The sequence below is a fragment of the Arachis stenosperma genome, chromosome 9 (assembly GCF_014773155.1).
Source record: "Arachis stenosperma cultivar V10309 chromosome 9, arast.V10309.gnm1.PFL2, whole genome shotgun sequence".
Taxonomy (NCBI): domain Eukaryota; kingdom Viridiplantae; phylum Streptophyta; class Magnoliopsida; order Fabales; family Fabaceae; genus Arachis; species Arachis stenosperma.
In genome coordinates this window covers 5407363-5476615 of record NC_080385.1, presented here as the reverse complement: position 1 = coordinate 5476615, position 69253 = coordinate 5407363, and the positions used below count along the sequence as shown (strand labels likewise).

At 31.4% G+C, this 69253-nt stretch overlaps 8 protein-coding genes and 4 non-coding genes across 17 annotated transcripts; 8 read left to right on the top strand and 4 right to left on the bottom strand.

Moving 5' to 3' along the window:
* Nucleotides 1-2792: 2792 nt before the first annotated feature.
* LOC130947410 (uncharacterized) lies at nucleotides 2793-4879 on the bottom strand. 5 transcript variants are annotated; one of them, XR_009072657.1, is made up of 5 exons: nucleotides 4651-4879; nucleotides 4495-4561; nucleotides 3936-4239; nucleotides 3772-3844; nucleotides 2795-3363 (listed from the first exon to the last, which is right to left on the bottom strand). XR_009072657.1 is itself a non-coding variant. In XM_057876110.1 (3 exons), exons 1-3 carry the CDS (start codon nucleotides 3960-3962, stop codon nucleotides 3171-3173), a joined length of 327 nt encoding a protein of 108 aa, XP_057732093.1. In that variant the 5' UTR covers nucleotides 3963-4879; the 3' UTR covers nucleotides 2793-3170. The 5 variants fall into 5 exon arrangements, 1 of the variants encoding a protein (XP_057732093.1); XR_009072659.1 differs by having other exon boundaries at nucleotides 2795-3353; XR_009072656.1 differs by having other exon boundaries at nucleotides 2794-3363; nucleotides 3772-4239.
* A 4429-nt stretch (nucleotides 4880-9308) lies between these two features.
* On the top strand, nucleotides 9309-9928 carry LOC130947835 (uncharacterized). The gene is made up of 2 exons (XM_057876556.1): nucleotides 9309-9596; nucleotides 9675-9928. Exons 1-2 carry the CDS (start codon nucleotides 9399-9401, stop codon nucleotides 9897-9899), a joined length of 423 nt encoding a protein of 140 aa, XP_057732539.1. The 5' UTR covers nucleotides 9309-9398; the 3' UTR covers nucleotides 9900-9928.
* Nucleotides 9929-19076: 9148 nt separating this feature from the next.
* LOC130950845 (uncharacterized) lies at nucleotides 19077-26669 on the top strand. The gene is made up of 16 exons (XM_057879441.1): nucleotides 19077-19384; nucleotides 19838-20439; nucleotides 21213-21342; nucleotides 21437-21638; nucleotides 21911-21997; nucleotides 22070-22129; nucleotides 22235-22321; nucleotides 22550-22621; nucleotides 22975-23030; nucleotides 23132-23217; nucleotides 23425-23515; nucleotides 23595-23752; nucleotides 23892-23983; nucleotides 24364-24444; nucleotides 25323-25396; nucleotides 26206-26669. The coding sequence occupies exons 2-16, from the start codon at nucleotides 19908-19910 to the stop codon at nucleotides 26279-26281; spliced, it is 1884 nt and encodes a 627-aa protein (XP_057735424.1). The 5' UTR covers nucleotides 19077-19384; nucleotides 19838-19907; the 3' UTR covers nucleotides 26282-26669.
* A 1136-nt stretch (nucleotides 26670-27805) lies between these two features.
* Nucleotides 27806-32531, bottom strand: LOC130947998 (uncharacterized). Its single transcript, XM_057876711.1, has 11 exons — nucleotides 32389-32531; nucleotides 32056-32121; nucleotides 31887-31954; nucleotides 31485-31518; nucleotides 30857-30926; nucleotides 30632-30689; nucleotides 30289-30414; nucleotides 29649-29740; nucleotides 28932-29010; nucleotides 28381-28459; nucleotides 27806-28264 (listed from the first exon to the last, which is right to left on the bottom strand). The coding sequence occupies exons 1-11, from the start codon at nucleotides 32393-32395 to the stop codon at nucleotides 28185-28187; spliced, it is 759 nt and encodes a 252-aa protein (XP_057732694.1). The 5' UTR covers nucleotides 32396-32531; the 3' UTR covers nucleotides 27806-28184.
* Nucleotides 32532-35041: 2510 nt separating this feature from the next.
* On the top strand, nucleotides 35042-37471 carry LOC130947487 (elongation factor 1-delta-like). 2 transcript variants are annotated; one of them, XM_057876189.1, is made up of 8 exons: nucleotides 35042-35197; nucleotides 35491-35576; nucleotides 35694-35810; nucleotides 36031-36118; nucleotides 36198-36321; nucleotides 36448-36561; nucleotides 36818-36989; nucleotides 37120-37471. In XM_057876189.1, exons 2-7 carry the CDS (start codon nucleotides 35491-35493, stop codon nucleotides 36979-36981), a joined length of 693 nt encoding a protein of 230 aa, XP_057732172.1. In that variant the 5' UTR covers nucleotides 35042-35197; the 3' UTR covers nucleotides 36982-36989; nucleotides 37120-37471. The 2 variants fall into 2 exon arrangements, with proteins under 2 accessions (XP_057732172.1, XP_057732173.1); XM_057876190.1 differs by lacking the exon at nucleotides 35042-35197 and adding an exon at nucleotides 35341-35359.
* A 1609-nt stretch (nucleotides 37472-39080) lies between these two features.
* On the top strand, nucleotides 39081-41676 carry LOC130947278 (60S ribosomal protein L28-2-like). The gene is made up of 2 exons (XM_057875938.1): nucleotides 39081-39476; nucleotides 41311-41676. The coding sequence occupies exons 1-2, from the start codon at nucleotides 39084-39086 to the stop codon at nucleotides 41455-41457; spliced, it is 540 nt and encodes a 179-aa protein (XP_057731921.1). The 5' UTR covers nucleotides 39081-39083; the 3' UTR covers nucleotides 41458-41676.
* LOC130953581 (small nucleolar RNA R24) lies at nucleotides 40129-40218 on the top strand. Its single transcript, XR_009075751.1, has one exon. It is a non-coding gene; the product is annotated as a small nucleolar RNA R24 (small nucleolar RNA).
* Nucleotides 40358-40446, top strand: LOC130953583 (small nucleolar RNA R24). The gene has a single exon (XR_009075753.1). It is a non-coding gene; the product is annotated as a small nucleolar RNA R24 (small nucleolar RNA).
* On the top strand, nucleotides 40655-40744 carry LOC130953582 (small nucleolar RNA R24). The gene has a single exon (XR_009075752.1). It is a non-coding gene; the product is annotated as a small nucleolar RNA R24 (small nucleolar RNA).
* On the top strand, nucleotides 40928-41015 carry LOC130953585 (small nucleolar RNA R24). Its single transcript, XR_009075754.1, has one exon. It is a non-coding gene; the product is annotated as a small nucleolar RNA R24 (small nucleolar RNA).
* A 5956-nt stretch (nucleotides 41677-47632) lies between the features above and the next one.
* On the bottom strand, nucleotides 47633-48919 carry LOC130948915 (F-box/kelch-repeat protein At3g23880-like). The gene is made up of 2 exons (XM_057877777.1): nucleotides 48314-48919; nucleotides 47633-48226 (listed from the first exon to the last, which is right to left on the bottom strand). The coding sequence occupies exons 1-2, from the start codon at nucleotides 48917-48919 to the stop codon at nucleotides 47633-47635; spliced, it is 1200 nt and encodes a 399-aa protein (XP_057733760.1).
* A 13557-nt stretch (nucleotides 48920-62476) lies between these two features.
* On the bottom strand, nucleotides 62477-63754 carry LOC130948914 (F-box/kelch-repeat protein At3g23880-like). The gene has a single exon (XM_057877776.1). It carries the CDS (start codon nucleotides 63752-63754, stop codon nucleotides 62477-62479), a length of 1278 nt encoding a protein of 425 aa, XP_057733759.1.
* Nucleotides 63755-69253: the final 5499 nt, after the last annotated feature.

Sequence of the window (69253 nt, the reverse complement as noted above, 5' to 3'; positions counted from 1 at the left end):
GCCAAACACGTTAAAAAATAAAAAAAGATCTTTTTTTCATTGAAAAAAGATATTTTTTTAACAAAATAATGGCACCCAAACATGCACTAAATTTGTCTAAAACTATCAAACATAACTCCAGAAAGAGTTTATTAAGTCAGTTAATGAAAGCAGATTACGAAGTTGATTATGTTCGAGTCGATGAGTTGCAAAGTTGCAGCACATTGAGTTTCTCGGTGCACATTTATGTGACAAACCTTGGTGAGTTGGATGGAAGCCATATTGTGCTGTTGTTCTCTAGAGGGCCAAAAGTGTTCGAAGGCTCGCCGGAAGCACAGCTGGTCGGATTCAGTCGAGTGCACACTACTTCTTACGAATCTACTGAAACAAGCGTTTTCGTGGATCCTTGTGAACACTTGAGCTTTGCAGATGAACAAGGAAAAAAGATAGGTGTTTATTACGGTACGATGATAAATTTATACGTACCGATATAATAACATATGGACAAATTAGAATAAGACATGTGGACTATATTTTTCACGTCAATAATTAATTTTTCTTTTTTAAATACAAATGATATCAATGCTTTTACTAAATCACCCTTATACTTTAATAAAAATAAAAAATAAATTTTATTTAATTTTAATGAAAAGACTTAAATATCCTTTTCTTTTTCTATTGGACAAAAATCACCCTAATCTTTTAAATTTAATCAAAATTCAATTAACTTTACTTTATAATTTTATATCTGAATTAATTTAAAAATCAAAATCAAAATACATTTCATTATTCATATACACTATAAAATTACTTTGTTTCCGATGAACCCTAATCTAATTTCTCCTTTCCCATTCATACAAAAAAAAATATCTAAAGAGCAACCTTCCCCTAATCCCCCGGCCAGACAGCCGCATTTTATCGTCACCCTCTCTCTTTCTCGTAGCCGCGCCTCCTCTCCGTCGGTCTTCACGCATAGCAGCACACTCCAGCAGCCGTAGCTGTTTTCCGTCCCTCTCCTCTCCGCACTATATGGTTGCTTTGGATTATTATGGGATTTAATTTGTAATATTTCTTTTCCTTGTGATCAAACTTAGACAATTAAGTAATGAGATTCAGTTCTATTTCAGTGCATCAACTATGAATGAGTGTTTTATGATTATATTTATTTATGAGGCAAATTACTCTCTTAAGTGGATAATTATTAAGGTTTGGTTCATGTTTTTAATGTAATTGCTTGCCCGACCTTAGATTTAAGGCGCTGTTCATTTTCTAATTGGTACATATGATCTGGTAAGATAACTTTTTTTTAAGTTTAATTGGAAATTTAATTAAATGAGATGGTGTGAGGTGTGATCGTGGTGGAGATTAACAAACAAGAATAAAGGTAAGATAACTTTTCTTTCTCCATTTTTTTATGGTATAGGATCTTGAATCATAGACTTTTTCTTCAATTTCTTTTGTCGTTTTTCTGATCACTCCTTGAATCTCAAGTATTGCTACGCGACCCAATTTATCTGGGTACTTCAAATTTCCGACCTTTTTCAACTGGGGATGCTTAGTTTAACTCTGAGATTGATGAATCAATGTTTCTGAGAAGTGTCTTTTTATTAATTTACTATTAATAATATACATATCTATTTACGTTTTTTTTTTTATCTATCTTAATGTTTCAGGAAGTTACACTTACACATCACAGGTTGCAGGTAGTAATTTTTTCTGTTATTGAATACAAGCAATGCATTATAATCCTCTTGTTCGTTTTAACTTCTAACTATGAATTGATGCAAAGCGTTATAATATATTGTGAATTTAGTAATTTACTACTCTGAATTTTCCATGTCAATCTTAATTTTTGCCTTAGTTATGAATTCTCTGCCGAAAAATTCGAAACAACAGCAGGTCATGAGGAATCCTCCGTTTTTGACCCATGCAGTGTTAATCAAGATCATTCTAATGCGTTGAAGCTTGAACTTGGATTGTCTAGTCCTGTGGTTTCTTCAGAAGTAGGGATTAGCCAACCCAAGGAGGAGCATGAGGTGGATGAATTGAGTGATGCTGATTGGAGTAATCTCACAGAAGTGCAATTGGAAGAGCTTCTCTTGAGCAATTTGGATACCATTTTTAAGAGTGCAAGTGGCTAACCGAAGAAGTTGCTAAAAATCCATCTTAAGGTCTGGCATCTGTTATGGATGTAAAGATATCGTATCGAATATAGTTGATAATACGTTATGAATCATGCAGATTTGTTTGATGTATACATTAATTTATTTTCATTGTCAATGTTGATCATAGAGGTAAGTAACACTCTTATAATATTTTCCAAGCCATAATTTTGGAATTAAAGTCAGCAAGCAAAATACTCCATTTTTCTTTCTGTAAACAAAAATCACAATTTTATATTTTACACACCAGACACCACCAAACAACAGTACATATGAATTGAGACTGCAAAGGAATTTTCATAGTCTTCATAATTTGTTTTAAATACTGATTATATGCTAAAAAGTACTAGACAAGAGGAATAAGAGATTAATTTTCATGGAGCTATGAACTGGTTTTGACTAGGTAAATGAACTAAAATCCCCAACTTTTTGAAATTCTAAGTGATTACCAAATCTTGGAGGTTGTTTGTGCTGTTTTGATGTTGGGGGTGGAAAGATCTTTTTCTTGTTAAGCTGGTTATGCTTTTGAAAACCAACTAGGTGGTATCTTTTTTTTTTTTCCTACAAATACAGGATGGTATTTCTGTAAGTTATGTTCCTTTACTTACTATAGAGCGGTGTAGATATTATGCGTTGAAATACCAAATCAGAGAACAAGATGAACCACCATGAATGTTATTCAATGAGAATATTTGACTTTTACCGTGTGGCAAATGCATAATTCAACTGTTCAAAGTGTTCTTACAAGTTCATAAAACTTTCATCTCCTACTTTGATCTAAGAAACTCAAATGAGAATCACAAACAACTGTAACCTAACCTATTCCTTATTCAAGTGAAGGAATTCCCTTTAAACATGCCTCATGCAAATTTCCCTCTAAATGTAATCATCAACTCAAACCAAGGCAGAAACAAAAATAAAGAAACTAATACATCTTAGATAAGTGATTTTGCTGCAGCAATAACAGCTTCCTTTGTGATGCCAAACTCTTTGTATATTTTTTCTGCTGGAGCACTAGCTCCGAATCGATCAATGCCTATTGCTTCCAATGATTCTCTCCCACCCAAATGTTGATCCATGCTCAATGCTAAACATGAGCTGAAACAGCAGCAGGGAGAACACTCTCCTTGTATGCTTCCGATTGCTCGTTGAAAAGTTCCCATGAAACGAATGAACCGACTCTAACGGCCTTACCTTCCTTTCTGAGATTATCTGCAAAAACCTAGAATTCCTTTCAAACCAAATACACCAAAGCACTGCAAAAATCGAATATTACCATGAAATACATAAAGCCCCTATCTGGTTTATAAAATAAAACCAGATAAATAAAAAGCACCTACTTCTGGACTCCTAATAAAGTCAGCCTTTGAAGTAATATGGATCCCCATCAGACATATGTAAAGTCAATAATCAAAATCAACATCACAGATCAAAACACATGCATAAGTCATATCAATAAAATATTTAAGCTAAAATGATTTACATTGTTGATTGATCACATGTCAACACTAGTTAAAATGCTACATAGAAGTTCTTGATTTCATTCGCCTGAATCTTTAACTATTCCTCCACTATCTCCAAATAAAATAAAATTATTGTATAGAAGGATTAAAAGGAGAGAAACACTCACATGCATACACAAGCCGCATGTATGGATCCTCACACTCATCTACTTTATCAAGCAAGTGGGAGTACTCCATCAACTAGTCCAAACACTTTGAAGTTCAATGATGCAGCAAAAAAGAACAGAAAAAGAAGCAATTGAATGATGGTAAAAATTGAAGCTTCACAAACCTTGGCCATTTTCTGAAGCATAGTCATAGGTTCAAATTAACTATGATAGCATCTAATTAACTCTTTTTTCTGTCCATACAGGAAGATTAGGTGTTGTGTAGGGTGTTCTACAAGAATAGAGAAGTTGGTGGCAAATCTAATAGCATGAGAAGCTGCTATGATGACACAGGCTCTTCATCTCTTCCAGTATTAATGGATTCTTACATCAGCTTTGACCAACAACAACAACCTCAAACCCATCTTCATGCTGATGAGTATGAGAAAGTGCCCTGCTTCTCCATTTTCTCTTACACCCAAACAAGCCCTATTTTAAACCAAAAATTCAGTTTTAAAATCACTTTTTAACCAAAAACACTGTACATTTGAACTCTGATATGTCATTGCTAGTTTTTGAAATCTGATCTGTCATTACTCTCATTGGCATGTAAATTTCAATAAAAACTAAAACTTTAGAAACAACAAAACAACCCAAAGAGTCATCGAAAGTATTACACCAAATAACATGAAGAGAAAAAGAGAACATAGAAGGAATCGAAGAATAGCAGCACCCAAGACTCACCTTCAGACAAAGATTAAACAGAGCAAAACACCACACGCACACTCAACCGACCCAAAAACAAAAACCCCTTTTCACAGAACAAGAAATAGGTCAGAATCCATGAACCACTAAAATCAATTCAGAAAGAAAGCAACCCATCAAAGTAAACAAAGACACCTTGGCGACACAGAGCAAAGCAAGCTCGGCTTTCATATCCTTGATCCACTAACCCAAAAACAAGAAGGAAAACCGGTTGCCCGCACCTGTGACAGCGAGTCGGCGACAGCGAAACCAATCTAGAAAGAAGAGAGAGTTTCAGTCTGACAATTGAGAGGGATGTAAGAAAATCCAGGAAAGATGATGAACACTAGAATAGTTCTTCTGAATATTTTTTGTTCTTTAGATGTGTTCTTTTTTTTTTTTATGAATAAACATATGAAATTAGGGTTTATAGAAAAGTATAAACATGATTAATTGTACATGAATAATGAATTAGATGTTGTTTTAAATTTAAATTTTTAATTAATTTAAATAGATAATTTTTGTCCAATATAAAAAAAATATTTAAGTTTTTTTATAAAAATTTTTATTTTTATTAAATTATAAGGATATTTTGGTAAAAATATTGACATGATATATATATTTATGAGTAATTACCCAAATCAGTCCCCGAGGATTTTAGAATCGGACATTTTAGTCCCCAAGGAAAATTAATACACATATTAATCCCCAAGGTTTTACTCCGGCAGACAAATCAGTCCCTAGTTCATTTTTCGGCAGTGTAATTATCCAGATCAGTCCCCAAAGATTTTAAAAACGGACATCTTAGTCCCCAAGAAAAACTAATGTACAAATCAATCCCTAACATTTCTCTTTGTTAGACATAATAGTCTCCCGTCCAAAAATAAAATAAAATAAAATAATTATTATTATTAATTGCTCAATAATATTGTATTATATTTTTTGTATTTTTTAGACAAAAATAATGATAAATTTATTCATTAAATTCTTATATATATATATATATAGTGTCACTCAATAATAATAATAATAATAATAATAATAATAATAATAATAATAATAATAATAATAAAATTACTAGAGATTATTTTACAAAAAATTTAAAGTTAAAACAATTTGATATTTTTGTATTTAATATAATCAAAAGATGGCCTACGTAAAAAAAATATATATATATTTGTATTAAAAAATATGTATTAAAAGAAAATATTTTTATTTGAATTTATATTAAATATATTTTTTTTAATACAAACATTTTTTTTTAAAATAATACATCTTTTAATTATATTAAATACAAAAAATATCAAATGATTTTAATCTTGAATTTCTTGTAAAATAATCTCTAATAGTTTTATTTATTATTATTATTATTATTATTATTATTATTGAGTGACTATATATATATATATATATATATATATATATATATATATATATATAAGAATCTAATGAATAAATCATTATTTTTATCTAAAAAATACAAAAAATTATGGTATAATAGTATTATGTAATTAATAATAATAATAATAATAATAATAATAATAATAATAATAATCAATAAAATTATTAGAGATTATTTTATAAGAAATTCAAGGTTAAAACTATTTGATATTTTTATATTCAATATAATCAAAAGATGTAATATTTTAAAAAAATATTTGTATTAAAAAAATATGTATTTAATATAAATCTAAATTAAAATATTTTCTATTAATACATATTTTTTAATACAAACATATATATTTTTTTACCTAGGACATCTTTTGATTATATTAAATACAAAAATATCAAATGATTTTAACTTTAAATTTCTTGTAAAATAATCTCTAATAATTTTATTATTATTATTATTATTATTAGTATTATTATTATTATTATTATTATTATTGAGTGACACTATATATATATATATATATATATATATAAGAATTTAATGAATAAATTTATCATTATTTTTGTCTAAAAAATACAAAAAATATAGTACAATATTATTGAGCAATTAATAATTATTATTTTATTTTATTTTATTTTTGGACGGGGGACTATTATGTCTAACAAAGAGAAACGTTAGGGATTGATTTGTACATTAGTTTTTCTTGGGGACTAAGATGTCCGTTTTTAAAATATTTGGGGACTGATCTGGATAATTACACTGCCGGAAAATGAACTAGGGACTGATTTGTCTGTCGGAGTAAAACGTTGGGGATTAATATGTGTATTAATTTTCCTTGGGGACTAAAATGTCCGATTCTAAAATTCTCGAGGACTGATTTGGGTAATTACTCTATATTTATTTAAAAAAAGAGTAAAGACCCAATTCGGTCCTTATCCATTTTCACGAAGGACAAAGCGATCCTTGTCCAAAAAAAAGGGACACTTTGACCCTCAACCTTTTTATTTTGGTACAATACGGTCCTTCTGTTAAAAAATTCATTAAATAATAATAAAAATTAATTTTGTAGGAGTTTTATTTGTATTTTGTGGGAGTTTTAAACCCCCACAAAAATATTTTTAACAATACAACTAATACACTACTACCATTATCTTTTTTATCCTCGTTATTATCACTCCTACTTCTATTATTTTTATTGTGTAACTATATTTTATCATCATCATTATCTCTTATATCGTCATTATCACCAATACCAATATTATCAACATTAAAGTTCTCTTCTTTCATTTCTTATTCCATGTTATTTTTTTCCTTTAAAAGGTATTATACTATAATTATTTATACTATAATTATTTCTTTCATTTCTTATTCCATGTTAACCACCAAAAACGTCCCCAAATTATTTAAACGCTGACAAAAATACACCCGAATTTTATTATCGACAAAAATGCCTTTAAATAATTTTAAAACGCAAAAAAAATGCCCAACAGTAAATATATATTTTCAAAAAATACCTTAGAGATTGAATTTTGATGTAATTTTTTGCAAGCATCATTAGAAAAATGAGATATTATTATTCTTAAAATTTGATAATTTTTTACTAAGTATATATTTTGTTTGTAATTTTTTAAAAGTATTATGGGTTATTAACAAAAAAATTATAAAAATGATATACTTAACGAAAAATCATCAAATTTTAAGTATAATATATCTCATTTTTCTAATAATTCTTGCAAAAAATCATATCAAAATTCAATTTCTAATATATTTTTTGAGAAATACATATTTAATGTTAGATAATCTTGCAAAAAAATTAACATTAAATATGTATTTCTCAAAAAATACTTTAAAGATTGAATTTTGATATGATTTTTTGTAAGCATGATTAAAAATATAAGATATTATTATTTTTAAAATTTGATGATTTTTTGTTAAGTATATATTTTTTTGTGATTTTTTAAAAGTATTATTGGTTGTTAACAAAATAAATTATAAAAAATATATATAATTAACAAAAAATTACCAAATTTTAAGAATAATAATATCTCATTTTTATAATCATGCTTAAAAAAAATTACATCAAAATTCAATCTCTAAGGTATTTTTTAAAAATATATATTTACTGTTGGGTATTTTTGTTATGTTTTTAAATTATTTAAAAATATTTTTGTCGATAGTAAAATTTAGGGGTATTTTTGTCAGCGTCTGAATAATTCGGGAATGTTTTTGGTGGTTAACCTATTATTTTTTTGTGGCATCATTTTTATCAATGGTTTTTTTTCACTTAACCACCATTGATGAAGGAATTTTTTAAAAACAAAGTTATTAATAGTTTGTGGAGGTTTAAAACCCCCCACAAAATAAAAATAAAACCCCACAAAGCTAATTTTTATTATTATTTAATAATTTTTTTAACGGAAGGACCGTATTGTCCCAAAATAAAAAGGTTGAGGGTCGAAATGTCTCTTTTTTTTGGACAAGGATCGCTTTGTCCTTCGTGAAAATGGACGAAGACCGGATTGAGTGTTTACTCTTTAAAAAAATAACTGTTGATGGAGATAATATAATCTACTTGGCGTTTTGTTATTTGTCCACATTTTTATTATATCGGTACGTATGAATTTATCATCATATCGTAACAAACACCTTAGAAAAATGTACGTACAAGGTCTCAAACCTTAGTCACTATAACTTTCCCAAACCGGTAACACATACACGTCCTTGAAAAAAAGTTAACAATAATGAGTATTAATTATTTTATAGCCAGCTATCTAGCTAGTAGAGCTAGCACGTTGATTTTGTTTTATTTGGCCATAAAATCTAATTATTTTTAAAAAAATATTAAAAAAATGATAATTATAAATAATATGAACTATGAATTCAAAAAAATTAAAATAAAAAATTAGATTATTAATTAATTATCTAATATTTTTTACAAATTGTAGCTACATATATATATAGTGTCTCTTAATTATATGTGGTGTTATCAATCAATATTCTTAATTTCACTATGACTCGTCTCTCTTCGCTCCTCTTTTTATATTTGTTTTATGTTTCTTGCAACTACTCCCATATTGTCGTCTAATACAGTTGTTAATTATTTCGAAACTTGTATAAATAAAGTATGAGTAAATGCCCAAAATAGTCCCTTAAATTCAAATCGGTGTTCAATTCAGTCCTTTAATTTTCTAAATGACCAAATAAATCCCTAAAATTCAGAAACGTGCGTCCCCGTTAGTCCCTCCCAGAATTGCCGTCTTAACGTTGCTGATGTGGAATGTTAACTGCCATGTGGGTGTTCCAGCTGGATGCTGATGTGTGCCAAGGTTGAATTTGTTTCAAATTGGTATCTGGAATTGCCTAATATCACCCAAATTAGTCCATTGCAATTATAAAACCCTAATTTTCTTGTCTTCTTCGATTCTGCTTCTCTTCTCCGACTCTCCTTCTCTTCTGTTCGACATCTCTTCTTCGCCGTAAAACCCAAATTGATTTCTTGTCTGTGTGAGTGATGATGGGTGGTGGCGAGAAAAGCCAAAGTAGCTCAAGTAGGAACAACGCCGCAGGCAGACCTTATGGAAACAAAGGAATGCGAAATAGGGGAGGTAAGAACGGTGTTTTCTGTTATTGCGGGCTTCGAACGGTGATGAAGCACTCAACAACTGCAGAAAATCCTGGTAGACCATTTTATGGTTGTCCGAACTATGAGGTAAGGTTATGGCTGTGAAGAAAATGTTAAGATGGTTTGAGTTTGAGTTTGGATTCACCTGCATTTTTTACTTTGCAGTATGGAATTCACTGTAATTTTTTTCGCTGGGCTGATGGGTGTGAAGATCAAGTTTCTGCAGCACCCATTCCACCAGAAGTTTTGCATGAGTTAAGTTGGAGGATGACAACCTTGGAGAGTGATGTTAGGACCGTGAAGATGATGACAATGATGCTGCTGGCTTTTGTTGTTACTTTTGGTGTGTGTTTAGGTTTTAGTTTGTTGGGGTTTATATTCAACAAATGATGATAATGTTATGAAATTTTAAATTTCTTAAGTGGTATGTAATGTCTTGATGAAGATGGAATGAAATGAATTGAAACACTAATTTGACATGAGTTCAACTCTTGATGCTGCACTTATTCTGCTAAAAATTGTGTTCAAATAAACCAGAAAGAGATAAATCAAAACATGAACTAAACCAAAAACTTCATTAATTTAAGATAACTAATACCGAAACAAGTGTTGTTTGTGCTAAAGCACATTGTGCATAACATAGTATCACAATCCAAAACATCATAGGCCATAACAACATTCAAAGGCCATACATACAAGTTTGATAGGTTACATTAAAAAAAGGCAGAATTCTTTAAGCATAACATTCAGCTACAACAACATGAACTCAAAAAGCCACCACACTTTGTGCTGGTTAGACAGTTTTCCTTGGTGGGTTGGATCCTGGATTTGGAACAAATTTCAAGAAGGAGGCAAGTTTTTCAGAGGTTGCTGCACTAGCTCCCTGAATAGTCTCTCTTGAAATCTCAGTTGGATGTGGAGCAGCCGCAGCAGTAGCAGCAGTGGATGAAGTTGTCCTCTTGACAGGGAGTTTATCTATGCGTCTCTCACATTTAGTTCTCAGATGGCCTTTCTTTGCAGTCTTTGTAGTCTTTACAGCCTATGATATCAACAACAACAATACAAGAGTCATTATATGGATTTGTTTGTTACCATATTTATCAATAGCAACAATATCAATAACAACAATACCTTAGTTGCAGGTTCTTGTTCAGCTCCTAGACCCCCTTCAGCAGCAACTTCTGTTTGAGTATCAATTTGTCCTCCTTCAGCCCCAACCTCACATTCTTCAGTAACAACCTCACCTTTGTTACCTTTAGAACCGGTGTCACCCTTATCTGCAGCATCTTCAGCAGCCTTTGCAGCAGCTGCTTGCTCATCAGCCTTTTGTTTCTTTGATATTCTACAACTCCTTGTTGTGTGACCAACATCCCCACATGTCCCGCATGTGAATTTGCCATATTTTCTCTTCAATTTTGTTGCTGTGTGCTCTTGGCTCCCCCGAACAGGTGCCTCATGTTGATCCTTTTTTCTTGCATAATGTGATGGCCTGCCACGGGGTTTGCTCCTTACAGGAGGTAAGCAATGGAGGTATTCTGATGTTTCCCACAACTGTTGGCCTCTTACCGGGTTGATATGGTACTCATAAGTCTTGTTGTATGAGCCCATTGTTAGCCATGCATGGACATAGTTCTCAGGTCTACCATTCATGACTGAAATCGCAGCTATTGCATGACGACAAGGTAACCCTACCAAATAAAAAATTTGAGTAACTAAGTGTGTTGATAGGTATACTACGGTGCAATTACACAAAAAAATAAAAACAGTCAAACAAAATAGTACTTACCCGATAACTGCCAAGACCTGCAGCTACATGTTTGGTTTCCCAAATCAACCACCACATTATGTGGTTCACCATGCACTTCAAACATCACTTCAGCCGCATCTTCAGACCACATTGGTGTATAGTACCTGCTGTAATGCCTTTCCTTTGCAAGTCTACTTTGTTGAATCGGAGGTAAGTATCCCATATGGCTAGAGAGTTTCAGTTTGTTCCTTGCCATACTAGTCATGGCATACCTCCTAACCTCCTCCAGTAAAGTCAAGACGGGCTTACATCTGTATGGTTTGGTGGCAGCGTTGAACACCTCACACATGTTGTTGCAGACATTGTCAACCTTTGGAAAGTCCTTGTAGTGAGCCCTGGTCCATGCCTGCCTAGGGAACTTGTCTAAATATGCCCACGCCTTCTCATTCACCCTCTTTATAGACTGCATATGTCCGTTAAATTCCTGGACAGTCATGGCTCTAACACACTTCCAAAGCAAACTCTTCAAGTGTGAGTCCTTCCATTGTTTCTGAAAGTTTTGCCAAAGGTGCCACGCACAGAAGCGGTGATGCGCACCTGGCATAACTTCACGCAATGCTGGGATTAAACCCTACAAGATAACAAAGTAGTCACCTAAAAACCTGAGCAAATAACAGATTCTTAATTTTTACCATATATATAATAATAAATTGAAAAACAGGTTCTATTTTGAACTTATGCGCTTAAGGATTCTTAAATTCTGCAATTGCCATAACAATAGTATATAGGTTACCATATACTGAAATTCTTAAATTCTTAAATTCTGCAATTCTCCAAAATAGTCCTTCAAATTTGGTTCATTAATCCAAAATGGTCCTTCAAATAATTTATCGTGCATCTAATTAAAGCATATAGGTTAGGTTACCTTCTGCATATCAGAGATGAAGCACCAACCATGCTCTGTCTGATCTCCAATGTCTTCCTGCAAGAGCTCCAAGAACCACTTCCAGTTGTCTTTGTTCTCATTATGAACAATTGCCCATGCAATTGGATACACATGATTGTTCGCATCCTGACCCATGGCGCACAGCAGCCATCCTCCATAATAGGTCTTCAAAAAAGCCCCATCAAGTCCTATCAAGGGTCTGCAGCCACCCACAAAACCTTTCTTGCATCCATGCAAACACACATAAACCTTTCGAAGACACCTTCTCCGTTAGGCATTGGACTAACACCTAACTTGACAGTTGAGCCCGGATTAGACCTCAACAGCTCCTCCGCATAATCTCTGAGTTTAGCATACTCAGCAGCTTCATCACCCCTCACTATTTTCCTTGCATCACCCAAAGCTCTTGTAATTGTAGTCCTAGACAGTTGAATTCCAGTTTTTGCTTTAAAGTAGTTAAAGACCTCACTGTGTCTAAAAGCTGGGAGCTTCCTAACCTTCTTAACAAGTATGTCAGTTACCCAAGACCTAGTTGCACATCTATTCTTGAAAGTTCTCTCACATGTATGATCATCATTAAAGGTCTTAATCTGCCAACATCCATTCGGTTTGCTATAAGAACAAAACACCATCCAGGGACAATCTTCATTCTTGCATACCACCCTACATCTAGTAGTATCATTTTTCTTGTACCTTACACCCTTACCCTCTTGCAATGTATAATTTCTAACCCCTTTCTTAAAGGCATCCCTAGTGGTAACTCCATACCTAGCTCTAATCTCACATGTCCAAACTTGGCAGCATCATTGAAGATGGGATTCGCAGCTGGGTCTGCTTCATCTTCAGAGTCTGGTGGAGTCTTCAGTTCATCAGACTTCCAGCTATCATCAGAGAAAGACACTGCCATACAAATTTATACATTACATCACCAACAGAAACAGAATAAAATCAATACATATGCACATTAATTATAATATGCGGTACATACATTGCAAGTTTTCTTCGTTCTCATCATCATCTACCTCCTTTTCATAATCAGATGCATCCATTGATGGGGGACGAGAAGTATCTTCATCATTAACAACCTTTTTCTTGCCTTTGTCTTTGTCACTGGCAGTCTTCCTTTTTCTCCTATCACTGCTAGGACTAACATCATCATTGTTGTCACTGCTTGAGTCGAGAGAGTCAAGTGGCATGTGTGGCTTGTATAAACTGTCCTCTGCAGACTCATAGGAATCAGATGAGCTATCAACATTCAACTGAACTGGCTCCTTGCTTGCTTGTTTTCTCCAGCCTTGTGATCTTGTGATATACCTTCTAGGCATTTTGGTAGACGTGTTGAATTTAAAGTTAATAGGCTTGGATTGTTTCTTTGATGCGCTGTTTTTTTTAATTTGTGCATTCTTGGTTGAAGGAGTGGGTTGAGACCAAACTTTTTGAGACACAGGTTTGGATGTAATGGGATTTGGTTGGGATAGAGATTTAGGGGACTTCGCCTGTGAACATGATTTGTCGCCATTAAAATTCAGGGCAGTTGAACTTCGTGTATTGGGCTTCGAGGGAGTGGGCTGGGGGGCAGTGGGCTGGGGAGCAACGGGCTGTGTCACACCGGGCTGGGAGGCAGTGGGTTGGGGGGGAATGGGCTTCGGAGCAACGGGCTGTGTCACAGTGGGATGGGGGGCGGTGGCTTGGGAAGCAGTGGCTTGGGGGGCAGTGGAGATGGGGCAGTGGGTAGTGGACAGTGGACTTGGTGCAGTGGATTTCAGTTCAACTGGGATAAAGGTAACTGGTTCTTCAAGTTGACTTAATATTGTGCTGGTTTTCTTCACAGATTCAACACCTTCTACTACATCTTCTTCCATGCCTTCCATTCCGACCTTCTGGCCTATAGCACCATCCTCCTCAGACAAATTCATTACATCAATTATCTCAGGAATCGAAGTTCCGTGCTCAAAATAGATGTGGATGACGTTGTTATTCTCATGGCAGTGCTTGATCATATCAACAAGGTCCTGGTCCACTTTTAATCTCCTAAGACCAAATTCCAACACATGTTTAGGCTCCAGATACCAACATGCTTCAGCCTTATCATACCCCAACTCTTTATAATAACCTGTTACCGCAAACACGTCAAGATAGTCTTCATCAACTCCAACCCATTCATCATACAAGTCAGAAGTGTAGATAAAATTTTCCCCAGGATCTGTCTCAAACGCTCCACCATGGTGGAAAACAAGTCTCAATCGATCAGGCATCTGAAGTTTACAGCACAATGCACAAAACAGACAGGATTATTCATTTTGTCGCAAAACAGCCATATTGCAAAGAACTAGAAATCAAACTATATTTGTAATAAGGATGCATATATTTACTTCCTACTGACTATAACTTAAACAAGATTATGATTATGTGGTTACAAGTTTCATATTAGAAACCCTAAACCCTAACATTTGCGCCATCAACAACCACAACATTCTAAACCACTCCCTTACATACACACAACGCATTCACACATAAGTATCAACAACCCTCATGAAACCAAAAAAATGGAAGAGAATGATCAAGTTTCATATTAGAAACCCTAAACCCTAACATTTGCGTCATCAACAACCACAACATTCTGAACCACTCCCTTACATACACAACAACGCATTCACACATAAGTATCAACAACCCTCAATGAAAACAAAAAAAATAGAAGAGAATGATCAAGTTTCATATTAGAAACCCTAAACCCTAACATTTGCGCCATCAACAACCACAACATTCTGAACCACTCCCTTACATACACAACAACGCATTCACACATAAGTATCAACAACCCTCAATGAAAACCAAAAAGTGGAAGAGAATGATCAAGTCGAACTGTTACCTCTTACCGTCGGCACTTAACGAAGGTGATGCTTCGTCGATGACTTCTTCACTGACCGGAGAGAACAGATGCTAAGGATGATCCTCGCCGATGAAATGTTGAGTGGGAAGTATGGGAGAATGAAGGGACGTAGGAGAAGAGAAAGGTTTTCTGAAATTTTGGTGGGAAACGTTGAAGTGGAAGGGGGGACCAACAACAATTGTTTATTCAAAGGGGGAGAATACGTTATTTCAAACGACGTCGTTTTACAGGTTTAGGGCACCCACAACTCAAACGACGTCGTTTAATAGAATGCCCACATGGCAGTTAACGTTCCACATCAGCAACGTTAAGACAGCAATTCTGGGAGGGACTAACGGGGACGCACGTTTCTGAATTTTAGGGATTTATTTGGTCATTTAAAAAATTAAAGGACTGAATTGAACACCGATTTGAATTTGAGGGACTATTTTGGGCATTTACTCAATAAAGTATAATATAATATTGTTGAAGTAGGAATGTACATTGTTGGGTGGGTCAATTTAATTAGATTCAGGATAGATTTTAATATTTTATTGGATAAATTTTAAATATTTGAATCCCATTCTAAATTAACCCAAAGTAAAATGGGTTAAATCATTTTGATCCGGTATATAATTATTATATATCATTTATAAATTTTATATAATAAATTAATAAAATTTTATTTTTAAAAATTAATTTTAATAATATTATATAATATTTATATTAAAATAAATTATTTTAAAAAGTATCATATAATAATATAAAAATATTAATTAAAATATAAAAATATGATGAATATATACAGTGGCGGAGCTTAGTTCAGACAAGGGGTGGTCATGGCCCCCCAAACTTTTATTAAAAAAATTAGTAATACTTTTTCAAAAAATAAAAAATCGTTCAGTTGGCTCAAATATTTTATTATGACTTAAAATACCAAAGTTTAATCTTCATCTCTTGCTTTTATTGCACAATAATTTTTAGTTTTGAACATTCAAAACATATTGGATTTGGACTGAATTGAGTGTATTTGCATTTCGCAACTCTCTATTCAATAAGCAACATTCCCTTTACTTTTGAGTTCAAATATAAAAAATTAGGTATTTTTATTTAGGGCAATTTACTTAAATAAATAGAATAGAGAAAACGTTTACCCAAATGTGTAAAACTGATTCTTGTTACCTGCATGTGCAAAAAGCCATTTCTATGTAATCCGTGGCAACCTACCACGGTTTCAAAACGTGCATAAACTGTGGCAGGTCCTAGCGGATTATGGCCAAAAGATATAGAGTGTAAACCGTGGTAGGTCACCACGGTTTACTAAGGAGAGATGGCGTGCATAAACCGTGGAGAGTCACCACGGTTTATGAAGAAACTTGTTTGCACATAAAACCTTGTGGGTCACCACGGTTTATGTGTGGATGGCCAGAAAACCTTGTTAATTTTATGTCCACAACTTATTTTTTATTTTTTTTATTATTCTTGTTAATTTTTTTATATTATTTTATTATTATATTTTCATCTCAAATTTTTTAATGAAAAAAATGAGAATAAATTAGATTTTCATAATTTGTTCTAGTTTATCACCAACCAGAATTACAAGAACACAAATTTTGTGTCTCTATCCATCAGTGTCCTGTCCTATTTTCAGTGTCTTATCCTATTTTGTTGTTGAAAACAAAGGCAGCCTAATAAATACCACTATATAGTACATTTTATAAAGAAAAAAATCATCTATTTCTATGAATATTTATAATAAAATTTATTCGTTCTCTTTATGTATTATTGACTAATATACTATAAAATTTTTACATGTATTATCAATTAGTTTTTCATTATGTTTATCCCTATTTTTCTACTATATTAAATATTTATTATATATAAAAATATTAATGAACATAATAATAATTACTTATTAATATTTTTAGAGTACTCATTAATATTCTTATAATATATAATATTTTTTATTTTAAATTTAACAAATACTAATGTATCAATATACACTTATATGTGAATTTATTAAATCTATATAAAGATTTAATCAATAAGCATGTTAATGAATATTATATACCAATATTAACAAGTAATTATTTTATTGTACTCATTAATGTTATAGTGTAATAAATCTTTATTTATAAATAAAAAATAAGATGAATATAATGAGAGAGGTCACCTTAAGCTTAAACGAACTTTTGAGTAGTTTTTATAAGTTCGCCTAAGATTTTGAAAACTTCATAAAACTCAAATAAAAAATTAAAACAGATTCCAAACATTAATGTTAGTGTAATTTATTTTTAAAATAATTTTTTATTTTATAATGAAAAAAAAATCCAAAAATTTCATGGTGTTTATTATTGGAGTCTAATTTTTTTCTAATTTATTTTACATAACAAATTTTAAATATTTTAAATTTATTAAATTTCATCATTTTAAATTAAATATTAATTTTTTATTTTTTAATAAATAGACATCAATTTTTTAAGCACTATAAAAACCATTTTCTTAGTATTATCTGATTTTTTTTATTGTACTCTTTCTATTATAAAAAGCTGTTGTTGATAAAACATAATTTAAGATTCTGCTAATAAATTTATTGTGCTAATAAATTCATTTTCTATTGGACATAAAATTAACAAGGTTTTCTGGCCATTATTTACCACACATAAACCGTGGTGACCCACAAAGTTTTATGTGGAAACAAGTTTCTTCATAAACCGTGGTGACTCTCTACGGTTTATGCACGCCATCTCTCCTTAGTAAACCGTGGTGACCTACCACGGTTTACACTCTATATCTTTTGGCCATAATCCGCTAGGACCTGCCACGGTTTATGCACGTTTTTGAAACCGTGGTGAGTTGCCACGGATTACATAAAAATGGCTTTTTGCACATGTAGGTAACAAGAATCACTTTTGCACATTTGGGTAAACGTTTTCTCTATTCTATTTATTTAAGTAACTTGCCCAAAAATTAACTTATACTTATACATTATTTACATATTTTTAATAAAATAATTATATTAGAATAATTATTTTTTTAAATAATTAAATATATTTTATAAAAATATAAGCATATATAAGAGTTAGATTTGTTAAAGACCGAGAAATTGCTTTCAAGTTTCAAGATTATTTAGTATTTACAAAGGTGATTGGTACTGTGTCTAAAAATATTTGTTTAACTTATCAAAAAAATTAAAAATTAATATTTAATTTTAAAATATAAAAATAAATAATTATTATATATTTAAAATTTTCCATAAAAAGTAAATTAGGTAAAATTATAAAAGTTAGGTACTAAGTTATAAACATCATAAAATTCATTATTTACAAAAGAATGATATTATCACTTTTAGTTATGATGCATCAATATTTTTTAAAGTGAAAAAGTGGGTAAAATAATAAAATAAAAAATAAGTTATTCTTAAATTAAAATAGTATAGCACATATTTTATAAAAATTATAAAATCAAGAATAATTAATCTCATTTTATTATTTTATTAATTTTTTTTTTTATTTTAGAGGATCTAAATTCTGTATAATAACTTTGTTGTAAAACCTAACTGTTTCACTTCCATACTTTCATCTTCATGAAATGGAATGTCTTATTGCAAAATGTTTTTTTTCTCTTATACCACGTCAAGATACAGAGAAAGTAATCAAATTTTACATGCATGTATGCGTAGCGTAATTACTCTCAATTTTACTTAAAATTAAAAATATTAAGAATGTATTTGATTTGTGTTTTTATTTTTTTATTTTTAATATTTTTTGTTTTTAAAATTTTGTAAAAAAAAATAATGAATTTTTATTCTTACCTCGTATTTTTTTATTTCACAAAATTCTAAACAATAGGAAATTATGAAGATAAAAGCTCAAATCATATCAAACACATCATAATATTTGTTTCTTAATTTAAATTGAAAACCTACAATAACATGCAATATTTTCTACATCCAATTTAATGGCACTTGGCCGTGCAAACTTCAAAAGAGACTTTGCCAAAGTTATATTTTGTTGATCACACATCACATCACATTCTCTCTCTCTCTCTCTCTCTCTCTCTCTCCCTCTCAATTTTCCAGCAAAATCCACAACATCGAACAATCCGAGTTAACATTAACTCCCAGTTAACAATAATTAAAATTCACAATTTTCCCCCTCGCTCGTTCCTCCTTGTTCCTTCCTCTGCTACAATCTCCAAAATACCCTTCATGCCCCTCCCATCATCTCAGTTCAAGGGAGTATAGAGAGATGTCTATAAGGCATAGCTTCCACTTTTCAAGTCTGTTATTTTCATCCGAAATTCTCAAGGTACTTCTACGAATTATACTTTGTGGGTCTTTTGGAAAAGAAGTTCTTTTTATTTTTGGGCTGTTTTTTCTTTTCTAGAGATTCTGAGGTATTTCCTATGTCCTTTTGGGTTTAAATAGTTGATAATTCAAATGAATATTCACTAAATCTGGCCTTGAGAGATTTTGTGAAATAGTGTTCTTTGTTTATTATGGTTTTAGAGAACTGGTGGCATACCTAGTCAATGCCATTGGTCTGGTTTATAGTAGAGTGGCACTTAGTTTTATGCATTATGTTTGTAGAGTTAGTTCCATTGAATTCAGGCCAAGCAATGATGTTATGTAGCTGAATTTGTCTAAAACTTATGTGGCAGAAAGTTTTTCTCTTTTTTGTCACTATCTTACATATAAGTTTATATTGTTTCATTAACTGTGAAATGGGTACTTTGGTGATTTGGCATGTTTGTCTCAACAGTAATCAGAGAGTTTCGGGTTTGAGGATAGTCATGTCATGCTGAATGTAGCTGCCAACAAGTGGAGTAGGTATGAATTCTGCAATGGATGATATGAATTTAATTCAGCAAGCCCAGAGGCATCACTTGGTTGTGAGGGAGATTGGTGAAGAGATTGACTTAGAAATTGGGCCTGGGGATGACGATCCTCCGTTTGGTAACACTATAATTGTTGCCCCGATGCGGGAATCTTCTGTTGAGGAACATGGTGAGAGCAAACAGATGGGGATGGTTTCTCAGCTTCCAAATGATGCTCAAGATATGTCGAAGAATCAACCGGTGAAACGTAAGAAGAAGGTTGTTAAAAGATGGAGAGAGGAATGGGCAGACACCTACAAATGGGCATATGTTGATGTAAAAGAGGGGACGGCAAGGATTTTTTGCTCTGTCTGCAGGGAGTATGGCAGGAAGCACAGAAGAAACCCTTATGGGAATGAGGGCAGTCGAAATATGCAGATGAGTGCTTTAGAAGAACATAATAACAGCTTACTTCACAAGGAGGCTCTTCGCCTTCAAATGGCCTCGAAAGAGAAAATTGTCGCTGACAAGCCTGTTTATGTAAAAGGTTGGCCATCTTTGCTTGCTATGATAACTAACATGTGTAGATAATATTTTCGGTTATTTGGAAATGTTGATGGTTTTAAACTGAGTTTAATATATATGAACAATTTGGTGATCAGTAAACTGCTTTTCTTGCCCGAAATAATTTTAAATTAGTTCTCTCTGGTTAAAGACAAAGATATTGTTTTGTATTGGAAGGATACAAAAATGTAATTAATCAATAGTTTAGGGTAATAGGAATATGGTTCTTTAGTTTGACTGATCCTTTGAGTTGTGTGAAGAACAAACATCACGTTTTTTGGACAAATCTGACTGTAACTGTGGAGCCATATCACTTCTTTCAAGATTAAACTATTTAGTGATTTGGGAGGATCATATGGCACACATTTATTTCCTCTTTGTCTTTTCTCTTGTATCAACTTGATCCCTCCACTAATTTGGTGGCCACTTTGCATAAATTAGTTATTTTACACACTTTCTAATTGCTTCATTTTTGCTGCTGTCCAGAATAATATTGTAATAATCCTTAAAGTTTCTTAAGGTGCATATTAGATTCTAGCTGAAGATTATTATTATTCCGGTGAAGTTTAGCTCTTCCTTTGTGTTTTTCTGTGATAATACTTTTTTATGATTTATGTACCAATATCTTTAAGTTAGTTGGTTGCAGACTAGGTAATCATGAGGAAATGACAAGAAATCTTATTTGTTCTTATAAATTTAAAATATGCTGATGTTATTTGGATTTCTGAGTATTATCTGACAATTTCATTATTGAAGCTGTTATGTCAAAAACAGCGGGATCCATTCTTGAAGCTACACTGAAAAGGGATCCTCATGAGGCTGAATTCATTCAGGCAGTCCAGGAGGCAATTCAAGCTCTAGAGAGAGTCATAGCGAAAAGTTCTCAGTGAGTTCTTTTCAAATGGTTTTCGTTACATATTTATTTATCCATAGATCACAGTTTTAATGCTACACGTCTCCTTAATGTTACTATGTTTCAGTTATGTCAATATCATGGAGCGCTTGTTGGAACCTGAACGAATGATTGTTTTTCGAGTTCCATGGTTGGATGATAGGGGCGAGATACATGTTAATCGGGGATTTCGTGTACAATTTAACCAGTCAATGGGTCCATGTAGGGGTGGTATTCGTTTTCATCCATCAATGAATTTAAGTATTGCCAAGTTCCTTGGTTTTGAACAGGTATTATGAGATCTTTGGTATTAATGTAAGAAATTTTCTATTAAGATCCTTTGTTTTTGTTTCTCGTATGTATTTTACGCACTCACACACACACACATGCTTCTTGTAATAGCTTCTTGATTTAATTGAATAATGATGTAGAGGATCTTAGTCTGTTTATTCATAATTTGACACACATGCTGGCAATCAATTACCACCAAAGTTAACAATCTATACTGTGAGATACAATTATGTATTGGAGCATCTTATACAGCATAATTCATTCTCTGCAGGCATTAAAGAATGCCTTATCACCATACAAATTGGGAGGAGCAGCTGGTGGAAGTGATTTTGATCCAAAAGGAAAAAGTGACAATGAGGTAAAAGTACCAACTTATTTAGTCCCTACTCAAATATTTAAGTTTCTAAATGCTCCTTCGAAAATTTGGCAGGTTATGCGATTTTGCCAAAGTTTCATGAGTGAGATGTATCGATACTTGGGTCCTGACAGGGTAAGTTAAAGTAGATTGTCCCCCTTACCATTTTTGCTTTATTAAGTTTTAACTATTCATGTTCTAGCCATGTTTCACATTTTGTCCATAATGCATGTATATTAGGACCTTCCATCAGAGGAAATAGGTGTTGGTACTCGAGAAATGGGGTATCTGTTTGGACAGTATAGACGCCTAGCCGGTAATTTTCAGGTACTTAAAGCATTCTCAAGTCCTGTCTAACTAGTTGGCAGAATTCTCATGGTTTATTCATTACCACTATTCCTCAAATTTGGAGTTATAATATGCATCAGCAATCCTAGGGTGGGCATCAATATTTTTTTTGAGATATTGATTAAGTTTGGATTCATGACAGAAAACACTCTTCTTAAAAAAAAATTTCTTTTATGCATTTTTCATATGTATGCCTTACTTATGCAGGGAAGTTTTACAGGGCCAAGGATATTTTGGTCTGGTGCCAGTCTTCGAACTGAAGCTACTGGCTATGGGCTGGTAATTTTATCTTTTAATCCTTAAACTTTGTGCAGTGCATGTTGAGATTCGAAAATGGGTGACTATGTATGAAATGTTTCTCCCTGATATCCTTCTCAATGACATATCCTTTTGTGGCAGTTCATATCAAATTTCTACATATACTTCTTCTCTATGAGATTTGAAATATTTTATTACTTATATGTATATCTGCCAGCTTATCATTTCAAGAAAAAAAGAGGAAAAGGGGGGGGGGGGGGGGGTTCATAACATGCTCATCCATTATTCCTAATTATGATCAAGAATTATAAATAGTTTTCTCATAAACTATTGTTTCAGAAGGTCTTAAAGACAACTTTGTGATCCAACTGCAGGTTTTCTTTGCCCAGCTCATGCTTTCTGACATGAATAAAGAACTCAAAGGATTAAGGTTCGAATTTTTTTCTAGACTCTATTGAATTTGGTTTTTCTTAAACTGATTTAATGCTTTCTTGATTCTAGAATACTTATCTAATTTGTTATTTCCTGCAGATGCGTGGTGAGTGGTTCTGGAAAGATTGCAATGCATGTTTTGGAGAAGCTAATTGCTTATGGTGCTCTTCCCGTTTCCGTATCAGGTGATTTGCTGTATTATGATGTTAGGAGGTTACTGCACTGGCTGTGAGGCTGCATGAATTCTTTTATTCTAACAAGAACATAACCATTCACCTCACTATTTCTTGCTAGATTTCATCTTAATACCAATCATAATTAAGAATCCTTAGTTAACTCCATTTCATTATTGTCAAGAAATATGAATATTTCTTAACAAAAGCATTTTTCAGATTCTAAAGGATATTTGGTTGATGAGGATGGATTTGACTACATGAAAATACAATTTCTGAGAGACATCAAAGCTCAAGAGAGAAGTTTGAGGTTTGTATCAATTTATTATTCATTCATTTGTGCTTCATTTTTGTAAAACTGTACATAATTTTATGGATTTTGTTTATAGAGACTATTCAAAGACATATGCTCGGTCCAAATATTATGATGAAGCAAAACCCTGGAATGAAAGGTGTGATCTTGCATTTGCATGTGCTTCACAGAATGAAATTAATCAATCCGATGCCGTGAATTTGGTTAATTCAGGTTGTCGTATACTAGTAGAAGGTAGTTTGTTTTTGTAATATATTTTTGGGTCTTTACCCTCTTTTTCTCATTCTCATATGTAATGTAATATTATTAATAATATATACTCATGGAGCCACTTGTTATATACTTATGGAAGCCACTTGTTGGTAAATCCTAGGTTCAAACATGCCTTGTACCCCCGAGGCAATTCAAGTTCTACGGAAAGCTAATATTCTTGTTGCTCCTGCAATGGCAGCTGGTGCTGGAGGGGTTGGATATTTACTTTCTTTCTCCTATGTACATTAGTTTTATTGTATTTATATTTCATTGGGTTTATTCTGTAAAGTAGCCCCTTAGTGGCGTCTATGGTGTGATGCGCTTGTGGATTACTTTTTACGCAACTGCATAAATAACTTATTAAGCTTTAGTCAAGCTACTCTTGAATAGCCTTATTCACACATTTATCATTTCACATTTATCATTTCAAAATATAAATTTTCAAATTAAAACATCAAGTTTATATCAAATTGATTAGCATCACATTTATAACTGCTATTTTTGTTTAGCTTAGGGCAAATTTGATATCAACATTTAATTATGACAGTTGATAGAGGAACTTCTGTTTAATCTTTCGTTCTCCTTGCTTATAGGTTGTGGCTGGAGAACTTGAATTGAATCATGAATGCAGTTTGATGCACTGGTCACCTGAGGACTTTGAATCTAAATTGCAGGTGGTTCTTTTAAGTTCTTTTCTTACAAATCATGTACTTTTCTTCTTAATGTGATATGTTTTTTTTCTTTTAATCTAATATTTTGTGTATACTAATCGAATTAAACTCTATATTCTCCGATTTTATTTTGAAAAATATAATACAGTTTCCATTAAATTAAACTATATTTTACATGTATACATGTCCGTGCACCTTTTAGAGTTATGAAAATAAAGAAAATATCTCCTCTAGTGTGAGTTTGCCAATACAATGATTTTTTTTTTCATGATCTTAAGTCACTATTTGATGCTTTTGTTACATTGAATAAGGTTTGATAGTATGCAGTTTATATATATATGGTGTGACATATGATAAGCTAAATTTATTCAGTACCCCTACCCTTTTATCCAATAATGTTGAGATAAAATTATCAATCTCCATAAGATGTGATTATATGAGCTCAAGACGTTTTTTAAATCACAGCACATTAAATTCAGTTACCTAATTTCTAGGTCAAACCTGCATTGGATAGTATAAAATTATAAAATCATAAGTAGTGCGTCAAACATTTAGTATTAAAGCTTATACATTGTATTACTAATCAAATTTTGTATTATCAAGCCTTATAATATCATGTCCATGTTATATGATGTACCAAACAGGACATATAAGGTAGATATATGCTTAGCTGCTTATTCTAAAGACAAACTAGCTTTATATTATGGTGTATATGGTGCACATTAAGCAAGAATCAGAGTTCATACTTCATATAGATTTGACAAATGCTAATGCAGGATGCTTGTGCACTGGGTTGTTCCTCTTTTTTTCCCCCTACCATTGTTACTGATTGAAGCTAACTTCTGTTTTCAAATTTTCATTTATTTTATTCCACTTATTAGGAAGCAATGAAACAGACTTATCAGAGAGCTTTGAAAGCTGCAACTGATTTCGGTTATCAAAAAGAAAATCCTGAGTAAGTGCTTTCTTGAAAACAACATAACACTGATGAAAGCTCGTAACTTCTTGTGATCTACCTTCCAAATTCAATGCTATTCTTCTAGTCTTCCTAATTGATTGGTTCTCTTCTCCTTCTTTCATGAAATGGACATGTTAATTAGTCATGATTAATTATGATACTGATATTTATTTAGTTATATGCACAATAGCGAATTAGCGATGAACGTCATACATCACCATATAACTTTTCTGCCTTTTGACCCGAACTTGCAAGTTTAAATCCTACAAGTAGCAATTCATTATGTGGGATTCTCATGCATTAGGGCTTGGACCACAATTTACTGTTGTTTGGGATCAATTTGAATTGACTAGGATGCCAAAGTAAATAGGCTTGATTTCTTGACTACGACATCTCAGTTCTCTGTTCTGCATATTGTAAGGCAAATTGCAACGATCTAGCTTGCTATACATTCTTATATTTCATTATTAAGGTAGAAGCTAGGTTCTTGTAATTCTGTAATTATGTAGCGGAATTTTCCAGGGTGTTGAGTTGGGGGGTAAAAGGGGGATCTAAGTTTTTGCGGTTGAGTTTGATGTTTACAATTTACACAGACTTCATCCATGAAAATTTCCACCCGATATTTACCCCCAACTCGACATACTGATAGATTTTTTTAATTATGTTCAATGATGTGTTTTTATTCTCCGACGCGGATTTATTGAAATGATACATAACCTTCAAGTTGACAATGGTTTCTTTTCTCTTTTTCTCCCGTCAAACATGGAACCCTAGTTAATACTTGTATATGCTTGTTATTATGTTAGGGCTCTGGTACATGGATCAGTCATCTCTTCCTTTCTGACCATTGCTCAAGCAATGACTGATCAAGGCTGTGTATAGAAGTTCATATTTTTATGCCTCTATGGAGGGAAAATCTGAATGCACTTAATAGTTGCAAGCCAAGGATCATGCTGATAAAGTTTTATTACCATGGACATTAAATTATCAAAGATATTTCAATGTAACATATGTAAAATAAGAATTTTAGACTTTAGAAAAGGTTAAAGATTTAGGGGACAAGCTGTACCATTAGAGGAAACCTCTGATATAGTTTTAGTTGTACAAGATTAAAAAAAGGGTATTTGGATTATTGCCAAGAAAATGGTGATTTTCCCCCCCATTTATCTAACCCAAAGCTTTGTTGCTTGTTCCTAACATGAGAAATATTAGGACTTTTGAGATAAGAAATAAAAAAAGGTTATCACTGAGCATGCTTATTTGTTTAAAAATCTTCATCAAAGTGGTCATATTTAATGTTTTATTATATTCTTTGTGACCCTTTTAGTGCTTGTTCATGGGGATGATCATGCTCTTTGTTGTGTGCTTCTTTACAAAGGAGAGTCGGAAACTATTATTTTAGTGGACTTCGGAATTACAATTCACACGAAACCAATCTCATCTAACACTTCTTACTTCACAAACACCAACTATCACCAATGGCATCCAATTCAAACACTAATGCAGAGAAATCATATTGAACTATTAGTAAATTAAATTTTTATAATTTTGGTGGGATATCCTAATTTTAGTGCTCTCCATATTGATCTGTCTTGCGTAATAACTCTTTTTCAATTAATGAAATTATCTTCTAATAAAAAAAGGGGGCTTGCTAATACGGTTGTTAATAAGACTCTTTCCAAGTTACTATACGACCATTAACTAAAACATGTTTATGGTTAACTAATTGGCGGGCTTGAGGAATAGTTGAAGCCATACCCAATTTATCGTAATCGATTAGTTAACATGTTGGTTAACCGTATTCTGAAACACGGAAAAAAATCATTGGCTTGGTGTTTAATATATCCCATTTTTCATTAATAATTTAGAATTTAATTTTAATGCAGTATCAGTGTAAAATATTTTACACAATTGTCTAATTACATTCTTTCTTTTAAATAACCATTTAAGCGGTCAATATAAAAGATAGTTAATTAGTTATCACTTTTGCTGATGTGACATTACATAATTAAATATATATATATAAATTATTTTACATTAACAATCAAAATTAAATTCAATAATTTAATTTCAACCGACTAGAACATAAATTTGGAAGTAGTTCATTATATGTACTACTCAATTCATATGTTATTATAAGTACTAATCAATTTCATTTGTTATAAATGCAATTTATATTTTTTTTTCAAAAAATGGAACCTTTCAAAATTTTAAATAGAAAATACTAGTTAGATAAAATGAGATAATAAAACCCATTATTCATTCAAGAGTCAGTAACATGTCATGCCACATCATTTCCTAAACATTTTTCAAGAGGGAAATGAGAAACAATCTTAAAATTCGAGGTTCAATTATCCCATTCCAAACTTCTAAGAAATCTAAATTTCAAGCATGTAGAATAGAAAGTAAACAAAAAGAGCAAACACGGATTCGTAAGTTTCTTAACAGAATCATTTTTACATTGATACACACATTCACAATGAACCAAATGCATCCAATTTCTTTTACTTCAAATTGATGAGTTGAATGTTTGTGCATTCATCAGCTACTAATGCTTTTATAAAAATTCAAGGGTGACAACTACGAACAAAAATGATTTATCAGATTGAGATCTGCTTTTAGTGAGAGGAAATGTCACACATCTAACATTTTGTGATGAATACTCATTTTCCCCTGAATAATATCATTGAACCAAATACTCTTGTATCCAACAAGGATGGTAGAAAATCCCCAAAGTCGGCAAGTTGAACTGTAAAACAATGCCTGATAGTGCTGTGCACACAGTTTAACTAGCTCTCTTGGAAGAATGTGTGGATGAATCAGATTTTTCGGCCAGGTAATGTTCAAGCATATCCTCTTCATCAACTGCCATGACACAACAAACATCAGTTTCTATTCTTGTTTATAAATAATAGAAAAAATAAATTATTCTTTTTTCAAGAAAAGTAGTTTGATTCCGATGGGGAGGAAGAATCAAAGACCTTCAAAATCGTCATCATCAAAATCAATATCTTCCTCATCCTCCTCTTCAGATTCCTCATTGACAGCCACTGCACCTTTCTGTAAAGGGAAAAAAATAACTGGTATTATTTATATACTTACAAAGTTTAAGGAGAATTATTGACAAGTATTGGTAGAGGCGGTATTTACAAATTAATTAAGATTGCGATTAGTACCATGATATTTAAGATTCGAACATATTCAAGTGTCATTAATCTTGATATGCAGTGAACCAGTGGATACGGCTTAATTTTAACCAAGTCACTCTTAACTTCTCTTAATTTGAAGAGTTGAAGTACCAAGATAAATTTTTTGTTTTTTCAGATTGCTAGCAGACCTTTTCTGTTACAATATCATATCCTACTTGCTTTTTTTTATATGATTAAATATTAAATAATTAAGGTTCACTTGATCATACACTTTTAGTTATTAGAGGGAACTTAGATGCTTGATTTGAAGAACTTATGAGCGAATAAAATTCAGGTTTAAGACATGAAAGATAGGAATAGCTATTGTAAAGACAAAAGCATACCGCTCTTCCACTTTCAAACCACTGTCTACCACTGAGCTTCTTTTCCTTGGGAGCTGTAAGTGCAGACTCTGGCATTAACCTGCAATGAGGACAATTTAATTTTACATCAAAATTTAAACTATTTTTTTTAGATAAAATCACTAATTACTGTGTTGACTAATCCTTTGTAAATATCCTCTACTCTAGGAGTATGTTATTTGATAAAAGGTGGTTGTCATATTGCATCTTCCTAAAGTTTAACTTAATTTTCAATTAGATCTCTATAGTTTAAAAATTTTAACCAAGTCTTAATATGAATATAATTTTGAACTCAAATCCTTGGGATTTCAAATAACTCTACAGACTACTAACAAAGTTTGTAAGATTAAACACAAAAATCTATTCAATTCAACCAAAAATTCGCAACAATATATTGCTCTACGGATTTGATTACAAAATCCTTTTCAATATAAGGACCTGATTAAACATTTTAAACCTATAGAGGCCTACTTAAAAATTAGTCCAACTAAACTATAAGGACCTACAACTCAATTAAACCCTCCACCCTTCTCTCTTTTATATTTTTTTCCCCTTCCATACGTAGTTTTTGAAATCTCCACCCTGAATAATAATCAGGACTCATAAATGGAGAATATTCATCTGTTTGCATAAACCCTTTGTATTTAAAAACTTATTTAGAAATGTATCCTGCAGAAGAAAAGTAACTGAAGGGCTTACTTGGCTCGCTCCAGCGCCAGTTCAGCTTCAAACCTTTCTCTCCATGCCAAAAATGTCTCAAGGGTAACTGGTTCCCCATGGGGTACCACTACCTAATAGAGGTGGAAAGATAAGATTGTCAAATAGCTTCTTCAGTACAAAATTTAACAGGCTAATGCTTGGAACCTTAAAATGAATATATTGCTGAACAAAATGCTTTTTCATCTTAAATCTTAAATTGATATTAAGGCAAAAACATGAAAAGATACAAACCAATGCCTTTACTACTACAATTTTTAAGAATAAAAGGTTATCCTCAGAGCATACTCAAATAGAATACAAGTAACTGTATAAATAAATATTTAAACAAAAGGCAACTGGAAAAGAGAAAAATGCAGCCCATGTGCAAGACATGCATGATTTTGCAAGAAATTTTAAGAATTACAAAATTGATGTTTTAAGTAATTCAAGTTGTATCAGAAGTCGTAAAACACATTGGAAATCAAGTAAGTGGGCCTAACTCACCCCAAATACTAGTTTCAGAGGTAAGGGTTATCTCATAAATATAAAGTCAAACCTATAATACTTAATACTTGAAATGAAGAAGGCAATTAACTAGTAAAAGTTTCAAAACAAAATTCATAAAATTGAAAAGTCATACATCATCCTTGGCTGCCTCTTCTGCTTCAGCCTCTGCAGCTTCAGTGTCTTGAAACTTCTCAGCCAACCACTCTTTAGCTGAGGTAACCAGAGTGTAGATCATAGCCATTCCCAGATTTTCAGATGCCTGTTAAAAAAATGGGGCGCATCAATATTCATCCACAAGTAGTCATCAATTCCATCACCATCAGTTATTGTGCACAGATGCATTCATAACTAGAAACGTATTTAATTCAAAGCGAGCACTACAAAGTCTTTCAATGGGATGGCTACCAATCAATGCTATAATAGCATAAATGCCTAATCATGAACAGATTAAAAAACTAACATGGAAAATAGACCACCTCTTGTATAAGTTTCTCTTTCAAATTCTTTAAATCTTCAGTATTTATTCCTTGTAAACTGTTAGCATAAATGAAACACAACATTAGCATATTAATGTTAGTGTATACTAAACAAAAAACCATAAGTACTGCAGTTGAAATCAACTGAACATACAAACAACAACAGTAGCAACAACAATAACAACAATAATAATAATAATAGATCATTATAATAGCAATAGTGACCTTTTCACATTCAGAAGAGGAGGTTCATCAGGATACTTTTCTGTATGTGAGAAGATCAAAGCCAGTTGAGCTGCATGCAAAATGGTTAAAAAGCATCAATCACATCCTTTGTAAATTGCAAATCAGATGACAGTATGTACAAAAGCTGGTAACTAACACTCCAAAAAATATAGCAGTATCTTAGGAAGACAAAATAAAAGAAATTCCAAAATATAAAAAAGTTTGGAGAGGGTTGGATGTGCTCTGAATCAGATCAGTTTCCCCAACTAGGTTTTCAGGTTTTTGGAAGTAGAAAAGAGGCAAAATCTGGGGCAATGCAGTATATCCCATGGTTTGGATTATTTGATTGGAACACAATTTACACACTTTCAGTGATAGCTTTTCAAACAAGCAAGTTTTGGGCATAGATTAGGCATTTAGCCTCTATTTAGTGTAAAGCTAATGAGCGTTTTGGAGGACTTTCCCTCTCAACTAGGAGGAGGATTAGAATATTATCTTTCATAGATCTCTTTTTCTTTTGTTCATTTGCTCTTGTAAAGAAGATCTCTTATCCTCCTATCGTGTATTATTCTTCTTTCACGGAAACAGAGGGAAGGGAAATTATACATTAAAGAGAAAGAGAAATAACCTGGATTGTTAAATGATCCATCACTATCATCATCCTGCACCAAATGAATAGCATATAGATAAATGTAAGGGTAAATTATGTGATCAGAAAAATGTCCGAGTAGCAAATTTACTACATTAAACTAAGCAGTATTCACAACACCCCATGCACACACAAACAAAGAAAAAGATGTTCTGCTATTATCTAAAATAAGAATAATTTTGTAAACCAAGAATAAAGAAAGTCAAATTCTACTACATTGATCAAAACTCACTGGTTGCAACACTATTAAATCAAACGCAAAGATATTCCACAATATATAAGCTGCACAAACCAATTAAACCACAAAGCAACATTCATAATTATTCATGTCTTACACTTACTTAAAAGTGCAGTGTAAGTAAAAGTAGAAAGAACATTAACCTGGGCAGAGACCGTAATTTGGAAGCAGCGGTTAGAAGTACTTAGGCCACTTTCACCGGAGTGTATTTCTACAATGAAAACAAGCAAACGAAAAATTGGTTTATAAAAAAAAGAGTATATTATTATCATTATTATTGGAAAAAGAGAGAGTAAAGGATAAAATACAAACCTTTGAATTCATCCATAAGTATAGCTTCTAATGCTTCGATCTCCATCTCCTGTTCTTGAGTATAGTCTGTGCAATGCACATGCTCAAATTCAGTAACAGAAGAAAGCTCAATAACTCGTTTGATGCATTTTCATACATCATAGGAGAAAAAAATAATAACATCGAAGAATCGCATAACTGTGAAACAAATCAAAGTAATTCTAATGAAACTTAGATGAATGATTCGATGCACGACGAGAACAATAGATTAAAGCTAACATTAATCACTGTACGAATGAAAATTAGAAAAAAAAAAGAAAGAAAAAATGAGTAAATGAATGAATTAATGAGTACCGGTCATGGTTGCAGTTTGGGAGAGTTGGAAATTGGTAGAGAGATGCGTGTGGAAATGTAAAGAAAGAACAGAGAACACAGTCTCAGAGCACCATTTCCAGTGGCTGAAAAGCTCTACAACCTAAGCAGCCAAACGCACCGTTTTAGTCATTTTTATTATAAAATATAATATAATATGTTAATATAAAAAGCTTTAATTTATCAAAATCTCTTTACAATTTTTTTTAAAAGGAAAAAAAAAATTGTATTCAAACAGCCTTAAAATTTTATTCAAATAATTCTTTGGAAGAAATGTTTATTTAGATGTCATTTACATGTTAAAAAGCTGCTATTTATTTAAAAAAATTTCCAAACTTTTTATTATTATTTAAAAAATTATTTTTTGTAAGAATAAAGTTATGATCAATCTTATCTGATTAGTATTTTTTAATTTTAATATTAAAAAAATAATTATATTTTGGGTCGTTAAAAAAAATTTATATATCTAACTCATTGATGGTCAATTTTTTAAATTTTATAAATCTAATTCGTTGATTTTTTATTTTTGAATTTTTTTATTTTATTTACAAATTTGACCAATCGATTTATTTTACCGTAAAAAATATTAACCATCCAGAAAGAATTTTCCAAACTCATCACTCCTATTGAGTTTAAGATCTTTTGGAGTAAAAAATTATACTAGTACATTCTTTTACTACTGCTAAAGATTAAATTATACTAATACATTCTTTTACTACTGCTAATGATTTTTGTTCAAGATGCTATAAGATAAAGAACAATATAAAACTAACATCTTGGTAACTCAAAGTCGTTTTATATTATATAATTGTAAAAAATTATTGTTATATTGTATATTTTACTTCTACAGTAAAAATTTTGGAGCTGTTATTGACTATATCTGTAGACATTTAGGTAGCGTTTGGTGGAAAGACAGAGACAGAAAGACTGAGACTGAGAGACAGAGACTAAGAGACAGGGATTGAAACAAATCTCAATATTCTGTCTCCATCTCTAAAAATTTCAGTCCCCTGTGTCCCTACTTTTTGGAGGTACTGAAATACTGAAATTTTGGAGACAGAGACAGAAATTTTAGTACCAGTCTCTGAACTAACAAACACGATACTGAATCTCAGTCTCTCAGTCTCTGTTTCAGTACCTGAAAACAAACGCTACCTTAATACGATTCAATTTGTCAGGTAGAATTGATAATTCAACTCGCTATAAATAGAAGAGGATTCGAATTATGCTAATATTAGCTAACTTACTCGCACTTTTCATTTTTAGTGTATTTTATAAAAAAAATTAAGGTAAAGTATCGTTTTTATCTTCCATGTTTGAGATAAGTCTTAAAGTTGTCCTTACTATTTGAATCGTCATATTTAAGTCCCTAACGTATCAAAATTGGCTCAATGTTATCCTGTTGTTAGGAATCTATTAACGAAATTGACGGTAGGACAAAATTGAGACAATTTTGAAACAGTTAATGATTTAAATAGGGCGAAAACATTGGGGACGAAAATGATACGTAAAAATAAATTTTAATTTTATCCTTCACTAATATTAATATTTTATGATACATAGTTATTCAATTATTTTTAATCACATTTAAGTAAATTATACTTAATCACATTATTTTGATTCTAAATAAATTTATTTTTTTATAATTTTATTCTTAAAGATTTTTACTCATCATGAAATGTTTGTAAAATGACTAGAATCACATTACTTTATTGTATTATTTATCATTTTTTTCCCACAAGTTTATGTATTAGTCATTTTACAAATATTTTATGATGAGTAAAAATTTTTAAGAATAAAATTATAAAAAAATAAATTTATTTAGAATAAAATTAATGTGATTATGTGTAATTTACTTAGATGTGATTAAAAAATAATTGAATAATTATGTACCATAAAAAATTGATATTATTGAAGGATAAAATTTAAATTTATTTCTATGTATCGTTTTTGTCCCCAACATGTTCGTCATATTTAAGTCTCTAACGTTTCAAAATCATCTCAATTTGGTCCCGCCGTAAATTTCGTTAACATTGAGTCAAATTTAAAACATTAGGACTTAAATAGGAAGACTCAACGTTAAGGACAACTTTGAGATTTACCCCAAATGTTGAAGACAAAAACGATACTTTACTCAAAAAATTATTATACAAATATTGAAGTAGTTGTGTATAGCTTTTAAAATAGGGTAAACCATAAAAAAATACATTCTAATAATTTTGTTCATAATAAAAATACTTTTAAATTTTGTTATTGACAAAAATATTTTAAATTATTTAAAAATATAATAAAAATATACATATGTAAATTGAGACATTCTACGTTAAAAAAAAGAATAATATGACAAACAGAATTTTTATATGATACATGAAACTAAAATATTGATAATTGAAACCTGTCATATTTTTTTGTTAATAGAACAAATCTTTGATCATAGTATATTTTTGACATATTTTTATATTATTTGAAGATATTTTTATTAATAAAAAAATTAAAAAAATATTTCAAAATAATTTAGGTGCTTTTTTAGTGGTTTACATTTTAAAATAAAAGTAAAAAAGTGGGATATATCATATTATGCTATTTTTTGCCACTTTAGGGTCGATTTTAATTTAAAAAACTTATAGGAGTGTAACTGCAATTTGATCCAAAAAATGAAAACCCTAGCACAGGTATCATACATATATAAGATACAGAGCTTTCTTGTTTTGCCTCCTTCACAAGCGCATTCTCGATCTGCCTCTTCACTCTTCACACTTACTCAAGACCGCAGCCATTCCTTTTCTTTAAGGTCAATTCTTCTTGCTACTTGCAAATCTGTTAAACCTTTCTTCTTAAATATTATTTGTTGTTATGCTCATTATTGATAATTCAGACTAGTAAGAATTGTTCTAAGTCATTCGTCGTGTGTTCAGGCGTGAAGATATCTTTCTTTAACTTACCAAGTAGATCTGTAGGTCATCAATTTCTGAAATATCTTCACGAATTTCTAATTTTACTGTTTGATTTCACTGTTTTACTATTTTGTGAGCTGTTTTCGATAATATTATCAATAATTAACCACAATTTTTGCATGTTTTGCAGATGGCAGTTACATTGTATGACCTTGGCTCTGTTTCTGGGTTGAAGAAGCTTGATGAGTACCTTCTCACCCGCAGTTACATCACTGGGTATGTTACTGTTTTGCATGTCTCTTTTATATATATATTTTTTATTTTGTAGTTTTTCATAATTATTTATTATTTATACCACTGTATCTTATGCGTTGTGCTTTTAACATGTTTTAGGTACCAAGCTTCAAAGGATGACCTTACAGTGTATGCAGCTTTATCAAAAGTTCCATCTGATGAATATGTGAATGTGTCCAGGTGGTACAAGCATATCGATGCATTGTTGAGAATCTCGTAAGTTACTTTCACCTCGATATATTCTACCATTTATATGTTAAACTAATGGAAATTTATTCCCGGATAAGTTTGGTTGTTCTTTGTGGTTTGTAGTGTAATGATTGTTATCTATGAGTGTGACAATTTGGTGGTTTGGTTGTATTGTTTGCTAAATATTGGATTTTCTATGCGTAATGCCTGTATTTTTTAACTTTTCTCCGCGATTTTGATACTTTAGGGGTGTTTCTGGTGAGGGATCTGGTGTCACTGTGAAGTCTTCTCTCGTCGCGGAAGCTGTTGCCACTCCTCCACCAGCTGACTCTAAGGCAAGTATTTTAATAATGATAGATACAGGCTGCATTGTTAATTTTATGTTTGGATGATAATTGACAGAATGCAATACAGGCTGCTGCGGCTGATGATGACGATGATGATGATGTGGATCTCTTTGGTGAAGAGACTGAGGAGGAGAAGAAGGCTGCCGAGGAACGTGCTGCTGCGCTAAAGGCATCTGGAAAGAAGAAAGAGTGTAAGTTATTCTCTTGTACTAAGCTAGCAATTCACTGAATTTCATTTCGATCTGCCGTCCATTCTAGTTTTGTTGCAGCAGTTTGTCACTTGTGTGAGCATTTGTTTTTGCTGTTTTCATTTTCAGCTGGAAAATCATCTGTTTTGATGGATATCAAGCCATGGGATGATGAAACTGACATGAAAAAGCTTGAAGAAGCAGTGAGAGGTGTTCAGATGGAAGGATTGCTTTGGGGAGCATGTATGTAACATTTTCTTTATGTTTCTTATTTTAGTTTGCACATCGTTATCAATATTTGTAGATTCTGTTATTCTGCTAACAGCATTCTTATAGATTTCATAAAATAGTCAATACAAATGATGAGATGAGCTTCATTCTTGTAAAATCTTGTATTTTTTATGTAATTGGGAAAATTTGTAGTCTACTTTATATTTTACGTCTCAAAGCTCATTTATTGTTCCTATTTGTGGTTCTGATTTATTTTATTGATTTGCAGCCAAACTTGTTCCTGTTGGGTATGGTATCAAGAAACTGCAAATTATGCTTACTATTGTGGATGATTTGGTCTCTGTCGATTCGCTCATTGAGGAGCAACTTACAGCCGAGCCAATCAACGAATATGTCCAGAGTTGTGACATTGTTGCTTTCAACAAAATATAAATTGTGATGTAAGTGGATTCAGGCTATTCCTATATCCATCATTTCTCAAGGTTGCTTTGTAATCAGTGATAAGATTGCTCGTCTATGAGCTACGATTATCATATTATTCTAATTCTGTTTCGCAAAAATTTATTGCAGAATCTACTATTAAAGGGGGACTTGGAAAGGTTTCTAGAACTTCTATGTTGGGAACTACTGGAAGTTGAGAATGTTTTTTGTCTGTTCCATACGCCATTGTTATTGTTCTATGATTAATGATGTCGACTGTCTTTTTGGAAATGTGATCAACTGATAATTATGCTTTGGGTTGGAATCTTTTTGGTATTCTATTTGCCAATGATAATGCTTTTGTTATTTTAGTTTATGTTTAAGATATGGGTGAGAAGGTTAAATAGTGGCTTAAATTGAATGTCTGAGTTTTCAATGATAATGGCTTAAGATATTGGTATTCTATTTGCCAATGATAATGCTTTTTGGTATTCTATTTGCCCATTACTTGTGTTTTCATGGAACCGAAATTGATGCTCACAATAAGACTGAGATTTTAGCTGTCTGAGTTTTAAAATTTTAAATTATTGTATGTTCAAAATATATTATAACTTCCACCAAGCCATCCTTCCTCTTCTTGCCAGTTCAAAGACGGGGCATTTGTTATCAACTACAATGATTAATCTCGCATTGATTTTCAAAGTAAAGGTCAGACCTTTGTCATTTGGTTAAAGGATGGTGAACCTCTTCCACGCAATCACCCTCTATAGATTATCGAATAAAAAGAATTATCTGTTATTTTATTACCTGAATAATCATGAAAAAAGGATTTAACCAAATAAAAATGGCTTGAATTTGAGATAGATATTATCATTCTGATTTTGTTAGTATCTTGACATCATTTTTATTTTTAGTGATGTCATCGGTTTTCATGCGGGCACGGACCCCTCTGACCCTCTCCCGCAAGAGGGGTGCATGACAGATGGATACTCGTAAATATTTATAAATATTAAGTTTTAAAAATATTTTAAAATTTTTTTTACTTAATCATAAGTTCAATTTAATTAACTAAATATATCAAATTAAATATAATTTAAGTATAAATTTAACATAATTTATGTATAGACTTTTTAACATACAAAATAAAGTAAAATGAAAAAGGTATTTAAGTAAATTTAACATAATAATGTATTCACAAATTTTCTAACATAATATAAAAATACTATGATAATATATATATATAAAGGCATTTAACTAAAATTTCTTTTGCGAGGATTTTGTGAGTTCTCGTGGGTTAAATTTCTTGCAGAGTGTAAAAAAAAGAAAGGTTTATCATGTAAAATATGATAACTGATAATAGTGATTATTTTTGTTCAAATTTTAAATGATAATTGATAATAATGTTTATTTTTGTTTATATTTTAATTTATATTTTATAAAGACTAAACTATGATAGCACATCAGAAAAAATGGTTTACTCTCCATGTTACAAGAGGTTCCAGAGAAATTGTAATATTTTAAATAAGTAATGATACACATTTAAATTTTTTTATGAATCAAATTCAACTAAATTAAACAATAAAACTTAGATTAATGTTAGCTATAACTTACTTTTATTATATTAGACTAAGTTAATTAGACTTTGTCAACCAAAAAAACTTGAATATATAATATTATTCTTTTTAAACAACTATGTAAAAATATCGTTAATGACTAATGAGAAGTGGAAAGGTCCTCACTCCTTTCTGTAATCTATCCTCAAAATAAAACATGTAAATCCCAAAAATATTAAAGAAAAGTAAGATTATATCTCAAATACATCATAAAAAAAAGGATTTCATATATAGTTATTTTTATCTAAAATTTATAGTTGATAACTGTTAGGTAATAATTTAGTTAAATTTTTTAAATTATTCAAAAATTCTCAACTATCAACTTTATGCGATTTTTTACCCAAAAAAAGCAATTGTTAATAGCCTAATACTAAATCCTTCTAAATGTTTTTGTATTGTTGTGTAGTGGGCCGCTAAACTGGATCAGTAGTAGTCTTAGACCATGGACATTTTAAAACCGGATAAACAGGTCGAACTTACCGACCCGATCAACTCCGATTCATGTTAATTAGGGTTTCTCCATCGTACTATATAATGGTCTATAAGAACCCTAATTCTGTGTTGCAGTCGAAGAAGGAGAAGATGACGACTGTTCCAGGGCAATTGGTGTGGGAGATCGTGAAGAAGAACAACTGCTTCTTGGTGAAAGAGTTTGGAAGGGGCACTCAGAGTGTTGAATTCAGCAGAGAGCCTAACAATCTCTACAATCTCAACTCCTTTAAATACTCAGGTTTGGCAAACAAGAAAACTGTTACCATTCAGCCTGCTGGTAAGGATCAGGGTGTGTTGTTGGCTACAACCAAGACCAAGAAGCAGAACAAGCCTTCTGCTCTTCTTCACAAGTCTCTGATGAAGAAGGAGTTCAGTAGGATGGCTAAGGCTGTTCAAAATCAGGTAAAACCGTAAAAGGATGTTGATTTAATCTGTCCCTGTTTTCCTAGGTTGGATATTAAAAATATCCTTAGTTTTTTTTTCGTTGATACTTAAATGCTGGATTATTCACTAGCATTATATACTGATTCACCATTCGCTAGCTGAAAATTGTGTGTATTTTTTTATGATTGAAAGAAATTTTTTTATATATTTTAAAGGAAGCCTTTTAGGTTGATGTTGAATAGGGTATGTTTTGGTGCATAGTTTCCTTATGTTTTAGTTGTATGTTTACATTAGTTTGTTGAGGTCCATGGTGGTCCTGAAAATGAATGTTTGCTTTGCATTTGTATGTTGTAATGATATATGCTCTGTTTACAACAGCTGTGCTCTCCAGAGATCTGGAGCCCGACTTGTATTCTGAATCCTGTTTTAATTTCTAAAATGAAATCTACATTTTACATCGTTTGTTAGTTTGTTCATTAGAAGTTCTTTATGAATGCTATGTTAATAATGGAGCAAAGCTTCATGTGTTATTTTATTTTGTGTTGTTTGGATCAGTTGTACTTTTTTAAGATGGTTTTCTAGATATGTTGGTGTTCCAAGAATCTGTTCTGAATCCCTTTTTATTGAAATTAAACTTTTTTTGAACCTTTGCTGACATGACCTGTTCCATGTAGTTGTGATGAGCCTATAACATGTAAGAAGGATCCCAAGTTGGGTTTCTTCAATGAAATATTATTGTTACGCTTGGCTTCTGAGCTATTGAGCTTACATCATTCTGAAATTCCCTCATGAATGAGTGTATTCTTTTAATCTTTTCACTGTTGAGTTGTTAATAGAGCAAAGGTTGCCTCCCTTTTATTTTTTCTTATTGACCAATTGAGCATATACACGTGTTTGCCCTAGTGGTGATGAGCCTCTAACATGTAAGAAGAACCCCATTGTTGGTTTTTCAGTGAAATAGTCATGTTACGCTTGGCTTCTGAGCTTCTGTCATTCTGAAATTCTTTCATGCCTCATAACTATACTCATTGGATCTCCTCAGAGTATTGAGTTGTTATAAATTAAAGGATGCTTCTCTCTTATTTGGTGATTAATCATTATATTAAATGATTATGTTTGGTATATTGAGTTTCCAATAAAAGTTTGCTTCACCGTAGTTCCTGTGATGAGTTTAATGAGTTGTACATGTCTTCTCCTTAGTGATGATGAGCCTTTAACATGTAAGAAAAATCCCCAGTGGGGTTTCTTCAATGAAATATTCATGTTACGCTTGGCTTCTGAGCTTATATAGGTCATAAATTCTTTCATGAGTGTACACTTTTTGATCCCTTCATAGTCTTGCATTGTTGTAGGTCAAAGATTACTTCTCTTTAATGTGCTGATTAATCATTAGCTTAAACAATGTTGTTTGGACAGGTGGGATTTTTCACCAATATTTTGCTTATTCTTGTGATACTTGTAATTAGTGTGTAGTGGTGATGAGCTTCTAATATGTAAGAAAAACCTTGTCTGGTTTATTCGATGAAATATACATGTTATGCTTGGCTTCTGAGTTTGTATCATTGTAAAAGTATTTTGAATGTATTGTTTTCACTTCATGTATTTGGTTTTATTCGAACAAAATTTCGTTGCCAATGTTTCTTATGCAAAATATTAATTCGCCTTTAAAGGCATATAAGCTTTCTTTGGCCTTGTATGAATGATGTGTTATTCCTACGTTTAACTAATTGTGCAATTTTTTCGCTTTGAACTTCTACTATGACTTTGAAGAATATTCTGAAGTTTTCACGTAACATGTCCATCTGTCTATATTTTCCTGATTTCTTTTTCTGAATTATGCAATGTGTTGCAGGTGTCAAAAAACCACTACAGGCCTGATCTCACTAATGCAGCTCTTGCAAGGTTGAGTGCCGTCAATAGAAGCATCAGAGTTGCCAAGTCTGGTGTCAAGAAGAGGAACAGACAGGGCTTGAAGATCCGTGGCAGGAAGTGGAAGTGAATCAAGATGTTTTGCATTACACCCTAGTTTGTGTTTCCTTTCTATTTTAGTGTTTGTAGAACTCTTTCAGATTTTGAGTTGTTTTTGAAACACATTTATATGAAACTGGAACTCATGCTATAGCTTCCAATCTTTTCTTTTTCTCACATTCTTCCCTTATGGATGTGGATAATGGTTATCATGCTTTAATAGTCTAAAAAGAGAATTTAGTTTGGATGTTGTGTATCAGTTTATCAGGAAAGAATATATATATATATATATATATATATATATATATATATATATGCTTTGAAAATTGTAATTTCATTTAATTATTCTATAAACCAAAAATCAGACCAAAAGGATGAAATAGTAAGAGTAAATGGTTTGTTATATGATGTATTTTTCTCTGCAAAGTGCTGCAACGAAAAACTTCTCTATTTATTAAAAAATAAATAAAACCCGTGAATTCTTTGTATAAATAATAACATATGATAAAACGATCTATTAAGTTGTGTTTGGCTCAGTGAACACACAAATTTATTAGTATGATTGTGAAGACATGGGCGAAGTTACACTTCTGTTCTTTTGAATGGGACAACAGAGACAATATTGAAAAATGGAAATAATTTTGAGTTATGAATGGGACAACAGAGACAATATTGAAAAATGGAAATAATTTTGAGTTAATAGTCAAAATTGTCTCTTAATTAAAATTGTCTTTAAAAGATTTAAAATTTAATCAAAATTGTCCTCAAAAGATTTAAAATTAATCACGTTAATCCTTCCGGTTATTCTGTTACTAACAACGTAAATTTTGCTGACATGGCACGTTAGTTTTTTTGTCCTTTTGGTCATAGGCTGTTAAGCCCAAAAAGCAAAAATAGAACCCTAACTACCTAGAATCCGACCCACTCGTATCCGCTCCGAAAATCCCTCCTCAACCCGTCTGAGTAGCTTCGAGCCTCTATTCCTGTCCCGCTGCAACACAACTCTTGCAATGATAGTTCTTCAAGCATTCCTTCATCATCTTTAAATATTATGCTCGATAACTGGTCGTTTGCTCCAATCCCCTCTTAACCGAGGATTCAGGTGAAGAATCTTCGGAGGATCTTCCCCTTCAACTGACTTTAATCCTTGTAACTCAATCATGAACTATGAAATTGCAACCAATCCATCATTTTTCCTCAATTCCCAAGCTTAAGAACATATTCCTTATGAGCAAAATGGGGTGTCTCCACCACAGTGCTTGAGGAACCTGTTGCTAGCCCGCAAGGTAGAAACATCAAGCCATCTCTCTTCTGCAATTCATCCCCAATCATTGATATCCAAGAAAGACGGGACTCAAGCTTTCCTTTAATGATAGAGTTTTCTCTGGACTCCATGTCATCAGCCGTGTCTAATTCTCCCCAAGCCTTTAGCCCAATGTCCATGCCTCATCTATCATTCTCTCAAGCATAGATAAATTATTTGTCCTATTCATTTACCGCATGATTCTTCCAGTAATCCTGCCATACTTCTGAGGAAACCCCAAGTCCAAAATTACCGCTAAAAGCCACAGGGCAACGAATTGGATTGGGGGTGGAAAGCGAGCATTATACCATTGATGCGGCGGTGGCAGCAGCTATGGAGCAGGGGATTTAAGACGCTTGATAGGTGGCGGAAGTTGACGTTCAGGCAAGACGTGGTATCTCTGCAACATCTGGCGATGACGGCGGTGGTTACTGGAGACGGTGCGCATCGTGAAGCTTGAAGAACCACCATTGCAGGGGTTGTGTTGCAGCGGGACGGAAATGGAGTCTCGAAGCTAATCAGATGAGTTGAGGAGAGATTTTCGGGGCAGGTATGGGTGGGTCAGGTTCTGGGTAGTTAGGGTTCTGTTTTTGTTTTTTTGGGCTTAACATCCCATGATAAAAAAGACAAAAAAAAATTAACGTGTCACGTCAGCAAAATTAACGTTGTTAGTGATAGAATAGACGGAGGGACTAACGTGATTAATTTTAAATCTTTCGAGGACGATTTTGATTAAATTTATCTTTCGAAGATGAAAATAGAGATCAAAATATCTTTTAGAAACGATTTTAACTATTAACTCAAATATTTTTGTATTGTTCTTAATTACCATCTAGTCATAGAGAGATAGTTCTCTTTTTGTGTCTCTATTTTTAGCTTGTAAAGGTACAAACAGAACTTTTACTTAATTCTTTCTTAAGAACTTTCTTATTACCAAACACCACATCACTATTCAAGTAAGTGTGTAGGGAATTAACTTGTATGAAAACAAATATTTCAATATAATTAATAAATAAAAAATAATTTTATATTTTTATACCAAAATATCATTGATAAACAAAAAATATTTTATATAGATATCTAAGTATCAAATTATTTTTACTTTTGAATTTTTAAAAAAATAATTTCTTTTTAGAAAAAAATATCTAAAAAAGTTCTAAGCACTTTTATAGAGTAAATACCTATAGTCGTCATTGAGATTCGCGTAAATACTCAATGTAATCCTCAAGATCTCGATTTCCTTATTTTAGTCCTCCAGATAGAGCTCCGAATACTCAAAGTGGTCCCTGGGCATATTTCTAGTGATGAGTCATCACCGAAACACTGATGTGGCCTCTGTTTGCCACGCTGGAGGGGTCCAATAGCTATATGAGCTTACCAATTTCCAATTTGTACCCAAACTGGTCCCTCCCTTTATATTTAACCCTAAATCCCCAAATTTTTGTTTGCATGAATGTTGCAGAGCTCACCAGTTTCTCGATGTTGCTCATTTCAAGAAATCTGAGGCTACAATGTAGATGCCCTGTATCAGACAAATCAATCTCTGGGCAAGCCACTAATGAGAGTTGTTCAAGTTGAGGTGCTGCCATCCATAGCGTTGCCACAAATTTCAAACTCCCACAATTGTTGATATATAAAAAACGGAGACATAAAAGAGAGCGTGACACCACAATAGATTTGAAGACGCACGATATATAAAATTCTACTGCCTTGAAATACCAAAATGGCTTCCATTTGATTAATAAACACTAAAGCATGTCCAAGAATCTTGTATCCTCTTGCAAAAACTCTTGTATCTCTCTTTTCATGTACAAACAAGGGCCAATCTCAAATGAGTTTAGGTGAAGAACACCAAGATGAAGAGAAAAATAAACAGTTCATGATCTGACCCTTTGCACTAGCCTTCTTCAACACCATTGCCATTTTTTTCTGAAATCATAATCCAATAGAACATTTCAATATTCATCAATATATAGAGGCATGTCTAATGAGAGCCTTAATTTTACATCAGAAGTAAATATTAACTGTTATACTAATATCAAAGTAATTCAAAGGTCACATTACAAGATTCTATGCATAATGCCAAATTAAACATTGTTGCTAACATCACTCAACCATCTCATATGCATAAAATATTAATAATATATCCGATGAATCCTCATTCACCCAATCAAATTCTAACACCAATACTGCACCTACATTGCATGTTATACCCAATGAGCAAGCATCTTTATCATCACCTTCATCATGTCACAACAACAATGCTGCACACATATCACAATCTTAAATTAAATGATATTAGAAGATCATTAAGAAAAAAGAGAAAATCTGCATACTTAGAGGACTTTCAATGCATGACTACCTCATATGAGCTGCACAACATTGACTTGAATTTCTCATATAACTTCTATGAATCAAACTTTACTGACACAATTGATAATTCTCAACAATTGACACAAGATTATTTTGAAAATTCAACTTCCTACCATTCTTTTTTCTGAGTTGTCTATCACTCTCATATCACAGCCTAAACACATAGAACCTAGATCCTATGCTGAGGCTATCAATAACAAGATATGGCAGAATACAATCAATGTAGAGCTTGTTGTCTTACAAAAAAATCAGACTTGGTCACTTACCATATTGTCCAATGAAAAGAGATCGGTAGGATGTAATAGGTGTTTGAGTTTAAATTAAACTCTGATGGGAGTATAAATAGACATAAAGTCAAACTAGTTGCTCAAGAATTCACTCAAACTGCTAGAATTGATTATTTTAAAACCTTCAGCCCGGTTGTAAAGATGAGCACTCTTTGATATTTTGGTGATGTTGTGGTAGGAAGAATGTCCCACTCAATCTGAAAATCTTGTGCCCCTGTAACCCTTGATCTGTTACTGTTTCAAATTAGCGTGAGGTCGTAACTTGTCAAGTATATATCTTTTCATCTGGGAATCAATTGTATCCTCGTCTACTTCATCAAACGACCAACCCAACATCACAGAATCAATGCCATCTTTATCAGACATTCTTGCCATCAAAGCTTCACTGCCGTTCACCACATTCTTCAATTCGGCAATGGAAATTGATTGCTGTGGAATGAAGAGAGTGCGATGAATAAGAAGAAGAGATGACGTTTACGATTTGGGGATTTTGGGTTAATATAAAGGGAGGGACCAATTTGAATACAAATTGAAAATTAGCCAGCTCATATAGTTATTGGACCCCTCCAGCGTGGCAAAGGAGGCCACATTAGCATTCTGGTGATGACTCATCACCAGAAATATGTCCAGGGACCACTTTGAATACTCGAAACTCTATCTGAAAGACTAAAATAGAAAAATCGAGATCTTGAGAATTACATTGAGTATTTACGCAAATCTTAGTGACGATTTTAGGTATTTACTCGATAAAACACATTTAAATAATCCGAATCATTTTACAAGAGCATAATGATAAATAATATATTTACAGAAAAAGAAACTGACATTATGACTCATTTTTCAAATCAATTACGTGTCAAGATTTTGGATAACTAATTGAGTTGTGCAAACTATTAAAAAACTATAGTCAAAGATCAAAATTATCATTACTTGTACAAATAGAAAACTATTAATATTAATTTGGTGTTAGGTAAATAAATCTGTTTTTAAACAGATTTTTTTTCAAGTAAATTCCCAATCAAGTATGCTCAGGCTACATCAATAAATCAATTGATTCACAATACAAAAATGATAATTAATATATAAACGTTTGGTGTGTCAACTAACAATTTAATTAAATATGTTAAATCATCTCATCATTTTCAATTATTAGGTAAAAATTCACGTACTATATATTAAGCTGCGTTTATTTTTGGAGACAGGATAAAATGATACTAAGACAGAGATAATATAACAGAAATATTAAAAATGATCCTTTGTGTATTGTATTTAAATACGATGTATAAAATACTAATGTAATGTCTAGTATTATATTTGGATATACATGAACAAGACTAAAATTAAATATTATATAAAAATAACTAAAATAGCCATGTGATTTCAAATTTTCTGTATCAAGTACAAACTAATTAAATAGAAAGTATAGAGTGATTACAAGAAGAATTAGTCGATGAACTATCAAGGTCAAAATGCTATTGAAATAAGAATGATAAAAGAGAAAAAATTATACAGCCTAATAAAAAATTCTATAAGAAGAAGAGAATAATGAAAAAACCTGAGAACGACTAATCTCAAATTAGGGAAAATAAAAATGGATAATAGTGGAATAATAAAAAATATTTATGAATAAAAAAAATTAATAAAAAAGTCCATGTCCACTTTTTAAGTCTTGTGTCAATCGTTCTCCTTCATAAAAGAGTGGACACAAAAATATAATATAAAAAGAGTAATGCTAGGGAGCCAGCAGCTTTTATTATTGTTAGCCATCAACTAGCCATCAATGATGATTTAATGGTGTGAGATTGATGTGAGATTTCATCCAATGGCTCACCTTCTCTGCTGGTTATATGTTGGCGAAAATTCACTAAAATTGCTGGCTCCCTAGACTTTTCCATATAAAAAATTATCCCAAAAACAATGTGTTCAGTATACATGTCTCTACCTCCAAATACTTTTTAAACATTAGTTATCAATATTTCTTTGTCCTGTCTCCAAAAATAAACACTACCTTAAATAACAATTTAATCAAATAAATTAAATTATTTAACCGTTTTCAACCATCAACTTTGCATCTAAATTTTTACTCAATTATAATCTTCACACAAAAATATTTTCATATGAGTAGTCAACAGTCAATCACAACATGCATAGTCAATATTATTCTAAGAATCAAGATAAAAAGCAACACCTATTGAAGACTGTAAAGTGGAAGCAATGGTTGATCAATTGTCATCATCATCAACCTAGAGCCACATATGGTCAGTTTTAAGACCATAGTGTGATGGTGAAACCAAACTTTCACGATAAAGACGGAAGCATCTGCGAGGATCATCATAGTCTGGCATGTCATCATATGAGTAGTAGTTGATCACAGGATATCCTAACTTATCACCCTTATTTGTAGGATTATACACAACTAATTCTAAACATTTACGATAAGCATAAGCAGGACGTCTTACCAAAACAAGAAGCAGATCATTTTCCATTATGTGCAATGGTCTTATGGCAATAGCATGAGGAATAAGCTCCTCATGTGGGATCACCAACATTCTAGTCCAAGAATCTTCATTTCCATATTCCTTCATCATCCACAAATCCCACCCCGAACACTGGTATCCATGACAAACACACAGAGAATTCCTTAGCGTTACTAACACAGGCTCCCGATGGATCATGCCGCCTTTAACGTTAGGCAATGCTATTTGACCATAGCTCTCATTTCCAAAGTTGAAAGAAAGAACTACTATCCAAGTTTGATTGACAGGATAGGTAATAGAGGATGCAATTCTAGTAGCTAGCCAATTAAGTGTTCCGGTGCCGGTCACAAATGTTCCATCCTAGTCCAGAGTATAGAGAGGAATATCCTGAACGGTTATCCAGGAATGCGCGCCAAAGGTGTATATTTTGGTGGAATTTTTAACAACCGTGAGAATCTTGAACTTGTCATTGACATGATCATAGCCAAACCCAAAAGTGGAGATAAGAGGTCTCTGTTGTTGGTCATATTCAGAATGAAGTGTCAACCATTCTGACGCCAATCCAGTGCAAGGATTCAACAACCTCACTTTGAAATCAAAGCTTGGAAGATTGGTTAAGCATAGGAACCCATTGCAGGAGCCCGTAATGTTCACGTTATAACCTTCCACGGCGAAGTAAACCACTTCGGTACCGAAAGAAAGGTTCTCCAACAGAGATTGAATGGGGATAAATCCAATTTGGCAGTTGATGTATCGGAAAAGGTTGGAATAGACCAAGTGTAGTTCGGAAATGGCTGGTTCCGCCATTATTGAAAGTTGAACTTGGTTCTTGATGAAGTCGGAGCTGGAGATTAGGGTTTTCCATGACTTGCAAACTCTCTTGAATTTCACAAGGGACCTGGCCGGAAGCCTCAATAGGATTAGCTCTATGAGCTCAGCCGGCAACATTGGTAGTGTCGGTGGGCGCAGTGACGGCGGCAGCAGGAGTGAAAGTAGTTTGGACCACTTGGTGGCGGCTCCAAACACCACCTTCACAATAGCATGTGCCCCCATACTCGACTATATTAGGGAAAATGACTAGCCAGTGTTTTACTTGATTATATTCAAGTTTTTAATCAAATTTTGTAAACCATTTATGTAACTAATTTTTATCAGCAATATAATTAAACTTAATTCAAATCAATTACGTGTCAAGTTTTTGGATAAGTAATTGAGTTGTGCAAACTATTAAAGAACTATAGTCAAAGATCAAAATTATCATTTTTAATGGGTAGCTCATATGCTGACATCGTGGTGGTCATACGTTAAGTTTAGGAGTTTATTTATTTAAATATAGTCACTAAAAATTTTTAAATTTATATTTATAAATTATAAATTATTATTTACTTAAGTTGTTATTTTTAAATTTTAAATTATTTATTTGGATTGTTATACTTAAGTTATTATTTTTTTAATTTTAAATTATTTTATTTAGATTGTTATTTTTAAATTTTAAATTATTTTATTTAAGTTGTTATTTTTTAAATCTTAGATTGTTTTATTTAAATTGTTATTTTTTAAATTTTAAATTGTTTTACTTAAGTTGTTATTTTTTTAATTTTAACACTATTTTTATAAAAATTTATTAATTCTTTTTAGCACCATTTTTAAAATTTTATTTAGATATTTTTAAAATTTTTGTAGATTTTTTTCAAAAATTACAGCTACATACGTAAATTTACGTTAATTTAAAATTTTAAAAATTATTAATATATTTATTTACTTTATCTATAAATTTAATTTTAATTTAAATTAAAGTTAATTAAATTTAAAAAATTTTAGTTATGAGTTAATTATAAAAGTATAAGTTATGAGATATGTGTAGCACAATAATTCAAAAGTACATCAAATCATTTCTTTACATACATCCAAAATCTTTGAATATTTTGCTAGAATTAAAAGTGAAAGGACTCTTGAAAAGAATGACAAATCTACCAAGTACACTATTATTGAATTAGAAATTGATGATAGGTAATTATATATTTATTTTATAAATTTAAAAATTTTAATATTTTCATCTTTTTAAATTGTTATGAATATTTTTATTAATATTATTAATAGGTAACAAATATTTTATTCAAAGGCAACGTTTTTTTATTAATAGTATTTAAATTTTTTGAAAAATATGTTCGGATTAATTTTGAAAAAAATTATTTAATTTTTTTAAAAAGAATTTTAATAGAAAGCATTCTTTTCGTAGTTAGTTTTTTATGAGTTTAAAATAATTAATAAATTAATTATTAATTTTTTTAAATTGTGTTTGATATTTTAATTTTATTGTTAATTTTTAAATTTTAAAATATAATATATAATTTGATATTATTTTATTGGTAGTTACGTTTTTAGTTGTAATTATTTTTTGTTTATTTTGTTATAAAGAATATATTTAATATTAAACATTTTATTTGAAATAAAAAATAATGGAGTATGCACTTTTTGACAATTATGCACATGAATTAAATATTTTTTTGGGATCCGATAATAAAGATGGAGCTGTTATCATCTTACAATTTGTTAGAGTGAAGTTATATAATAGTAATATTTATCTATAATTATGTGAATTTTTATATGTGAGCTTTTACTAATTTTTTATGTGAGTTTTACTCATTTTGTATTAAATTAAATTTTTTAGAAAAAATTGTTTTACAGAATTTCATGTATGACACAAAGATGTTCTTCAATTTTGAAGAAGTAAATGTCATCCAATTTAAAAATAGGTGGGTATATATATATTTTTTAATTTTTTAGTTTAATATTATGTGTGTTATCTAACGTAGTTTTTTTTTGCTTTATTTATCTATCTTTGTAAGATTTGAAAAACCTAAGAATAATATTAGCGGAATTCCAAATGAGGCTGCATTCTTAAAAATTTATCAAGGCAAAATCATTGAGCAGTTAAAAGAATTAGATACGGTAATTTTCTTTTCTGTAAAAAAGTTGAGGAAAAAATTAATTTAAATTTGTTGTACATTGATTATTTTTGTTTATTCATCTTATTTATTTATATATATCTTTTAGATTTAAAAACCCACCGAATTCAGGAAATTTAAATCATTAAGTTTTTTTTAAAATGTTGTTTGTGTTGTTTTGGCTACTATAAGTCATATTATAGATACTCCAGACTAGTGGTACGGTCAATGTGAATGCAACAGGTCCACATATGCTTTTACAAAAACTTTCAAATGTTTAAGTTGTGGCCGTCTCCTTTTATCCATAACTCCAAGGTTATTTATTTATTTTTTAATTTAAAGTCTAATCACAATGAATTAGATATTGAATAAGTCTATGTTTAACCTTTTTTATCATTTTTTTAATTAAGCAGGTATCGAATAAAGCTTGTGTCATTGATGACTCTGACTGTATATGTTTCGTAGTCTTTGATAAGGAGGCAAAACAAGTTTTGGGAAAGAGCTGTGTAAAGATACTTGATCCACTCCTATTGGTAAGTTCTAACTAATATTTATTTCTAAAAATATTAGTGAAGATATTTTTAATGGTAATTTTTATATTTTTATATTATTTATTATTAATATATTATGTAATATCCTGCAGAAAAGAGATCTATCAATACACCTACACTTTTACTCAACCTAATTGATAAGACCTTTCTCTTTATCGTTGAAGTTCAAATATCTGATAATTCACATTTTTCACCTTCTAATAAAGTTAAGAATATGATTGATAATGTGGATCTCATAAATAAATTCAAAGAGGCTCACCCTATTCAAATTGTGAGTACAGCTATAAGTGTACTTTCTATTAAAAATCAGTTTATTTGACTCTTCCTTGGTCATTAGTAGTATCTAATTTATAAATAATAATTAATAACTAATTATAATTTTAAGATGTTGACTGTACTCGTGGTTTGTTTCCAACTTCAAAGGTATTCTCAATCATTGAAGGGGGGAAAGTAGAAGGTGATAAGGTATTTGTTCAAAAAATAATTTTTTGTTTGTTTATTTTCACAAAGTTAGATCTTTATTTTATTCAAAAAATACTATTTAGATAAAATCAAAGGTGAGAATGAAATCTTTAATTTAACGTAGTATTTTGTATAGAATTTGTTGCTTGAATTCTCCAATGAAGTTGCGGATAATGATGAATCCGAAGTGTTGGAAAATGCTATTACATCAACCAAGCGACTATTCTCGGAGTCGGAAGATTCGAAAGTGTAAGGAGATACCACTTGCAAGAAGATCAAGATTGAGAATGAAACTTGAGAATTTGGATGCATATGTTTTAGAATTCCTTTTAGAGTCTATCTAATAGAATAATGGCAAGCATATGTTTGTTTTGGTAGAAACATTGTCTTTTCTTGAGTTATTATTTTTCTTTTGGTTCTTTTCGATTTTTATGTTTGGAATTTAGAATTTTTTAAATATAAATTGAAGTTATTTGATTATTATTTGTGGTTTTATTTTTAATTCGATTCACACCGTTGATATTTTGTTAATTTTTAATTTAGTATTTAATGTCATAAAGTTATAAATTTCTCATATAAATTATTGTTGATATAATTAAGTTAGTTATTGATTTTTAATGTGTACTTATTTTTTTAAAAAAATCTAATTATAATTTTTAATTAAAGTATTACGTTTAAAATTTTAAATTTAAATTCAAATAATTTTTTTTAATTTTTAAGTAAGCAATTGAATTTGAAAATATTTTTTAAAATTTTAGTAAATAGAATTATCAGTCTTATTAAAATGTGAGGTTACTTATACTATTTAAAAAAAATTAATTTGACATTCTTCTATACTTAATTTTGTTTTTAATGTTGTTTAGACAAAATTGAATTAATTTAAAAAAAATTATTTAAAAATTTAAAATTTGTACTAGCTAATTAGAAAACTCTATTTAAAACTTTGAAATTTGAAATTCTAATGCTAATTCCTAATTAAGTGACTTCTTAACCGTTTCGATTTTTAAATTTAATTTTTTTTACTTGTCACATTTATAAATTTTCTCTTTACTCAATTTACATTGTTATATTTTAAATTGTTTCTACACAATAGAAGTACTTTCATTTTTTTCTCTCTTTTAAATATTTTTTTTTAAATTTACGTAATTTATAAGGTTATTAATTTTTTATTGTATTTAATTTTATTTATATTTATCAACAAATAATAAGATTGATACTATTTATGACAAAACTAATAAAAATAATTTTTAAATTAACAAATTCCTATATTCTTAATGAACAACGAACGTTTAATTAAAAAATTTTATTTAAAAATTTAAAATTTGTACTAGCTAATTAGAAAACTCTATTTAAAAATTTGAAATTTAAAATTTTAATACTAATTCCTAATTAAGTGACTTCTTAACCGTTTTGATTTTTAAATTAAATTTTTTTTATTTGTCACACTAATAAATTTTCTCTTTACTCCATTTGCTAGATGCAGGTATTGCTCATCATCCAACCTTATTTTTAGAGAAATATTCCTTCAGATTGTTATAAAATAAATGCCAAAATATTTTCTTACTTAACATATTGTTGATTTTTTATTATCACCCTTAATTTATGAAAGCACATATATAAAATAGATAGTTTATTTATAACATATATTTTTTTGTCTTTTTGGTATAAGGGATGTATCGGTGGAATTCCAAAAAAGAGGTCTACCAAATACTCATATTCTTTTATGGTTAAGTGGAAACCATAAGATAACAATGACAACTCAAATTGATCGGTTAATATCTTCAGAATTGTCAGATCCTGTTCGTCACCCAAAATTGTTTAAAGTTGTATCTACATATATGATTCATGGACCATGTGGTAGAGCTTTCTCAAAATTTCCCTGTATGAAAGATGGGTACTGCACTAAATATTATCTCAAAATATTCAGTAGAACCACAGTTATCGATGATAGTGGATACATATCATATAGAAGACGAGACATATGAGTGATTACTAAGAAGAAGAGAGTTCATATATATGGATAATAGAAATGTGGTTCCATACAATGCATATTTGCTTATGTCTTATCAAGCGCATGTTAATTTACAGTACTGCAACAAGTCAAATAATGCTATCAAATACTTGTTCAAGTACGTGAATAAAGGTCTAGATAGGGTAGCAGTTAGAGTTACAAAGGAAGCTTCCAGAAGAGAGGATGCTCAGGTTATTGACGAGATCAAATAATTTTATGATTGCAGGTATTTGTTTGCATGTGAGGGTGTGTGGAGAACTTTAGCTTATGATATTCATCAGAGGTGGCCTTCAGTGATGAGATTAACCTTTCATTTGCCTAGAGAGCAAAATATCATCTTTAAAGACGATGACGATCTTGAGGAAACCGTGGAAGAAAAGGAAGAAAAATGTACGATGTTCTTAGCATGGATGGAGGCCAATAAAAAATTTGAATCAGGTCAAATTTTGACATATGCTGAGTTTTCAAATTAATTTGTTTATGATAGAGAAGCAAGGGAATGGCATCCACGCAAAAGAGGGTATTCTATCGGGATGTTAAACTATGTTCCACCAAGTACGAGTGATATTTATTATATGAGAATTTTGTTAGCTGTTCAGAGAGATTGCACAACATATGAGTTTATTAGGACAGTTAAAGGAATTACATATTCTACCTTCCAAGATGCTTGCTATTCCATGATACTACTGTGCGATGATAGAGAATTTATTACAGCTATTAATGAGGTAGTTGAACTTGCATCTGGTCATCAATTAAGAAAACTATTTGCTGCTACTGATATCTAATAGCATTAGAAACCTAGAACGTGTTTGGAATGCAACTTGGACATTATTAGCTGATAGAATACTATATGAGAGGAGAAAAGTTTTGAAAAATCAAGGTATTTTACTATGTCTTTTTTTATATCAAGATTGTATTCTCTTATTAATTTTATTTTTATTAATAATATTAATAGTTTTATTTTGAAACTACTTATTAAATATTTCATAAAACCACCATGTGCTTTTGCTAAGCTAAACATGATTAATGACAAATTGAAAAACCTCTGCCTTATTGAGATTGAAAAGATACTCACTAGCAATGTGAGATTTTTAAGAGACTATCAATTAATGCCATATTCTGAGATGTCTGATGTTCGCCTTTTTCAGAATAAGCTAATAGAGGAGGAGTTAGCATATGACACAAATGAGTTGACTCATACAAACTTATATACGGGACAAAAGATGACTCGTGAGAAAATGTTAGTATTCGATGAAATACTCAATGCTGTTATTACAAACTCTAGTAGTTTTTACTTTATTTATGGGCATGGTGGGTGTGGTAAGATATTTATTTGGATTAGTCTTTCTTTTGCTATTCAGTTTAGAGGAAAGATTATTTTAAATGTCGCATCCAGTGAAATTTCATCTTTACTCCTACCTGAAAGCAGAATTGCTCATTTTAGATTTTCAATACCCATTATAATTACTGATGGATCTACTTGCAACATCAAGCATGACAGTTTGAAGGCTGAGATGCTCATCCAAAGTAGCTTAATAATTTGGGATGAAGCTCCAATGCTCAATAAAATGTGTTTTGAAATACTTGATCAGACGCTCATGGATCTTATGTCAGTTACCAATCAACATAAGACACATCAACCATTTGGTGGTAAGGTTGTTGTTCTAGGAGGTGATTTCAGACAGATACTTCCTGTGATTCCGAAAAGGAGTAGACACGATATATTGACATCAGCTATTAACTCATCCCATTTGTGATCGTTTTGTAAGGTTTTGAAATTGCATACGAACATGAGACTTCTAATGTCTTTTTTCAGATCAAGATGAAGGTGAAATGAAGAGATTTGCTAATTGGATATTTGATGTTGGAAATAGAAATATTGGTTCTGTTGTTGGTGATGAATCAAAAATTAAAATTTTTTATGATCTATTGATTATAACTACTGATGACCCTCTCTCTCATTTGGTAGACTTTGCATATCCAAATTTATTGTAAAACATGTCAGATTATAAATATTTTTAGAGTAGGGAAATTCTTGCACCCACGCTTGAGAGTGTCGAGAAGGTAAACGATTTTGTCTTGACAATCTTTTCAGGAATGGAAAAGGAGCATGAGTTATGACACAACATGTCAAGCTGATGAGAATGAAGATGTACAACAAGAGTGGTTCATATCATAGAGTTCCTAAATGACATCAAATATTCGGGACTACCCAATCACAAGTTGACTTTAAAGCCAGGAGTCGTTGTAATGCTACTGTGAAACATAGACCAAACTTCAAGTTTATGTAACGGGACAAGATTAATAGTTAACAAACTTGGTAGCAACGTAATTGGAGCGACGGTAGTGACCGGTAGAAATATTGGAGATAAAGTGTGTATTCCAAAAATGAACTTGATCCCTTCAGATTTAGGGTTGCCATTTAAGTTCCAACAGAGACAATTTCTATTAACAGTATGCTTTGCAATGACCATTAATAAGAGTCAAGATAAATCATTATCACATGTAGGACTTTACTTGCTAAAATCAGTGTTCACCCATGAACAACTTTATGTTGCTTTGTGAAGAGTTAAGAGTGTTTTAATTCTAGACGAAGACGGCAATCCAAAGTCATCAACAATAAATGTCGTATTCAAAGAAGTTTTTAATAATATTTAGGTAAGAATAATATTATTTTTATTTTAATAGCATGTTATGATTTACACATTTATATAAATATTTATTGTAGATATAACTAATTTATCTATAACTCTGTTTTCATATTTGAAATGCAATGTGTAACAAGAGCACAACATCATATGCCAATTGCTTTTCTAATGAAGTTAGTAAGATACTAGGTTGTCGATAAATTTTTATTAGCCTTTTGATATAAAATTTAGTGTAAAATTGATATGCTATTATTACAGTTATATATATTCTTATTTTTTTCATGTCTAGTTCCCTTCTTATGGTTCAAAAATATTGTAGACTTCAAACTCTTCTATTTGCTTTTTATTTTGAATAAAGATAAAACAACATATTCAATACGTTTATTATATAAATGATCGTGTTATACTAAACTCAAAAAAATTATGATTATAAAATATTATTTTTAATTTAACATGTCAAATTTAAATATAAATCTGTGTATTTAACACTAATTACTTGTACAAATAGAAAACTATTAATTTTAATTTGGTGTTAGGTAAATAAATCTTTTTTTTAAACAGGCTTTTTCAAGTAAATTCCCAACCAAGTATGCACAGGCTACATCAATAAATCAATTGATTCACAACTGAATAATAATTGGATAGACTTGGAACTACAGAAATTCAAAAAGAAACTAGCTTGTTAGTATGGTATTCATGGGTCGGGTGAAATCACATTTAGATTTGGTCTGAAATATATATCAGGTTTATTTATTAGATTTGAACTCGGTCCTAGATTCGATAAAACCTATACACTTTCGAACCACGATTATACCGGGTGAAAATCAGACCGTTAACATTACATTACCTTGATATCTTCTTATAAGCTAGCATATGAAAATATCCAAATTTTCAAGATTTCAATCATTATTTGACATGGTAAAATTCACTTAGAAAAATATAACAAAAACTAACCCTTCTCTAAAACTAAAGCATAACCATAATCAATATTAATATTGTCTAGTAACACCAAATATTTAAATCAATACAAATAACACAATATTATGCCATTAGTCTAAAGTCTTATGTGTAACACCCTAACTTTTAGCACGTTATGATCGTACAAAAGATAAGGCGTTACTAATCTACTTTCCTTTTATCAGCTATTTAATATTGAGCCACTACATGTTAACTTGTCGATAGCTTTTCAGAAAAATAATTTTTTTTTATTTTGGTATATTCCTCAAACTCAACTATGTCAAGTAAACATATACTCACATAATTACTATTAATACATAATAATTATTCATGCAAGACTCAAATTTAAACCTACGACTCCTCTGGAAAAATACAACACTTTAAAATATCAATGGCGAGAGGAAAATAAAATCTAAGATTAAACCAAAAACTGAAAATACAATTACATATATATGTAAACTCTATGGATTAGTCGCGGCTCCTCGCCGAGGATTCGTGAACCTGTTGTTGAAACAGAAGATCTGTAGGGGGTGAGAACGTCGTCCTCACATGTTCTCAGTAGAAAAAATGAATGCCGTAAAAAAATACAGAATAAACTACAAATAGTTAACTCATATCCCAAAAACAATTTTCTTTATTAAATCCTTAAAATTCTTCCTAAGTCTTATCTAAAGCCGTTTAAAGCCTTTTCTTTAAATCACATTACTAAGTTCACAGCAACAAAATAACCAATTAAACACACAAGAAAGTCACCAAGGCAAACAACACAAGCAAACAACACAATCACAGGAAAATAAAATAAATAACCACAAGCAAATGCAAGTGCACAAACAATTTATGATGCATGCCTGTTCCTAGCGTAGGTCATGAGCTCATGCGTCAGTTGTCTATCCGCAACCCGATGTTACTCAAAGCCAACCCCGAATATAGTTCGTTTACTGTGTCAGTTAGACACCTTGGCATCACGGTTACCCGCATCAGTTAGGCCTCATCATAATAACATTTTAATGTGTATCAGTTAGGCGAACATTCCCGCATTAGTAATCTCAGTCTATCAATTAGGCGGACACTTTCACATTAGCAGTTTGGGACAAGGCCCGTTTAACACACAATTTTTATTTATTTATTTCATTCATTACTTCCATTTTCTTTTCCTATAAGTATTCTTTCCATTCTTTAATTCCCACTTTCTTTCTTTTTCATTATGCCTCCGCTTCACCTTACAGCTAAGCATACCTCCGCATCACCAAGAAGCTAAAAATACCTCCGCATTATCATGAAACTAGGCGTACCTCCACATCACCATTTAACTTTAAATGTGTCCTAGGAATAACTTACACACCTTTGTTTAACTAAGTTCATACATTCTGCCAAACCATTTGGCCGAATTCCCTGAAATTTTTATAGAGAAATCTTGACTTATTGAGGTTTAGTAGAAAAAAATTTGGATCGAAAATCTTGTTTAAATTTCTCCCAATTTTTATTTTGAGTTACTGCCAAATATGCAAAAAATTCTGCATTAAATAATTTAACAAACTTTCATACCAAACTATATATTCAAGCCTAAAATTCCTCTAAAACCACAATTCTGACTTTCTTTTGATTAATCAAAATTTTTACTATCCTCAACACAGTCCCAACTGTCCAAAATTATTATATCCCCTTTTTATGTCACCATTCTCAATTAAACTATCATAGATAAACTTACCAACTTCTACCCTTTGCTCAATGGTGTCCAGCCACATAATCAGTCACAAAATTCATTTAATCCATCATCAATCAGCTATATTTAGTTACAATAAAACCCATCTCAAGTACAGAGACTCGTACTACCAACTAATTCAACCACAAAATATGGCCAAACAAATTCTGCACATAGCAACACAAAATTTCAAGTAACATCATCAGACCCACAATTCACTAAATAATCATTCACAGCAAAAAAAAATACAAACTCAATAACATTATAATTATTAATATATTTGTAATTATCTATTATATTTTTGGACATTCTTAAATTGAAAAGGTTAATTTTAAAATAAAATCCCTGCCTCAATTAGTCGAACTCCGAAATTAACCCAACAAACCCTCTTTTGTTTTGAATTCGCAGCAGCGGCGACACCCCAGTGCAATCGAAATAGTGGCAGTAGCATCAATTGAAATAGCAGCAACGCCAATCGCCTATGGTGGTGGCAGTAACAGAAGCTCCGATGTAGAACTAAGGTAGCAGTAGTAGCTTGTCTTCTCCAGCAGTGGTTCTCATAGCAGAGCCATAAGCTCTATTGGGTAGAGAATGATAGGGTTCAGTCATGGTAGAGTGAAGCAGTCATTAGAAACGGCGACACCCACAACAGCAGCAGCCCCAGTGGCGTCTCCTTTCACTCTTGACAACGACGATGATGGCAATAGCAGTGTAGTCTCCCTCTTTTCCCACCATGTGCAGCAGTGACACCAACCCCTCCTTCCCTTCTCCTCTTTTTTCCTTCTTCTCAGCTCTCTTTTATTTTTCTATCTTTTAGGAGTTGTTGTTATGAATCAGCAAGTAAGAAGGATTCATTCACAAGAATGAGTCGTGAGGAGTGAAAGAACGTGGCTGAATGAGTAAGGGATAAGTGTCGTTATGACGGAGTCATGGTGATGGAGGAGGAGAAAAGAATGCATGTTTATATGTTGGAGAAGAGAGAGTGATACGCATGTGTTGGTGAGATGAGTGTTATGAGTGTCTGTAGCTAATTTTAGGGTTTAAAAAAATATATACTAGTAGTATAAAATTTTACAAAATATTTATATTAAAATAATAATTTAAAATTTGATTATAATACCAGAAATTATTTTGGAGATATATAAAATTTATCAACGTACTAACAAATTTAAATAATTATTTTAAATTTGAAAACTACAATAATCAAATTAATCATCTTTTATAAAAATTTGAGCTCAAAATAATAATTATTCAATATAAATCATATATTTTTCATCCCTTGTAAATTACCGAAATTCTAATTTCAATTATACAAATTAACTCATTCAATAAAATTATATATATAATAATTCCTAATCAATTTAAACCTTAATAGTCATAAAAAATCAATTTGATGATAGCTACTAAAATAGTTTCTAAATAAATAGTTTAAACTAATAAAATAGATCATAAATAATTTATTATAAGAGTTTCAAAAATTCGAGTTATTATATTATGTATTTTAAACACAAAACATTAATTTATAATCTTATAATGACTAATAACACAAAATATTAAGGTTTATAATAGGGGTGACAAGTGGGGAAACCCGCCCCGCCCCGCCAGAAGGCCGCCTTTTGGCGGGCTGGCCCGCCATGCCCCGCTTAGTGAAGCGGTCCCAGAATTCCACCCGCCCCGCCTAACAGCGAGCTGGCGGACCGGCGGGCTAAGCCCGCCAAATATCCTTTTTTTTTACTTTTTAACTATTAAATAATATATATAAAGGCATAAAAAAATTTCTTCTGTTTTTTACTTTTAACTATTATAATTTTTAAAGGTATAAACAAATTATAATTTTTATATTCACAAACATTAAACTAAGTTTTCATCCAAAACATAATTATAAATATTGTTCCCAAAGCAAAATAAACATAATCCAAAACATAATTATAAATATTGTCTCTAAACAAAATAAACATAATCCAAAATACTCAATTTTCATCTTCATTCTCTTGTAAGTTGGGTTGGGAGAAATTGGGTTTTGACAAAAAAATTGTAAAAATATCCCTTGCTAAAAAATACTAAGCCCGGCGGGAAAGCCCGCCCTGCCCCACTAAAGCCCGCAGTTTAAGCGGTGCAGGTTAGGCGGGCTTTTGTTATTTGGCGGTTCCAATTTTCTAGCGCAACCTGTCTTTTTTGGCGGTTACGCGGGCCGGACCGGTGGGTTTAGGTCTGTTTGTCACCCCTAGTTTATAATACTTAAATTTTACATAAGAATAGCCATCATCCATCACTAATAACACAAAATATTAATTGTGTATGATGACCGGATCACCGGACCGAATTTGGACGACCCGAGTAATGACTCAGACTCGACCCAAAATAATAACTAGGTCTATTTTTGAGACCCTTATCCAACTTTAAACTCAATAAAATTATACCAAATTAGTTTTTAAAATGTTCGAAACTGGACTAGACTAGACCATACACACCCCGTACTTGTTAGGGCGAAAACTAAGAAGAGAGATATGTAAGTGAACATAGTAAAAAGTAAAAACTAAAAACTACTGATACTCTTAACCCTAAAAGAGTCATGAAATAAAATGACAATGTAACGACAATAATGAAAAACAGTGCTACATCATCGATTAACACCATCTCCATATTCTCTTGAACATCTTTACATAGAAGAAGATAATTAATATATAGACGCTTGTTGTATCAGCCATCAATTTAATTAAAGATATTAAATCATCTCATAATTCTTAATTATTAGGTAAAAATTTACGTACTATTAAATAACAATTTAATCAAACATATCAAATTATTTAACTATTTTCAACAATCAACTTTATATAAAAATAACTATATCTAAATTTTTACTCAATTATTATCTTGAGACAAAAATATCTTCTTCATATGAGTAGTCAACCACAATATAGTCTATATTATTCTAAGAAGTTTAATTATTTTATCGATCCCTATAGTTTTATTAAATTTTCAATTAGGTTCATATATTTTTTTCTTTTTAATTAGATCCCTGTAATATATCATATTTTGTAACTAAGTCCCTACCATGACAAAAACGCTATAATTAACCGAATATTCTATTAAACAAAATGAATATATCTAACACTTAGACCGAATATTCTGAATAGTTTAATAGTAAGAACTCAGTTACAAAATCTGATATAATATATGAACTCAACTTAAAAAAAATACAAAAACTTAATAAAAAATTCGGTAAAACTATAAGGACTAATTAAACCTTCTAACAATCAAGATAAAGAGCAACACCTATTGAAGGGTAAGCAATGGTTGATCAATTGTCATCGTCATCATCATCCCAAAGTCACACATGGTCAGTTTTAAGACCATAGTGTGATGGGGAAACCAAACTTTCACGATAAACATAGAAGCATCCGCGAGGATTATTATAGTTTGGCATGTCATCATCACTTGAGTAGTAGTTGATCACAGGATATCCAAACCGAACACCCTTATTTCCAGGATTATACACAGCTAATTGATACCAAGGAGGTCTTACCAAAAGAAGCAGCAGATCATTTTCCATCATGTGCAATAATGGTCTTATACCAATACCATGAGCATAAGGAATAAGCTCCTCATCATGTGAGATCACAAACATTCTAGTCCAAGAATCTTCATTTCCATACTCCTTCATCATCCACAAATCCCACACCGATTTCTTGTATTCATGACAAACGCACAGAGAATTCCTTAGTGTTACCAACACAGGCTCACGATGGATCATGCCGCCTTCAAAGTTAGGCAATGCTATTTGACCGTAGCTCTCATTTCCAAAGTTGAAAGAAAGAACTACTATCGTAGTTTGATGGACAGGATAGGTAATAAAGGATGCGATTTTAGTAGCTAGCCAATTAAGTGTTCCAGTGCCAGTCACAAATGTTCCATTCCATTCAAGAGGATGGAGAGGAATATCCTGAACGGATATCCAAGAATATTCGCCAAAAGTGTATATTCTGGTAGAACTCTCAACAACCGCGAGAATCTTGAACTTGTCATTGACATGATCATAGCCAAACCCAAAATTGGTGATAGGAGGTCTCCGTTGGTTATAGTCTGACGCGAAAAGTGTCAACCATTCTGACGCCAATCCAGTGCAAGGATTCAACAACCTCACTTTGAAATCAGTGTTTTTTGGATGATTGTTTAAGCATAGAAACCCATTGCAGGAGCCCAAAATTTTCACGCAATCGTCCATGGGGAAGTAAACCACTTCGGTACCGAAAGAAAGGTTCTCCAACAGAGATTGAATGGAGATAAATCCAATTTTGCTGTCGCTGTGTCGGAGAAGGTTGGTATAGACCAAGTGTATTTCGGAAATGGCTGGTTCCGCCATTATTGAAAGTTGAACTTGGTTCTTGGTGAAGTCGGAGCTGGAGATTAGGGTTTTCCATGACTTGCAAACTCTCTTGAATTTCACAAGGGACCTGGCTGGAAGCCTCAATAGGATTAGCTCTATGAGCTCAGGCGGCAAGATTGGTAGTGTCGGTGGGCGCAGTGGCGGCGGCAGCAGGAGTGAAAGCAGTTTGGACCACTTGGTGGCGGCTCCAAACACCTTCTTCACAATTGCATGTGCCCTCATACTCGAGTATATTAGGGAAAATGATTAGCTAGTGTTTTACTTGATTATATATTCATGTTAATAATCAAATCTCATTTTGTAAACCATTAATGTAACTAATTTTTATCAGCAATATAATTAAACTTAATTCACAAATATGATCAAATTTCGTAAATAACCAAAATTTCAAGAGAAGATCTGATTACACAATTAGTTATGGAAGTCAGATTAAGGATTAATATGTTACTTTAAAAATGAGTTATTTAAATAGACTAATAAATTAACTATTAAACCAGTTTAAATAAATCTGATTACGCTGAATATAAATCTTATTAAATTGCATAAAATATGAATTAATATTTAATTTTGTCTTTAAAATTTAAAGTCGAATTTAATTTGATCCTTAAAATTTTGAGGAATGTTAGGAGGTCAGTAATTTTGATGTTTTGTAACTATCAATTAACCATCAATAATATTTTTAATGGTGTGAGATTATATCTAATGGTGAAAAATCACTTATTTTTATTTTGATGGTTAAGTGCTGGCTAGAAAACACAAAAGTTGCTGGTCTTTAGACTTTTCCTAAAAATTTTAATGGACTCAAATTGGATCCTAAAACTTATAATCGCAACTCACATTAACCCTTGAGCTAATCTTGTTAACTCTTAAAATTCTATATAATCAAAATTTATATTAGAACTCTAGAAGTTTGATTATTGTTTTTAGAGCCACAAAATTTTTAAATTGAACTTATTATTATTGTCCTCATGAGAATATTGGAGAGCCAATGAAATTTTTAAGAGGTCTAATAATAAGTCTTAATCACATGAAATTTAAATGAGAAATTCAAATCTTACCAAGTTAATATGTAAAATTAATACGCCATTTACAAAAATTAGCTCAAAAGTTAACATAAATTACTATTTGTAAATTTTATAAGACAAAATGAATCAATTATAATTTTAAGGATCAATTTAAATCCGACAGATAATATCTTATGGTAAAACTATAAATTCTAATACCTAATTACATAGTCAGATCAATCTAATAAAATTTTAGAATTAATTTTACCACCATAATACATATACACATACAAATACAAAAAATAAGTATTCTTATAGGATATGCATTAAAAATTCAAAAAATCATTTTTATTCAAAAATAAAAAAATATATTTCATAAAACAATACATGTTTTATAACGAGAACGTAAAATACAGTTAAATATAGAGTTTAATGATTAAATCTTTAGTTTGATTTCTTATATATTTTAAATATTAACTTGATCGGTTTTCAATTTTAATTTTTTTTAATTAATCCTATCAAATTTGGTAGGAATATTCATGGATCGGATAAAATTGAGTTTCTCTTGACTCAGATTTGACTCTAAATATATATTGAGTTTATTTTTTAGACTCTAACTCAATTTTAGACTCAATAAAATTTAAACATTTTCTGGTCACAATTATACTGGTCCAAACCAGGTAAAAATAAGATTTTTAAAATTTTAACATTAATTTATAAAAAAAAAATATTTATAAAGAAATTATTTATGATGCACTTATTTATAAAGAAAAAACTTGTTAGCGAAAAATTGATATCTGTATTTGAACTTGAATTTTTCATAAATTCTAATTTGATGCTTTTTTTTAGGGCAATTTACTTATTTAAATAAAATGGTCGAAACCTTTACCTAAATGTGCAAAACGGATTGTTGTTACGTGCATGTGCAAAAACCCTATTCTATGTAATCCGTGGCAACCCACCACGGTTTCTGAATTATGCATAAACCGTGGCAGGCTGGGACGGTTTATGAAAAAACTGAGTTGCTTGTAAACCGTGGGAGGTTCCAGCGTTTTACGAAGGTGGCGTGAAAGGCATAAACCGTGGTAGGTTACCACGGTTTATGAAGAAGGTGACCTGGTCATAAACCCTTGTGGGTTACAACGGTTTATGTATGACTGTGTTACAATGGCGTATTAAGAAAGAAAAAACAAATATTTCTACCAATTGTTTTTAAAATAAAAAAGGTATATAAAAAATACAAAAAAATAAATATAACAATTTTAATTTTAAAACCAAAAGTGCCTCACTATTCCTGACAATGGATTATGTGACAATGATTTTAATAAAATCCCACCCCGAAAATGACAATAATCCTTTTGTGAAGAAAAGAACGCATCATGGGTTAATAAGTGCCTTATTTTAATTTCATATGCACTTATTTTAATTTTATAACAGTAGAGAATTAAAGGTGGCTTCTAGGAATGATGACAAAAATCACACAAGCGTCTCACCAGTTTTTTTTTCTATAATTTTAATTAATTCCAAAAAACGATTTTTCAACTTTAATTTTTTAGATTTATCTTTTTTTTGTATTTGGAGTTCGGCGAACTCTATAAAAATAAGCAACTTCACTTTAATTCTCGGCAAACTTCACTCAAAATTTTTAAAATGCATATCATCGTCTCCAAAATAGTATATAGATCTACAAATAGTATATAAGAGTACACAAAAAATTACACAGACAATAAGCATGGTTTCTTCAAGTATTTTTTTAATTATAAATTAAAAAAAAACAAGTCATATTTAACAATGGCAACCATTATTTTAGTCTCCAAAAAATATACAGGTACACCGAAATAAATATTTAACAAGGATTTTTTTAATTATAAATTAAAAAAATAACTATTTCCCAAAAATAAAATACAACTTATTCCTGTGTACTCTTATGTACTCTGGAGACGATGATAATAGTTACTGTTGTTAACTTTTCAATCTGACATATTTGAAGTGGATTATTTTTAGAAAATAGTTATTTTTTAATTTATAATTAAAAAAATTCTTGTTAAATATGACTTATTCCGATGTACCTATATATTTTTGGAGACGATAATAATGGTTGCCATTATTAAATATGACTTTTTTTTAATTCATTATTAAAAAAATCTTTGAAGAAGCTATGCTTGCTGTTTGTGTATTTTTTATGTACTCCTATATACTATTTGTAGATCTATAAACGGTGTGTTTTCTGGCCATAATTGAACCTACATAAACCGTTGTAACCCACAAGGGTTTATGACAAGTTCACCTTCTTCATAAACCGTGGTAACCTACCACGGTTTATGTCTTCTACGCCACCTTCATAAACCGCTGGAACCTCCCACGGTTTACAAGCAACTAAGTTTCCCCATAAACCGTCCCAGCCTGCCACGGTTTATGTACAATTCAAAAACCGTGGTGGGTTGCCACGGATTACATAGAATAGAGTTTTTGCACATGCACGTAACAACAATCTATTTTGTACATTTGGGTAAAGGATTCTGTCATTTTATTTAAATAAGTAAATTGCCCCTTTTTTTATCTATTTTCTAATTTAAGAAATATAATTAAAAATAAAACAATAAGCTTATAATTAACTCTTAGGATGCACATGAGTCGGGTAAAGTCGAGTTCACTTTGACCTGAATCAAGCCTAAAATAATGATCATGTCTATTGTTAAAACTCTTATATGATCCTATACTCAGTAAAATTACATCAAATTAATCCTTAAAATATTTAGAATCGGACTTGATTTTCCGCCCAAATCGGACCATGTGCACCCTATAATTTGATAGGATGAAATATCAAATACAAAATAAACAAATCAAAACAAATTCTAGATTTCAACCAAATCGTATCAAACATATAGAATTTAAAATTTAAAATTAAAAATAAAAAATTTTGATTGAAACTCAAACTACATATATTTAGAAATTACAACCAATAAAATACACTTAAATCTAGAATTTTAATAATTAATCTTCAGCATGATTCATATATATTTCAAATATTAACTTCTAATTTTAATTTTATCTCCTTTCCTTTTTTTAGAAGAGTATTAAGAAGTCAATAAATTTTATAATTTATAGTTAATAATTAATTAATAATTAATTATTATTAATATTTTTAATAATATAAAATTAAATTTAATAATATAAGAATAAAATTACTTACCCTTTTTCTGCTGACTCTTTTTCTACTGATAAATGCTAACCAAACTCCCTTAAACTTTCTCTATTTTTTATTTTTTAAAGAAAAAATTTAAGGAACTAATAATTTTTGTATTTTTTAGCCAATACTTAACTATCAAAACAAAAGTGATAGATCTCTCACCATTAGATATTATTAGATGTAATCTCACACCATTAAAAATATTATTGATGACCAATTAATAATTACAAAATACCAAAATTGCTGGCCTCTAGCATTCGTCTTTTTTAAATTAAATATCAAATACAATGAATTAACCAAACCCTACCATACCGTATATTGTTCATTATATACCACCACCACCTGTAGAAAAAAACAAAGAAAAAACAGTAACACAACCTTTGCTCTAGTCTACTTCCATGGCGGAACGAGACTCAAAGGCGGCAAAAACAACAACAACACCGATTATATCAGCGGCCGACGACGACATTGACAGAATCAGCAGCTTACCGGACTGTTTACTCTGCCACATCCTCTCCTTCCTCCCAACCCAAACCCCCGTGATTGTCGCCACCACCAGCGTCCTATCTCGCCGGTGGCGGAACGTCTGGAAGGATATGGAAGTCTTCAAGTTCCAACAGAAAAAAAAATCGCAGAAGTCGTTATTTTATTCTGTTAAATCTGTCCTGGCCCTCCGCAGACCAGGTCGTGTTCGAAAGTTTCGCCTCGAAAGTGACCTCAGCGAAGCAAACGTAGTAACCGTCAAGAACTGGATCAACGCCGCCATGGGGCCACAACTCGAAGAACTGCACCTTCTCCTCTCAAGAGAAAATAATGATAATCTTCCATTGGCTCCCACTTTATTGATCAGTTGCAGTAACAGTATCGCGGCTCTCTCACGTGAATGGTACCTCTATTTTCCATCGCTCAAGTCTCTGTCTCTGAATCTCGGATCTACTCAGAATGTGGATGTTCTTCTCTCTAGATGTCCCGTTCTTGAAACACTGAATCTTAAGCTCTTCATCTCCACGTGTCCTGATCTGCGCGTGCAAAAACTTCGCGTGGCTTCTTCTTCCTTGAAGAGTCTTACCATCACCGCTTTGAGTAACTATGTAATTGAGGGATTTGAGTTAGACGCGCCGTCTCTTGAAAATCTTAGTCTGTTATTCAACAGAGAGTTGGAGGGGTTTTCTGTTCGTAATTTGCACAACGTGAGAAGCGCGTCTCTTGATTTTCGTTTTACAGCTGGTGGTTATTCTGTGATCGAGCTTGCCATGAAAATACTTGAAAAGTGTCGTGTTCTTAAAGATCTTACAGTTCACAGGAGAAAGGTTTGTTTAGTTCACTGCTACTCACATTATTAAAATAATTTTAACTATGAACTTCGATAAATACTCAGCTATAAATTTAGTTACGATTTCTAAATTACACTCATACATAGATTATTGAGATTTTTATTTTGGCACTCCAAGCAATGTCTTTGTTATTGATTTTTTTTTTCTCTTGCTTGAAGCATGCATATTCGAAGACATGGAGAGAGCCGATCAA

Coding starts and splice junctions, on each gene's coding strand:
- LOC130950845 (XM_057879441.1), top strand. CDS start 19,908: ATGAATTCTGCAATGGATGATATGAATTTAATTCAGCAAGCCCAGAGG. Junction 21,343..21,436: donor GTCATAGCGAAAAGTTCTCA/GTGAGTTCTTTT, acceptor ACTATGTTTCAG/TTATGTCAATATCATGGAGC. Junction 23,753..23,891: donor TTGTCGTATACTAGTAGAAG/GTAGTTTGTTTT, acceptor GGTAAATCCTAG/GTTCAAACATGCCTTGTACC.
- LOC130948914 (XM_057877776.1), bottom strand. CDS start 63,754: ATGAGGGCACATGCAATTGTGAAGAAGGTGTTTGGAGCCGCCACCAAG.
- LOC130947410 (XM_057876110.1), bottom strand. CDS start 3,962: ATGACTATGCTTCAGAAAATGGCCAAG. Junction 3,845..3,935: donor TGCTTCAGAAAATGGCCAAG/GTTTGTGAAGCT, acceptor TGTTTGGACTAG/TTGATGGAGTACTCCCACTT. Junction 3,398..3,771: donor CATGCGGCTTGTGTATGCAT/GTGAGTGTTTCT, acceptor CGATTTTTGCAG/TGCTTTGGTGTATTTGGTTT.
- LOC130947998 (XM_057876711.1), bottom strand. Junction 30,690..30,856: donor CCTCTTCTGAATGTGAAAAG/GTCACTATTGCT, acceptor TTATGCTAACAG/TTTACAAGGAATAAATACTG. Junction 29,011..29,648: donor CTGGCGCTGGAGCGAGCCAA/GTAAGCCCTTCA, acceptor TCCTCATTGCAG/GTTAATGCCAGAGTCTGCAC.
- LOC130947487 (XM_057876189.1), top strand. CDS start 35,491: ATGGCAGTTACATTGTATGACCTTGGCTCTGTTTCTGGGTTGAAGAAG. Junction 35,577..35,693: donor ACCCGCAGTTACATCACTGG/GTATGTTACTGT, acceptor AACATGTTTTAG/GTACCAAGCTTCAAAGGATG. Junction 36,119..36,197: donor CTCCACCAGCTGACTCTAAG/GCAAGTATTTTA, acceptor AATGCAATACAG/GCTGCTGCGGCTGATGATGA.
- LOC130948915 (XM_057877777.1), bottom strand. CDS start 48,919: ATGGGGGCACATGCTATTGTGAAGGTGGTGTTTGGAGCCGCCACCAAG. Junction 48,227..48,313: donor ACAAGTTCAAGATTCTCACG/GTTGTTAAAAAT, acceptor ACTCTGGACTAG/GATGGAACATTTGTGACCGG.
- LOC130947278 (XM_057875938.1), top strand. CDS start 39,084: ATGTTAATTAGGGTTTCTCCATCGTACTATATAATGGTCTATAAGAAC. Junction 39,477..41,310: donor CTAAGGCTGTTCAAAATCAG/GTAAAACCGTAA, acceptor AATGTGTTGCAG/GTGTCAAAAAACCACTACAG.
- LOC130947835 (XM_057876556.1), top strand. CDS start 9,399: ATGATGGGTGGTGGCGAGAAAAGCCAAAGTAGCTCAAGTAGGAACAAC. Junction 9,597..9,674: donor ATGGTTGTCCGAACTATGAG/GTAAGGTTATGG, acceptor TTTACTTTGCAG/TATGGAATTCACTGTAATTT.